Below are 72089 nucleotides of genomic sequence, written 5' to 3'. Positions count from 1 at the left end.
ATAACTGCTAGGATTGGTCCCACATTAAGAAATGACTTATTTATCTAAATTTTTAAATGAAGTGCTACTACAACGCCCAGTGTAATCGCTAAGTTCCGGCAATCATGTCAAATTAAGAAGAATGTTATTCCTTGGCGTTCAATTGGCTCATTTATCACATTTATCAGATCACAGTCCAGAATCACTTCAATTAAGTCCCACAGTCAATCGTTTCACTGTTAAAAGCGATACAACTTAGTAATATCGTAAAAAAATCACTAAATACATGTTGGTACGAATATGTGACGCAACCGTTGTAACTCAAGCGGATTGATACCGTTAGAAAGTCATTGAAAGGTAGTTTTTAAAACTGTCTCTATTTCTTTAGTGCGCGATAACTGCTAGGATTGGTCCCACAGTAAGAAATGACTTACTTATCTAAATTTTTAAATGAAGTGCTACCACAACGCCCAGTGTAATCGCTAAGTTCCGGCAATCATGTCAAATTAAGAAGAATGTTATTCCTTGGAGTTCAATTGGCTCATTTATCACATTTATAAGATCACAGTCCAGAATCACTTCAATTAAGTCCCACAGTGAATCGTTTCACTGTTAAAAGCGATACAACTGAGTAATATCGGAAACAAATCACTAAAAACATGTTGGTACGAACATGTGACGCAACTGTTGTAACTCAAACGGATTGACACCGTTAGAAAGTCAATGAAATGTAGTTTTTGAAAATGTTTCTATTTCTTAGACGCGCGCTCACGGCTAGGTTTGGTCCCACAGTACAAAATGACTTATTTATCTGAACTTTTAAACAAAACGCTACCAAAGCGCCCAGCGAATCGGTAAATTCCAGCAATCATGTCAAATTAAGAAGAATGTTATTCCTTGGGTCCAGTTGTCTTATTTATCACATTTATGAGGTCAAAGTCCAAAATCAGTTCAATTAAGTCCCACAGTCAATCCTTTCACTGTTAAAAGCGATGCAACCTAGTAAAATCAGAAAAATATCGCTAAATGCATGTTGGTACGAATACGTGACGCAACCGTTGTAAGTTAAGCGGATTGACACCGTTAGAAAGTCAATGGAATGTAGTTTTTGAAACTGTCTCTATTTCTTCAGCGCGCGCTAACGGCTAAGATTGGTCCCACAGTAAGAAATGACTTACTTATCTAAATTTTTAAATGAATTGCTACCACAACGCCCAGTGTAATCGCTGAGTTGCAGCATTCATGTCAAATTAAGAAGAATTTTATTCCTTGGAATCCAATTGGCTCATCTATCACATTCATAAGGTCACAGTCCAGAATCACTTCAATTAAGTTCCACAGGCAATCGTTTCACTGTCAAAAGCAATACAACTTAGTAATATCGGAAAAAAATCACTAAATACATATTGGTACGAATATGTGACGTAACTGTTGTAACTCAAACGGATTGACACCGTTAGAAAGTCAATGAAATGTAGTTTTTAAAAATGTTTCTATTTCTTAGACGCGCGCTCACGGCTAGGTTTCGTCCCACAGTACAAAATGACTTATTTATCTAAACTTTTATATAAAGCGCTACCACAGCGCCCAGTGTAATCGGTAAATTCCAGCAATCATGTCAAATTAAGAAGAATGTTATTTCTTGGGTCCAATTGTCTCACTTATCACATTTATAAAGTCACAGTCCAAAACCAGTTCAATTAAGTCCCACAATCAATCGTTTCACTGTTAAACGCGATGCAACCTAGTATTACCAGAAAAATATCACTTAATACATGTTGGAACGAATATGTGACGCAACCGTTGTAACTCAAACGGACTGATACCGTTAGAAAGTCATTGAAATGTAGTTTTTGAAACTGCCTCTATTTCTTCAACGCGCGCTACCGGCCAGGATTGGTCCCACAGTAAAAAAAGACTTATTTATCTAAATTTTTAAATGAAGCGTTTCAAACAGCGACCAGTGTAATCGCTGAGTTCCGGAAATCATGTCAAATTAAGAAGAATGTTATTTCTTGGGGTCAATTTGGCTCACTTATCACATTTATAAGGTCACAGTCCAAAGTTACTTCAATTAAGTCCTAGAGGCAATCGTTTCACTGTTAAAAGCGATACAACTTAGTAATACAGGAAAAAAATCACTAAATACATGTTGGTACGAATATGTGACGCAACCGTTTTTACTCAAGCGGATTGATACTGTTAGAAAGTCATTGAAATGTAGTTTTTAAAACTGTCTCTATTTCTTTAGTGCGCGATAACTGCTAGGATTGGTCCCACAGTAAGAAATGACTTATTTATCTAAATTGTTAAATGAAGTGCTACCACAACGCCCAGTGTAATCGCTAAGTTCCGGCAATCATGTCAAATTAAGAAGAATGTTATTCCTTGGAGTTCAATTGGCTCATTTATCACATTTATAAGATCACAGTCCAGAATCACTTCAATTAAGTCCCACAGTCAATCGTTTCACTGTTAAAAGCGATACAACTTAGTAATATCGGAAAAAAATCACTAAATACATGTTGGTACGAATATGTGACGCAACCGTTGTAACTCAAGCGGATTGATACCGTTAGAAAGTCATTGAAATGTAGTTTTTAAAACTGTCTCTATTTCTTCAGTGCGCGATAACTGCTAGGATTGGTCCCACAGTAAGAAATGACTTACTTATCTAAATTTTTAAATGAAGTGCTACCACAACGCCCAGTGTAATCGCTAAGTTCCGGCAATCATGTCAAATTAAGAAGAATGTTATTCCTTGGAGTTCAATTGGCTCATTTATCACATTTATAAGATCACAGTCCAGAATCACTTCATTTAAGTCCCACAGTCAATCGTTTCACTGTTAAAAGCGATACAACTGAGTAATATCGGAAACAAATCACTAAAAACATGTTGGTACGAACATGTGACGCAACTGTTGTAACTCAAACGGACTGACACCGTTAGAAAGTCAATGAAATGTAGTTTTTTAAAATGTTTCTATTTCTTAGACGTGCGCTCACGGCTAGGTTTGGTCCCACAGTACAAAATGACTTATTTATCTGAACTTTTAAATAAAACGCTACCAAAGCGCCCAGCGAATCGGTAAATTCCAGCAATCATGTCAAATTAAGAAGAATGTTATTCCTTGAATCCAGTTGTCTTATTTATCACATTTATGAGGTCAAAGTCCAAAATCAGTTCAATTAAGTCCCACAGTCAATCCTTTCACTGTTAAAAGCGATGCAACCTAGTAAAATCAGAAAAATATCGCTAAATGCATGTTGGTACGAATACGTGACGCAACCGTTGTAAGTTAAGCGGATTGACACCGTTAGAAAGTCAATGGAATGTAGTTTTTGAAACTGTCTCTATTTCTTCAGCCCGCCCTAACGGCTAAGATTGGTCCCACAGTAAGAAATGACTTATTTATCTAAATTTTTAAATGAAGTGCTACCACAACGCCCAGTGTAATCGCTAAGTTCCGGCAATCATGTCAAATTAAGAAGAATGTTATTCCTTGGAGTTCAATTGGCTCATTTATCACATTTATAAGATCACAGTCCAGAATCACTTCAATTAAGTCCCACAGTCAATCGTTTCACTGTTAAAAGCGATACAACTTAGTAATATCGGAAAAAAATCACTAAATACATGTTGGTACGAATATGTGACGCAACCGTTGTAACTCAAGCGGATTGATACCGTTAGAAAGTCATTGAAATGTAGTTTTTAAAACTGTCTCTATTTCTTTAGTGCGCGATAACTGCTAGGATTGGTCCCACAGTAAGAAATGACTTACTTATCTAAATTTTTAAATGAAGTGCTACCACAACGCCCAGTGTAATCGCTAAGTTCCGGCAATCATGTCAAATTAAGAAGAATGTTATTCCTTGGAGTTCAATTGGCTCATTTATCACATTTATAAGATCACAGTCCAGAATCACTTCATTTAAGTCCCACAGTCTATCGCTTCACTGTTAAAAGCGATACAACTGAGTAATATCGGAAACAAATCACTAAAAACATGTTGGTACGAACATGTGACGCAACTGTTGTAACTCAAACGGATTGACACCGTTAGAAAGTCAATGAAATGTAGTTTTTGAAAATGTTTCTATTTCTTAGACGCGCGCTCACGGCTAGGTTTGGTCCCACAGTACAAAATGACTTATTTATCTGAACTTTTAAATAAAACGCTACCAAAGCGCCCAGCGAATCGGTAAATTCCAGCAATCATGTCAAATTAAGAAGAATGTTATTCCTTGGGTCCAGTTGTCTTATTTATCACATTTATGAGGTCAAAGTCCAAAATCAGTTCAATTAAGTCCCACAGTCAATCCTTTCACTGTTAAAAACGATGCAACCTAGTAAAATCAGAAAAATATCGCTAAATGCATGTTGGTACGAATACGTGACGCAACCGTTGTAAGTTAAGCGGATTGACACCGTTAGAAAGTCAATGGAATGTAGTTTTTGAAACTGTCTCTATTTCTTCAGCCCGCGCTAACGGCTAAGATTGGTCCCACAGTAAAAAATGACTTATTTTATCTAAATTTTTAAGTGAAGCGCTACCATTGCGCCGAGTGTATTCGCTGAGTTGCAGCAATCATGTCAAATTAAGAAGAATTTTATTCTTTGGAATCCAATTGGCTCATCTATCACATTCATAAGGTCACAGTCCAGAATCACTTCAATTAAGTTCCACAGGCAATCGTTTCACTGTCAAAAGCAATACAACTTAGTAATATCGGAAAAAAATCACTAAATACATGTTGGTATGAATATGTGACGTAACCGTTGTAGTTGAAACGGACTGATGCCGTTAGAAAGTCAATGAAATATTGTATTTGAAACTGTCTCTCTTTCTTCAGCGCGCGCTAACGGCTAGGACTGGTCCAACCGTAAAAAATGACATATTCATCTAAATTTTTAAAAGAAGGGCTACCACAGCGCCCAGTGAAATCGGTAAATTTCAGCAATCATGTCAAGGTAAGAAGAATGTTATTCTTTGGAGTCCAATTGGCTCATTTATTACATTTAAAAGGTCACAGTACAGAATCACTTCAATTAAAACCCATGGTCACTCGTTTCACTGTCAAAAGCAATACAACTTAGTAATATCGGAAAAGAATCACTAAATACATGTTGGTACGAATACGTGACGCAACCGTTGTAAGTTAAGCGGATTGACACCGTTAGAAAGTCAATGGAATGAAGTTTTTGAAACTGTCTCTATTTCTTCAGCCCGCGCTAACGGCTAGGATTGGTCCCATAGTAAAAAATGACTTATTTTATCAAAATTTTTAAGTGAAGCGCTACCATTGCGCCGAGTGTAATCGCTGAATTGCAGCAATCATGTCAAATTAAGAAGAATTTTATTCCTTGGAATCCAATTGGCCCATCTATCACATTCATAAGGTCACAGTCCAGAATCACTTCAATTAAGTTCCACAGGCAATCGTTTCACTGTCAAAAGCAATACAACTTAGTAATATCGGAAGAAAATCACTAAATACATGTTGGTACGAATATGTGACGTAACCGTTGTAGTTGAAACGGACTGATGCCGTTAGAAAGTCAATGAAATGTTGTATTTGAAACTGTCTCTCTTTCTTCAGCGCGCGCTAACGGCTAGGACTGGTCCAACCGTAAAAAATGACTTATTCATCTAAATTTTTAAATGAAGCGCTACCACAGCGCCCAGTAAAATCGGTAAATTTCAGCAATCATGTCAAGGTAAGAAGAATGTTATTCTTTGGAGTCCAATTGGCTCATTTATTACATTTATAAGGTCACAGTACAGAATCACTTCAATTAAGACCCATGGTCACTCGTTTCACTGTCAAAAGCAATACAACTTAGTAATATCGGAAAAGAATCACTAAATACATGTTGGTACGAATACGTGACGCAACCGTTGTAAGTTAAGCGGATTGACACCGTTAGAAAGTCAATGGAATGAAGTTTTTGAAACTGTCTCTATTTCTTCAGCCCGCGCTAACGGCTAGGATTGGTCCCACAGTAAAAAATGACTTATTTTATCTAAATTTTTAAGTGAAGCGCTACCATTGCGCCGAGTGTAATCGCTGAATTGCAGCAATCATGTCAAATTAAGAAGAATTTTATTCCTTGGAATCCAATTGGCTCATCTATCACATTCATAAGGTCACAGTCCAGAATCACTTCAATTAGGTTCCACAGGCAATCGTTTCACTGTCAAAAGCAATACAACTTAGTAATATCGGAAGAAAATCACTAAGTACATGTTGGTACGAATACGTGACGCAACCGTTGTAAGTTAAGCGGATTGACACCGTTAGAAAGTCAATGGAATGTAGTTTTTGAAACTGTCTCTATTTCTTCAGCCCGCGCTAACGGCTAGGATTGGTCCCACAGTAAAAAATGACTTATTTTATCTAAATTTTTAAGTGAAGCGCTACCATTGCGCCCAGTGTAATCGCTGAGTTCCGGCAATCATGTCAAATTAAGAAGAATGTTATTCCTTGGAGTTCAATTGGCTCATTTATCACATTTATAAGGTCACAGTCCAGAATCACTTCAATTAAGTCCCACAGTCAATCGTTTCACTGTTAAAAGCGATACAACTTAGTAATATCGGAAACAAATCACTAAATACATGTTGGTACGAACATGTGACGCAACTGTTGTAACTCAAACGGATTGACACCGTTAGAAAGTCAATGAAATGTAGTTTTTAAAAATGTTTCTATTTCTTAGACGCGCCCTCACGGCTAGGTTTGGTCCCACAGTACAAAATGACTTATTTATCTAAACTTTTATATAAAGCGCTACCACAGCGCCCAGTGAAATCGGTAAATTCCAGCAATCATGTCAAACTAGGAAGAATGTTATTTCTTGGGTCCAATTGTCTCACTTATCACATTTATAAAGACACAGTAGAAAATCAGTTCAATTAAGTCCCACAATCAATCGTTTCACTGTTAAAAGCGATGCAACCTAGTATTACCAGAAAAATATCACTTAATACATGTTGGTACGAATATGTGACGTAACCGTTGTAGTTGAAACGGACTGATGCCGTTAGAAAGTCAATGAAATGTTGTATTTGAAACTGTCTCTCTTTCTTCAGCGCGCGCTAACGGCTAGGACTGGTCCAACCGTAAAAAATGACTTATTCATCTAAATTTTTAAATGAAGCGCTACCACAGCGCCCAGTAAAATCGGTAAATTTCAGCAATCATGTCAAGGTAAGAAGAATGTTATTCTTTGGAGTCCAATTGGCTCATTTATTACATTTATAAGGTCACAGTACAGAATCACTTCAATTAAGACCCATGGTCACTCGTTTCACTGTCAAAAGCAATACAACTTAGTAATATCGGAAAAGAATCACTAAATACATGTTGGTACGAATACGTGACGCAACCGTTGTAAGTTAAGCGGATTGACACCGTTAGAAAGTCAATGGAATGAAGTTTTTGAAACTGTCTCTATTTCTTCAGCCCGCGCTAACGGCTAGGATTGGTCCCACAGTAAAAAATGACTTATTTTATCTAAATTTTTAAGTGAAGCGCTACCATTGCGCCGAGTGTAATCGCTGAATTGCAGCAATCATGTCAAATTAAGAAGAATTTTATTCCTTGGAATCCAATTGGCTCATCTATCACATTCATAAGGTCACAGTCCAGAATCACTTCAATTAAGTTCCACAGGCAATCGTTTCACTGTCAAAAGCAATACAACTTAGTAATATCGGAAGAAAATCACTAAGTACATGTTGGTACGAATACGTGACGCAACCGTTGTAAGTTAAGCGGATTGACACCGTTAGAAAGTCAATGGAATGTAGTTTTTGAAACTGTCTCTATTTCTTCAGCCCGCGCTAACGGCTAGGATTGGTCCCACAGTAAAAAATGACTGTCAAACTAGGAAGAATGTTATTTCTTGGGTCCAATTGTCTCACTTATCACATTTATAAAGACACAGTAGAAAATCAGTTCAATTAAGTCCCACAATCAATCGTTTCACTGTTAAAAGCGATGCAACCTAGTATTACCAGAAAAATATCACTTAATACATGTTGGTACGAATATGTGACGCAACCGTTGTAACTCAAACGGACTGATACCGTTAGAAAGTCATTGAAATGTAGTTTTTGAAACTGCCTCTATTTCTTCAACGCGCGCTACCGGCCAGGATTGGTCCCACAGTAAAAAAAGACTTATTTATCTAAATTTTTAAATGAAGCGCTCCAAACAGCGACCAGTGTAATCGCTGAGTTCCGGCAATCATGTCAAATTAAGAAGAATGTTATTCCTTGGAGTTCAATTGGCTCATTTATCACATTTATAAGATCACAGTCCAGAATCACTTCAATTAAGTCCCACAGTCAATCGTTTCACTGTTAAAAGCGATACAACTTAGTAATATCGGAAAAAAATCACTAAATACATGTTGGTACGAATATGTGACGCAACCGTTGTAACTCAAGCGAATTGATACCGTTATAAAGTCATTGAAATGTAGTTTTTAAAACTTTCTCTATTTCTTTAGTGCGCGATAACTGCTAGGATTGGTCCCACAGTAAGAAATGACTTACTTATCTAAATTTTTAAATGAAGTGCTACCACAACGCCCAGTGTAATCGCTAAGTTCCGGCAATCATGTCAAATTAAGAAGAATGTTATTCCTTGGAGTTCAATTGGCTCATTTATCACATTTATAAGATCACAGTCCAGAATCACTTCATTTAAGTCCCACAGTCAATCGTTTCACTGTTAAAAGCGATACAACTGAGTAATATCGGAAACAAATCACTAAAAACATGTTGGTACGAACATGTGACGCAACTGTTGTAACTCAAACGGATTGACACCGTTAGAAAGTCAATGAAATGTAGTTTTTGAAAATGTTTCTATTTCTTAGACGCGCGCTCACGGCTAGGTTTGGTCCCACAGTACAAAATGACTTATTTATCTGAACTTTTAAATAAAACGCTACCAAAGCGCCCAGCGAATCGGTAAATTCCAGCAATCATGTCAAATTAAGAAGAATGTTATTCCTTGGGTCCAGTTGTCTGATTTATCACATTTATGAGGTCAAAGTTCAAAATCAGTTCAATTAAGTCCCACAGTCAATCCTTTCACTGTCAAAAGCAATACAACTTAGTAATATCGGAAAAGTATCAATAAATACATGTTGGTACGAATACGTGACGCAACCGTTGTAAGTTAAGCGGATTGACACCGTTAGAAAGTCAATGGAATGAAGTTTTTGAAACTGTCTCTATTTCTTCAGCCCGCGCTAACGGCTAGGATTGGTCCCACAGTAAAAAATGACTTATTTTATCTAAATTTTTAAGTGAAGCGCTACCATTGCGCCGAGTGTAATCGCTGAATTGCAGCAATCATGTCAAATTAAGAAGAATTTTATTCCTTGGAATCCAATTGGCCCATCTATCACATTCATAAGGTCACAGTCCAGAATCACTTCAATTAAGTTCCACAGGCAATCGTTTCACTGTCAAAAGCAATACAACTTAGTAATATCGGAAGAAAATCACTAAATACATGTTGGTACGAATATGTGACGTAACCGTTGTAGTTGAAACGGACTGATGCCGTTAGAAAGTCAATGAAATGTTGTATTTGAAACTGTCTCTCTTTCTTCAGCGCGCGCTAACGGCTAGGACTGGTCCAACCGTAAAAAATGACTTATTCATCTAAATTTTTAAATGAAGCGCTACCACAGCGCCCAGTAAAATCGGTAAATTTCAGCAATCATGTCAAGGTAAGAAGAATGTTATTCTTTGGAGTCCAATTGGCTCATTTATTACATTTATAAGGTCACAGTACAGAATCACTTCAATTAAGACCCATGGTCACTCGTTTCACTGTCAAAAGCAATACAACTTAGTAATATCGGAAAAGAATCACTAAATACATGTTGGTACGAATACGTGACGCAACCGTTGTAAGTTAAGCGGATTGACACCGTTAGAAAGTCAATGGAATGAAGTTTTTGAAACTGTCTCTATTTCTTCAGCCCGCGCTAACGGCTAGGATTAATCCCACAGTAAAAAATGACTTATTTTATCTAAATTTTTAAGTGAAGCGCTACCATTGCGCCGAGTGTAATCGCTGAATTGCAGCAATCATGTCAAATTAAGAAGAATTTTATTCCTTGGAATCCAATTGGCTCATCTATCACATTCATAAGGTCACAGTCCAGAATCACTTCAATTAAGTTCCACAGGCAATCGTTTCACTGTCAAAAGCAATACAACTTAGTAATATCGGAAGAAAATCACTAAATACATGTTGGTACGAATACGTGACGCAACCGTTGTAAGTTAAGCGGATTGACACCGTTAGAAAGTCAATGGAATGTAGTTTTTGAAACTGTCTCTATTTCTTCAGCCCGCGCTAACGGCTAGGATTGGTCCCACAGTAAAAAATGACTTATTTTATCTAAATTTTTAAGTGAAGCGCTACCATTGCGCCCAGTGTAATCGCTGAGTTCCGGCACTCATGTCAAATTAAGAAGAATGTTATTCCTTGGAGTTCAATTGGCTCATTTATCACATTTATAAGGTCACAGTCCAGAATCACTTCAATTAAGTCCCACAGTCAATCGTTTCACTGTTAAAAGTGATACAACTTAGTAATATCGGAAACAAATCACTAAATACATGTTGGTACGAACATGTGACGCAACTGTTGTAACTCAAACGGATTGACACCGTTAGAAAGTCAATGAAATGTAGTTTTTAAAAATGTTTCTATTTCTTAGACGCGCCCTCACGGCTAGGTTTGGTCCCACAGTACAAAATGACTTATTTATCTAAACTTTTATATAAAGCGCTACCACAGCGCCCAGTGAAATCGGTAAATTCCAGCAATCATGTCAAACTAGGAAGAATGTTATTTCTCGGGTCCAATTGTCTCACTTATCACATTTATAAAGACACAGTAGAAAATCAGTTCAATTAAGTCCCACAATCAATCGTTTCACTGTTAAAAGCGATGCAACCTAGTATTACCAGAAAAATATCACTTAATACATGTTGGTACGAATATGTGACGCAACCGTTGTAACTCAAGCGGATTGATACCGTTAGAAAGTCATTGAAATGTAGTTTTTAAAACTGTCTCTATTTCTTTAGCGCGCGATAACGGCTAGGATTGGTCCCACAGTAAGAAATGACTTATTTATCTAAATTTTTAAATGAAGTGCTACCACAACGCCCAGTGTAATCGCTGAGTTCCGGCAATCATGTCAAATTAAGAAGACTGTTATTTCTTGGGGTCCATTTGGCTCACTTATAACATTTATAAGGTCACAGTCCAAAGTTACTTCAATTAAGTCCCAGAGGCAATCACTTCCCCGGTAAAAGCGATACAACTTAGTAATATCGGAAAATTATCACTTAATACATGTTAGTACGAATATGTGACGCAACCGTTGTAAGTCAAACGGACTGATACCGTTAGAAAGTCATTGAAATGTAGTTCTTGAAACTGCCTCTATTTCTTCAACGCGCGCTACCGGCCAGGATTGGTCCCACAGTAAAAAAAGACTTATTTATCTTAATTTTTAAATGAAGCGCTCCAAACAGCGACCAGTGTAATCGCTGATTTCAGGCAATCATGTCAAATTAAGAAGAATGTTATTTCTTGGGGTCCATTTGGCTCACTTATCACATTTATAAGGTCACAGTCCAAAGTTACTTCAATTAAGTCCCAGAGGCAATCGTTTCACTGTTAAAAGCGATACAACTTAGTAATATCGGAAAAAATCACTAAATACATGTTGGTACGAATATGTGACGCAACCGTTGTAACTCAAGCGGATTGATACCGTTAGACGGTCATTGAAATGTAGTTTTTTAAACTGTCTCTATTTCTTTAGCGCGCGATAACGGCTAGGATTGGTCCCACAGTAAGAAATGACTTATTTATCTAAATTTTTAAATGAAGTGCTACCACAACGCCCAGTGTAATCGCTGAGTTCCGGCAATCATGTCAAATTAAGAAGAATGTTATTCCTTGGAGTTCAATTGGCTCATTTATCACTTTATCAGGTCACAGTCCAGAATCACTTCAATTAAGTCCCACAGTCAATCGTTTCACTGTTAAAAGCGATACAACTTAGTAATATCGGAAACAAATCACTAAATACATGTTGGTACGAACATGTGACGCAACTGTTGTAACTCAAACGGATTGACACCGTTAGAAAGTCAATGAAATGTAGTTTTTTAAAATGTTTCTATTTCTTAGACGCGCGCTCACGGCTAGGTTTGGTCCCACAGTACAAAATGACTTATTTATCTGAACTTTTAAATAAAACGCTACCACAGCGCCCAGCGAAACGGTAAATTCCAGCAATCATGTCAAATTAAGAAGAATGTTATTCCTTGGGTCCAGTTGTCTCATTTATCACATTTATGAGGTCAAAGTCCTAAATCAGTTCAATTAAGTCCCACAGTCAATCCTTTCACTGTTAAAAGCGATGCAACCTAGTAAAATCAGAAAAATAACCCTAATTGCATGGTGGTACGAATGCGTGACGCAACCGTTGTAAGTTAAGCGGATTGACACCGTTAAGAAGTCAATGAAATGTAGTTTTTGAAACTGTCTCTATTTCTTCAGCCCGCGCTAACGCCAAGGATTGGTCCCACAGTAAAAAATGACTTATTTTATCTAAATTTTTAAGTGAAGCGCTACAATTGCGCCGAGTGTAATCGCTGAATTCCAGCAATCATGTCAAATTAAGAAGAATTTCATTCCTTAGAATCCAATTGGCTTATCTATCACATTCATAAGGTCACAGTCCAGAATCACTTCAATTAAGTTCCACAGTCAATCGTTTCACTGTTAAAAGTGATACAACTTAGTAATATCGGAAACAAATCACTAAATACATGTTGGTACGAACATGTGACGCAACTGTTGTAACTCAAACGGATTGACACCGTTAGAAAGTCAATGAAATGTAGTTTTTAAAAATGTTTCTATTTCTTAGACGCGCACTCACGACTAGGTTTGGTCCCACAGTAAAAAAAGACTTATTTATCTAAATTTTTAAATGAAGCGCTCCAAACAGCGACCAGTGTAATCGCTGAGTTCCGGCAATCATGTCAAATTAGGAAGAATGTTATTTCTTGGGGTCCATTTGGCTCACTCATCACATTTATAAGGTCACAGTCCAAAGTTACTTCAATTAAGTCCCAGAGGCAATAGTTTCACCGTTAAAAGCGACACAACTTAGTAATATCGGAAAAAAATCACTAAATACATGTTGGTACGAATATGTGACGCAACCGTTGTAACTCAAGCGGATTGATACCGTTAGAAAGTCATTGAAATGTAGTTTTTAAAACTGTCTCTATTTCTTTAGCGCGCGATAAGGGCTAGGATTGGTCCCACAGTAAGAAATGACTTATTTATCTAAATTTTTAAATGAAGTGCTACCACAACGCCCAGTGTAATCGCTGAGTTCCGGCAATCATGTCAAATTAAGAAGAATGTTATTCCTTGGAGTTCAATTGGCTCATTTATCACATTTATAAGGTCACAGTCCAGAATCACTTCAATTAAGTCCCACAGTCAATCGTTTCACTGTTAAAAGCGATACAACTTAGTAATATCGGAAACAAATCACTAAATACATGTTGGTACGAACATGTGACGCAACTGTTGTAACTCAAACGGATTGACACCGTTAGAAAGTCAATGAAATGTAGTTTTTTAAAATGTTTCTACTTCTTAGACGCGCGCTCACGGCTAGGTTTGGTCCCACAGTACAAAATGACTGATTTATCTGAACTTTTAAATAAAACGCTACCACAGCGCCCAGCGAATCGGTAAACTCCAGCAATCATGTCAAATTAAGAAGAATGTTATTCCTTGGGTCCAGTTGTCTCATTTATCACATTTATGAGGTCACAGTCCAAAGTTACTTCAATTAAGTCCCAGAGGCAATAGTTTCACCGTTAAAAGCGACACAACTTAGTAATATCGGAAAAAAATCACTAAATACATGTTGGTACGAATATGTGACGCAACCGTTGTAACTCAAGCGGATTGATACCGTTAGAAAGTCATTGAAATGTAGTTTTTAAAACTGTCTCTATTTCTTTAGCACGCGATAACGGCTAGGATTGGTCCCACAGTAAGAAATGACTTATTTATCTAAATTTTTAAATGAAGTGCTACCACAACGCCCAGTGTAATCGCTGAGTTCCGGCAATCATGTCAAATTAAGAAGAATGTTATTCCTTGGAGTTCAATTGGCTCATTTATCACATTTATAAGGTCACAGTCCAGAATCACTTCAATTAAGTCCCACAGTGAATCGTTTCACTGTTAAAAGCGATACAACTTAGTAATATCGGAAACAAATCACTAAATACATGTTGGTACGAACATGTGACGCAACTGTTGTAACTCAAACGGATTGACACCGTTAGAAAGTCAATGAAATGTAGTTTTTTAAAATGTTTCTACTTCTTAGACGCGCGCTCACGGCTAGGTTTGGTCCCACAGTACAAAATGACTGATTTATCTGAACTTTTAAATAAAACGCTACCACAGCGCCCAGCGAATCGGTAAACTCCAGCAATCATGTCAAATTAAGAAGAATGTTATTCCTTGGGTCCAGTTGTCTCATTTATCACATTTATGAGGTCAAAGTCCTATATCAGTTCAATTAAGTCCCACAGTCAATCCTTTCACTGTTAAAAGCGATGCAACCTAGTAAAATCAGAAAAATATCGCTAAATGCATGTTGGTACGAATACGTGACGCAACCGTTGTAAGTTAAGCGGATTGACACCGTTAGAAAGTCAATGGAATGTAGTTTTTGAAACTGTCTCTATTTCTTCAGCCCGCGCTAACGGCTAGGATTGGTCCCACAGTAAAAAATGACTTATCTTATCTAAATTTTTAAGTGAAGCGCTACCATTGCGCCGAGTGTAATCGCTGAATTGCAGCAATCATGTCAAATTAAGAAGAATTTCATTCCTTAGAAACCAATTGGCTTATCTACCACATTCATAAGGTCACAGTCCAGAATCACTTCAATTAAGTTCCACAGTCAATCGTTTCACTGTTAAAAGTGATACAACTTAGTAATATCGGAAACAAATCACTAAATACATATTGGTACGAACATGTGACGCAACTGTTGTAACTCAAACGGATTGACACCGTTAGAAAGTCAATGAAATGTAGTTTTTAAAAATGTTTCTATTTCTTAGACGCGCGCTCACGGCTAGGATTGGTCCCACAGTACAAAATGACTTATTTATCTAAACTTTTATATAAAGCGCTACCACAGCGCCCAGTGAAATCGGTAAATTCCAGCAATCATGTCAAATTAAGAAGAATGTTATTTCTTGGGTCCAATTGTCTCACTTATTACATTTATAAAGTCACAGTCCAAAATCAGTTCAATTAAGTCCCACAATCAATCGTTTCACTGTTAAACGCGATGCAACCTAGTATTACCAGAAAAATATCACTTAATACATGTTGGTACGAATATGTGATGCAACCGCTGTAACTCAAACGGACTGATACGGTTAGAAAGTCATTGAAATGTAGTTTTTGAAACTGCCTCTATTTCTTCAACACGCGCTACCGGCCAGAATTTGTCCCACAGTAAAAAAAGACTTATTTATCTAAATTTTTAAATGAAGCGCTCCAAACAGCGACCAGTGTAATCGCTGAGTTCCGGCAATCATGTCAAATTAGGAAGAATGTTATTTCTTGGGGTCCATTTGGCTCACTTATCACATTTATAAGGTCACAGTCCAAAGTTACTTCAATTAAGTCCCAGAGGCAATCGTTTCACTGTTAAAAGCGATACAACTTAGTAATATCGGAAACAAATCACTAAACACATGTTGGTACGAACATGTGACGCAACTGTTGTAACTCTAACGGATTGACACCGTTAGAAAGTCAATGAAATGTAGTTTTTGAAAATGTTTCTATTTCTTAGACGCGCGCTCACGGCTAGGTTTAGTCCCACAGTACAAAATGACTTATTTATCTGAACTTTTAAATAAAACGCTACCACAGCGCCCAGTGAAATCGGTAAATTCCAGCAATCATGTCAAATTAAGAAGAACGTTATTTCTTGGGTCCAATTGTCTCACTTATCACATTTATAAGTTCACAGTCCAAAATCAGTTCAATTAAGTACCACAGTCAATCGTTTCACTGTTAAAAGCGATGCAACCTAGGAATATCCGAATACTACCGCTAAATACATGTTGGTACGAATATGTGACGCAACCGCTGTAACTCAAATGGACTGATACCGTTAGAAAATCATTGAAATGTAGTTTTTGAAACTGTCTCTATTTCTTTAACGCACGCTACCGGCCAGGATTGGTCCCACAGTAAAAAAAGACTTATTTATCTAAATTTTTAAATGAACGGCCCCAAACAGCGACCAGTGTAATCGCTGAGTTCCGGCAATCATGTTAATATAAGAAGAATGTTATTTCTTGGGGTCCATTTGGCTCACTTATCACATTTATAAGGTCACAGTCCAAAGTTACTTCAATTTAGTCCCAGAGTCAATCGTTTCACTGTTAAAAGCGATACAACTTAGTAATATCGGAAAAAAATCACTAAATACATGTTGGTACGAATATGTGACGCAACCGTTGTAACTCAAGCGGATTGATGCCGTTAGAAAGTCATTGAAATGTAGTTTTTAAAACTGTCTATATTTCTTTAGCGCGCGATAACGGCCAGGATTGGTCCCACAGTACAAAATGACTTATTTATCTAAACTTTTATATAAAGCGCTACCACAGCGCCCAGTGAAATCGGTAAATTCCAGCAATCATGTCAAATTAAGAAGAATGTTATTTCTTGGGGTCCATTTGGCTCACTTATCACATTTATAAGGTCACAGTCCAAAGTTACTTCAATTAAGTCCCAGAGTCAATCGTTTCACTGTTAAAAGCGATACAACTTAGTAATATCGGAAAAAAATCACTAAATACATGTTGGTACGAATATCTGACGCAACCGTTGTAACTAAAGCGGATTGATACCGTTAGAAAGTCATTGAACTGTAGTTTTTGAAACTGTCTATATTTCTTTAGTGCGCGATAACGGCCAGGATTGGTCCCACAGTAAGAAATGACATATTTATCTAAATTTTTAAATGAAGTTCTACCACAGCGCCCAGTGAAATCGGTAAATTCCAGCAATCATGTCAAATTAAGAAGAATGTTATTTCTTGGGTCCAATTGTCTCACTTATCACATTTATAAGTTCAAAGTCCAAAATCAGTTCAATTAAGTACCACAGTCAATCGTTTCACTGTTAAAAGCGATGCAACCTAGGAATATCCGAATACTACCGCTAAATACATGTTGGTACGCAAATGTGACCCAACCGCTGTAACTCAAACGGACTGATACCGTTAGAAAGTCATTGAAATGTAGTTTTTGAAACTGCCTCTATTTCTTCAACACGCGCTACCGGCCAGGATTTGTCCCACAGTAAAAAAAGACTTATTTATCTAAATTTTTAAATGAAGCGCTACAACAACGCCCAGTGTAATCGTTGAGTTCCGGCAATCATGTCGAATTAAGGAGAATGTTATTCCTTGGAGTTCAATTGGCTCATTTATAGAGTCACAGTCCAGAATCACTTAAATTAAGTCCCACAGTCAATCGTTTCACTGGTAAAAGCGATACAACCTAGTATTACCAGAAAAATATCACTAAATACATGTTGGTACGAATATGTGATGCAACCGTTGTAACTCAAGCGGATTGATACCGTTAGAAAGTCATTGAAATGTAGTTTTTGAAACTGCCTCTATTTCTTCAACACGCGCTACCGGCCAGGATTTGTCCCACAGTAAAAAAAGACTTATTTATCTAAATTTTTAAATGAAGCGCTCCAAACAGCGACCAGTGTAATCGCTGAGTTCCGGCAATCATGTCAAATTAGGAAGAATGTTATTTCTTGGGGTCCATTTGGCTCACTTATCACATTTATAAGGTCACAGTCCAAAGTTACTTCAATTAAGTCCCAGAGGCAATCGTTTCACTGTTAAAAGCGATACAACTTAGTAATAACGGAAACAAATCACTAAACACATGTTGGTACGAACATGTGACGCAACTGTTGTAACTCTAACGGATTGACACCGTTAGAAAGTCAATGAAATGTAGTTTTTGAAAATGTTTCTATTTCTTAGACGCGCGCTCACGGCTAGGTTTAGTCCCACAGTACAAAATGACTTATTTATCTGAACTTTTAAATAAAACGCTACCACAGCGCCCAGTGAAATCGGTAAATTCCAGCAATCATGTCAAATTAAGAAGAACGTTATTTCTTGGGTCCAATTGTCTCACTTATCACATTTATAAGTTCACAGTCCAAAATCAGTTCAATTAAGTACCACAGTCAATCGTTTCACTGTTAAAAGCGATGCAACCTAGGAATATCCGAATACTACCGCTAAATACATGTTGGTACGAATATGTGACGCAACCGCTGTAACTCAAACGGACTGCTACCGTTAGAAAGTCATTGAAATGTAGTTTTTGAAACTGCCTCTATTTCTTCAACGCGCGCTACCGGCCAGGATTGGTCCCACAGTAAAAAAAGACTTATTTATCTAAATTTTTAAATGAACGGCCCCAAACAGCGACCAGTGTAATCGCTGAGTTCCGGCAATCATGTTAATATAAGAAGAATGTTATTTCTTGGGGTCCATTTGGCTCACTTATCACATTTATAAGGTCACAGTCCAAAGTTACTTCAATTAAGTCCCAGAGTCAATCGTTTCACTGTTAAAAGCGATACAACTTAGTAATATCGGAAAAAAATCACTAAATACATGTTGGTACGAATATGTGACGCAACCGTTGTAACTCAAGCGGATTGATGCCGTTAGAAAGTCATTGAAATGTAGTTTTTAAAACTGTCTATATTTCTTTAGCGCGCGATAACGGCCAGGATTGGTCCCACAGTACAAAATGACTTATTTATCTAAACTTTTATATAAAGCGCTACCACAGCGCCCAGTGAAATCGGTAAATTCCAGCAATCATGTCAAATTAAGAAGAATGTTATTTCTTGGGGTCCATTTGGCTCACTTATCACATTTATAAGGTCACAGTTCAAAGTTACTTCAATTAAGTCCCAGAGTCAATCGTTTCACTGTTAAAAGCGATACAACTTAGTAATATCGGAAAAAAATCACTAAATACATGTTGGTACGAATATCTGACGCAACCGTTGTAACTAAAGCGGATTGATACCGTTAGAAAGTCATTGAACTGTAGTTTTTGAAACTGTCTATATTTCTTTAGCGCGCGATAACGGCCAGGATTGGTCCCACAGTAAGAAATGACATATTTATCTAAATTTTTAAATGAAGTTCTACCACAGCGCCCAGTGAAATCGGTAAATTCCAGCAATCATGTCAAATTAAGAAGAATGTTATTTCTTGGGTCCAATTGTCTCACTTATCACATTTATAAGTTCAAAGTCCAAAATCAGTTCAATTAAGTACCACAGTCAATCGTTTCACTGTTAAAAGCGATGCAACCTAGGAATATCCGAATACTACCGCTAAATACATGTTGGTACGAAAATGTGACGCAACCGCTGTAACTCAAACGGACTGATACCGTTAGAAAGTCATTGAAATGTAGTTTTTGAAACTGCCTCTATTTCTTCAACGCGCGCTACCGGCCAGGATTGGTCCCACAGTAAAAAAAGACTTATTTATCTAAATTTTTAAATGAAGGGCCCCAAACAGCGACCAGTGTAATCGCCGAGTTCCGGCAATCATGTCAAATTAAGAAGAATTTTATTTCTTGGGGTCCATTTGGCTCACTATTCACATTTATAAGGTCACAGTCCAAAGTTACTTCAATTAAGTCCCAGAGTCAATCGTTTCACTGTTAAAAGCGATACAACTTAGTAATATCGGAAAAATGTCACTAAATACATGTTGGTACGAATATGTGACGCAACCGTTGTAACTCAAGCGGATTGATACCGTTAGAAAGTCATTGAAATGTAGTTTTTAAAACTGTCTATATTTCTTTAGCGCGCGATAACGGCCAGGATTGGTCCCACAGTAAAAAATGACTTATTTTATATCAATTTTTTAATGAAGTGCTACAACAACGCCCAGTGTAATCGTTGAGTTCCGGCAATCATGTCAAATTAAGGAGAATGTTATTCCTTGGAGTTCAATTGGCTCATTTATAGAGTCACAGTCCAGAATCACTTAAATTAAGTCCCACAGTCAATCGTTTCACTGGTAAAAGCGATACAACCTAGTATTACCAGAAAAATATCACTAAATACATGTTGGTACGAATATGTGATGCAACCGTTGTAACTCAAGCGGATTGATGCCGTTAGAAAGTTATTGAAATGTAGTTTTTAAAACTGTCTATATTTCTTTAGCGCGCGATAACGGCCAGGATTGGTCCCACAGTACAAAATGACTTATTTATCTAAACTTTTATATAAAGCGCTACCACAGCGCCCAGTGAAATCGGTAAATTCCAGCAATCATGTCAAATTAAGAACAATGTTATTTCTTGGGGTCCATTTGGCTCACTTATCACATTTAGAGGGTCACAGTCCAAAGTTACTTCAATTAAGTCCCAGAGTCAATCGTTTCACTGTTAAAAGCGATACAACTTAGTAATATCGGAAAAAAATCACTAAATACATGTTGGTACGAATATCTGACGCAACCGTTGTAACTCAAGCGGATTGATACCGTTAGAAAGTCATTGAACTGTAGTTTTTGAAACTGTCTATATTTCTTTAGCGCGCGATAACGGCCAGGATTGGTCCCACAGTAAGAAATGACATATTTATCTAAATTTTTCAATGAAGTTCTACCACAGCGCCCAGTGTAATCGTTGAGTTCCGGCAATCATGTGAAATTAAGAAGAATGTTATTCCTTAGAGTTCAATTGGCTCATTTATAGAGTCACAGTCCAGAATCACTTAAATTAAGTCCCACAGTCAATCGTTTCACTGGTAAAAGCGATACAACCTAGTATTACCATAAAAATATCACTAAATACATGTTGGTACGAATATGTGACGCAACCGCTTTAACTCAAACGGGCTGATACCGTTAGAAAGTCATTGAAATGTAGTTTTTGAAACTGCCTCTATTTCTTCAACGCGCGCTAACGGCCAGGATTGGTCCCACAGTAAAAAAAGACTTATTTATATAAATTTTTAAATGAAGCGCTCCAAACAGCGACCAGTGTAATCGCTGAGTTCCGGAAATCCTGTCAAATTAAGAAGAATGTTATTTTTTGGGGTCTATTTGGCTCACTTATCACATTTATAAGGTCACAGTCCAGAATCACTTCAATTAAGTTCCACAGTCAATCGTTTCACTGTTAAAAGTGATACAACTTAGTAATATCGGAAACAAATCACTAAATACATGTTGGTACGAACATGTGACGCAACTGTTGTAACTCAAACGGGTTGACACCGTTAGAAAGTCAATGAAATGTAGTTTTTAAAAATGTTTATATTTCTTAGACGCGCGCTCACGGCTAGGTTTGGTCCCACAGTACAAAATGACTTATTTATCTAAACTTTTATATAAAGCGCTACCACAGCGCCCAGTGAAATCGGTAAATTCCAGCAATCATGTCAAATTAAGAAGAATGTTATTTCTTGGGTCCAATTGTCTCACTTATCACATTTATAAGTTCACAGTCCAAAATCAGTTCAATTAAGTACCACAGTCAATCGTTTCACTGTTAAACGCGATGCAACCTAGTATTACCAGAAAAATATCACTTAATACATGTTGGTACGAATATGTGACGCAACAGCTGTAACTCAAACGGACTGATACCGTTAGAAAGTCATTGAAATGTAGTTTTTGAAACTGCCTCTATTTCTTCAACGCGCGCTACCGGCCAGGATTGGTCCCACAGTAAAAAAAGACTTATTTATCTAAATTTTTAAATGAAGGGCCCCAAACAGCGACCAGTGTAATCGCTGAGTTCCGGCAATCATGTTAAATTAAGAAGAATGTTATTTCTTGGGGTCCATTTCGCTCACTTATCACATTTATAAGGTCACAGTCCAAAGTTACTTCAATTAAGTCCCAGAGTCAATCGTTTCACTGTTAAAAGCGATACAACTTAGTAATATCGGAAAAAAATCACTAAATACATGTTGGTACGAATATGTGACGCAACCGTTGTAACTCAAGCGGATTGATGCCGTTAGAAAGTCATTGAAATGTAGTTTTTAAAACTGTCTATATTTCTTTAGCGCGCGATAACGGCCAGGATTGGTCCCACAGTACAAAATGACTTATTTATCTAAACTTTTATATAAAGCGCTACCACAGCGCCCAGTGAAATCGGTAAATTCCAGCAATCATGTCAAATTAAGAAGAATGTTATTTCTTGGGGTCCATTTGGCTCACTTATCACATTTATAAGGTCACAGTCCAAAGTTACTTCAATTAAGTTCCAGAGTCAATCGTTTCACTGTTAAAAGCGATACAACTTAGTAATATCGGAAAAACGTCACTAAATACATGTTGGTACGAATATGTGACGCAACCGTTGTAACTCAAGCGGATTGATACCGTTAGAAAGTCATTGAAATGTAGTTTTTAAAACTGTCTATATTTCTTTAGCGCGCGATAACGGCCAGGATTGGTCCCACAGTAAAAAATGACTTATTTTATATCAATTTTTTAATGAAGTGCTACAACAACGCCCAGTGTAATCGTTGAGTTCCGGCAATCATGTCAAATTAAGAAGAATGTTATTCCTTGGAGTTCAATTGGCTCATTTATAGAGTCACAGTCCAGAATCACTTAAATTAAGTCCCACAGTCAATCGTTTCACTGGTGAAAGCGATGCAACCTAGTATTACCAGAAAAATATCACTTAATCCATGTTGGTACGAATATGTGACGCAACCGTTGTAACTCAAACGGATTGACACCGTTAGAAAGTCAATGAAATGTAGTTTTTAAAAATGTTTCTATTTCTTAGACGGGCGCTCACGGCTAGGTTTGGTCCCACAGTACAAAATGACTAATTTATCTAAACTTTTATATAAAGCGCTACCACAGCGCCCAGTAAAATCGGTAAATTCCAGCAATCATGTCAAATTAAGAAGAATGTTATTTCTTGGGTCCAATTGTCTCACTTATCACATTTATAAAGTCACAGTCCAAAGTTACTTCAATTAAGTCCCAGAATCAATCGTTTCACTGTTAAAAGCGATACAACTTAGTAATATCGGAAAAAAATCACTAAATACATATTGGTACGAATATGTGATGCAACCGTTGTAACTCAAGCGGATTGATGCCGTTAGAAAGTCATTGAAATGTAGTTTTTAAAAATGTTTCTATTTCTTAGACGGGCGCTCACGGCTAGGTTTGGTCCCACAGTACAAAATGACTTATTTATCTAAACTTTTATATAAAGCGCTACCACAGCGCCCAGTGAAATCGGTAAATTCCAGCAATCATGTTAAATTAAGAAGAATGTTATTTATTGGGTCCAATTGTCTCACTTATCACATTTATAAAGTCACAGTCCAAAATCAGTTCAATTAAGTCCCACAATCAATCGTTTCACTGTTAAACGCGATGCAACCTAGTATTACCAGAAAAATATCACTTAATACATGTTGGTACGAATATGTGACGCAACCGTTGTAACTCAAACGGACTGATACCGTTAGAAAGTCATTGAAATGTAGTTTTTGAAACTGCCTCTATTTCTTCAACGCGCGCTAACGGCCAGGATTGGTCCCACAGTAAAAAAAGACTTATTTATATAAATTTTTAAATGAAGCGCTCCAAACAGCGACCAGTGTAATCGCTGAGTTCCGGAAATCCTGTCAAATTAAGAAGAATGTTATTTTTTGGGGTCTATTTGGCTCACTTATCACATTTATAAGGTCACAGTCCAGAATCACTTCAATTAAGTTCCACAGTCAATCGTTTCACTGTTAAAAGTGATACAACTTAGTAATATCGGAAACAAATCACTAAATACATGTTGGTACGAACATGTGACGCAACTGTTGTAACTCAAACGGGTTGACACCGTTAGAAAGTCAATGAAATGTAGTTTTTAAAAATGTTTATATTTCTTAGACGCGCGCTCACGGCTAGGTTTGGTCCCACAGTACAAAATGACTTATTTATCTAAACTTTTATATAAAGCGCTACCACAGCGCCCAGTGAAATCGGTAAATTCCAGCAATCATGTCAAATTAAGAAGAATGTTATTTCTTGGGTCCAATTGTCTCACTTATCACATTTATAAGTTCACAGTCCAAAATCAGTTCAATTAAGTACCACAGTCAATCGTTTCACTGTTAAACGCGATGCAACCTAGTATTACCAGAAAAATATCACTTAATACATGTTGGTACGAATATGTGACACAACAGCTGTAACTCAAACGGACTGATACCGTTAGAAAGTCATTGAAATGTAGTTTTTGAAACTGCCTCTATTTTTTCAACGCGCGCTACCGGCCAGAATTGGTCCCACAGTAAAAAAAGACTTATTTATCTAAATTTTTAAATGAAGGGCCCCAAACAGCGACCAGTGTAATCGCTGAGTTCCGGCAATCATGTTAAATTAAGAAGAATGTTATTTCTTGGGGTCCATTTGGCTCACTTATCACATTTATAAGGTCACAGTCCAAAGTTACTTCAATTAAGTCCCAGAGTCAATCGTTTCACTGTTAAAAGCGATACAACTTAGTAATATCGGAAAAAAATCACTAAATACATGTTGGTACGAATATGTGACGCAACCGTTGTAACTCAAGCGGATTGATGCCGTTAGAAAGTCATTGAAATGTAGTTTTTAAAACTGTCTATATTTCTTTAGCGCGCGATAACGGCCAGGATTGGTCCCACAGTACAAAATGACTTATTTATCTAAACTTTTATATAAAGCGCTACCACAGCGCCCAGTGAAATCGGTAAATTCCAGCAATCATGTCAAATTAAGAAGAATGTTATTTCTTGGGGTCCATTTGGCTCACTTATCACATTTATAAGGTCACAGTCCAAAGTTACTTCAATTAAGTCCCAGAGTCAATCGTTTCACTGTTAAAAGCGATACAACTTAGTAATATCGGAAAAACGTCACTAAATACATGTTGGTACGAATATGTGACGCAACCGTTGTAACTCAAGCGGATTGATACCGTTAGAAAGTCATTGAAATGTAGTTTTTAAAACTGTCTATATTTCTTTAGCGCGCGATAACGGCCAGGATTGGTCCCACAGTAAAAAATGACTTATTTTATATCAATTTTTTAATGAAGTGCTACAACAACGCCCAGTGTAATCGTTGAGTTCCGGCAATCATGTCAAATTAAGAAGAATGTTATTCCTTGGAGTTCAATTGGCTCATTTATAGAGTCACAGTCCAGAATCACTTAAATTAAGTCCCACAGTCAATCGTTTCACTGGTGAAAGCGATGCAACCTAGTATTACCAGAAAAATATCACTTAATCCATGTTGGTACGAATATGTGACGCAACCGTTGTAACTCAAACGGATTGACACCGTTAGAAAGTCAATGAAATGTAGTTTTTAAAAATGTTTCTATTTCTTAGACGGGCGCTCACGGCTAGGTTTGGTCCCACAGTACAAAATGACTAATTTATCTAAACTTTTATATAAAGCGCTACCACAGCGCCCAGTAAAATCGGTAAATTCCAGCAATCATGTCAAATTAAGAAGAATGTTATTTCTTGGGTCCAATTGTCTCACTTATCACATTTATAAAGTCACAGTCCAAAGTTACTTCAATTAAGTCCCAGAATCAATCGTTTCACTGTTAAAAGCGATACAACTTAGTAATATCGGAAAAAAATCACTAAATACATATTGGTACGAATATGTGATGCAACCGTTGTAACTCAAGCGGATTGATGCCGTTAGAAAGTCATTGAAATGTAGTTTTTAAAAATGTTTCTATTTCTTAGACGGGCGCTCACGGCTAGGTTTGGTCCCACAGTACAAAATGACTTATTTATCTAAACTTTTATATAAAGCGCTACCACAGCGCCCAGTGAAATCGGTAAATTCCAGCAATCATGTTAAATTAAGAAGAATGTTATTTATTGGGTCCAATTGTCTCACTTATCACATTTATAAAGTCACAGTCCAAAATCAGTTCAATTAAGTCCCACAATCAATCGTTTCACTGTTAAACGCGATGCAACCTAGTATTACCAGAAAAATATCACTTAATACATGTTGGTACGAATATGTGACGCAACCGTTGTAACTCAAACGGACTGATACCGTTAGAAAGTCATTGAAATGTAGTTTTTGAAACTGCCTCTATTTCTTCAACGCGCGCTACCGGCCAGGATTGGTGCCACAGTAAAAAAAGACTTATTTATCTAAATTTTTAAATGAAGCGCTCCAAACAGCGACCAGTGTAATCGCTGAGTTCCGGAAATCCTGTCAAATTAAGAAGAATGTTATTTCTTGGGGTCTATTTGGCTCACTTATCACATTTATAAGGTCACAGTCCAGAATCACTTCAATTAAGTTCCACAGTCAATCGTTTCACTGTTAAAAGTGATACAACTTAGTAATATCGGAAACAAATCACTAAATACATGTTGGTACGAACATGTGACGCAACTGTTGTAACTCAAACGGATTGACACCGTTAGAAAGTCAATGAAATGTAGTTTTTAAAAATGTTTCTATTTCTTAGACGCGCGCTCACGGCTAGGTTTGGTCCCACAGTACAAAATGACTTATTTATCTAAACTTTTATATAAAGCGCTACCACAGCGCCCAGTGAATTCGGTAAATTCCAGCAATCATGTCAAATTAAGAAGAATGTTATTTCTTGGGTCCAATTGTCTCACTTATCACATTTATAAAGTCACAGTCCAAAATCAGTTCAATTAAGTCCCACAGTCAATCGTTTCACTGTTAAAAGCGATGCAACCTAGGAATATCCGAATACTACCGATAAATACATGTTGGTACGAATATGTGACGCAACCGCTGTAACTCAAACGGACTGCTACCGTTAGAAAGTCATTGAAATGTAGTTTTTGAAACTGCCTCTATTTCTTCAACGCGCGCTACCGGCCAGGATTGGTCCCACAGTAAAAAAAGACTTATTTATCTAAATTTTTAAATGAACGGCCCCAAACAGCGACCAGTGTAATCGCTGAGTTCCGGCAATCATGTTAAATTAAGAAGAATGTTATTTCTTGGGGTCCATTTGGCTCACTTATCACATTTATAAGGTCACAGTCCAAAGTTACTTCAATTAAGTCCCAGAGTCAATCGTTTCACTGTTAAAAGCGATACAACTTAGTAATATCGGAAAAAAATCACTAAATACATGTTGGTACGAATATGTGACGCAACCGTTGTAACTCAAGCGGATTGATGCCGTTAGAAAGTCATTGAAATGTAGTTTTTAAAACTGTCTATATTTCTTTAGCGCGCGATAACGGCCAGGATTGGTCCCACAGTACAAAATGACTTATTTATCTAAACTTTTATATAAAGCGCTACCACAGCGCCCAGTGAAATCGGTAAATTCCAGCAATCATGTCAAATTAAGAAGAATGTTATTTCTTGGGGTCCATTTGGCTCACTTATCACATTTATAAGGTCACAGTCCAAAGTTACTTCAATTAAGTCCCAGAGTCAATCGTTTCACTGCTAAAAGCGATACAACTTAGTAATATCGGAAAAAAATCACTAAATACATGTTGGTACGAATATCTGACGCAACCGTTGTAACTAAAGCGGATTGATACCGTTAGAAAGTCATTGAACTGTAGTTTTTGAAACTGTCTATATTTCTTTAGCGCGCGATAACGGCCAGGATTGGTCCCACAGTAAGAAATGACATATTTATCTAAATTTTTAAATGAAGTTCTACCACAGCGCCCAGTGAAATCGGTAAATTCCAGCAATCATGTCAAATTAAGAAGAATGTTATTTCTTGGGTCCAATTGTCTCACTTATCACATTTATAAGTTCAAAGTCCAAAATCAGTTCAATTAAGTACCACAGTCAATCGTTTCACTGTTAAAAGCGATGCAACCTAGGAATATCCGAATACTACCGCTAAATACATGTTCGTACGAAAATGTGACGCAACCGCTGTAACTCAAACGGACTGATACCGTTAGAAAGTCATTGAAATGTAGTTTTTGAAACTGCCTCTATTTCTTCAACGCGCGCTACCGGCCAGGATTGGTCCCACAGTAAAAAAAGACTTTTTTATCTAAATTTTTAAATGAAGGGCCCCAAACAGCGACCAGTGTAATCGCCGAGTTCCGGCAATCATGTCAAATTAAGAAGAATTTTATTTCTTGGGGTCCATTTGGCTCACTATTCACATTTATAAGGTCACAGTCCAAAGTTACTTCAATTAAGTCCCAGAGTCAATCGTTTCACTGTTAAAAGCGATACAACTTAGTAATATCGGAAAAACGTCACTAAATACATGTTGGTACGAATATGTGACGCAACCGTTGTAACTCAAGCGGATTGATACCGTTAGAAAGTCATTGAAATGTAGTTTTTAAAACTGTCTATATTTCTTTAGCGCGCGATAACGGCCAGGATTGGTCCCACAGTAAAAAATGACTTATTTTATATCAATTTTTTAATGAAGTGCTACAACAACGCCCAGTGTAATCGTTGAGTTCCGGCAATCATGTCAAATTAAGGAGAATGTTATTCCTTGGAGTTCAATTGGCTCATTTATAGAGTCACAGTCCAGAATCACTTAAATTAAGTCCCACAGTCAATCGTTTCACTGGTAAAAGCGATACAACCTAGTATTACCAGAAAAATATCACTAAATACATGTTGGTACGAATATGTGATGCAACCGTTGTAACTCAAGCGGATTGATGCCGTTAGAAAGTCATTGAAATGTAGTTTTTGAAACTGCCTCTATTTCTTCAACGCGCGCTAACAGCCAGGATTGGTCCCACAGTAAAAAAAGACTTATTTATATAAATTTTTAAATGAAGCGCTCCAAACAGCGACCAGTGTAATCGCTGAGTTCCGGAAATCCTGTCAAATTAAGAAGAATGTTATTTCTTGGGGTCTATTTGGCTCACTTATCACATTTATAAGGTCACAGTCCAGAATCATTTCAATTAAGTTCCACAGTCAATCGTTTCACTGTTAAAAGTGATACAACTTAGTAATATCGGAAACAAATCACTAAATACATGTTGGTACGAACATGTGACGCAACTGTTGTAACTCAAACGGATTGACACCGTTAGAAAGTCAATGAAATGTAGTTTTTAAAAATGTTTATATTTCTTAGACGCGCGCTCACGGCTAGGTTTGGTCCCACAGTACAAAATGACTTATTTATCTAAACTTTTATATAAAGCGCTACCACAGAGCCCAGTGAAATCGGTAAATTCCAGCAATCATGTCAAATTAAGAAGAATGTTATTTCTTGGGTCCAATTGTCTCACTTATCACATTTATAAGTTCACAGTCCAAAATCAGTTCAATTAAGTACCACAGTCAATCGTTTCACTGTTAAACGCGATGCAACCTAGTATTACCAGAAAAATATCACTTAATACATGTTGGTACGAATATGTGACGCAACAGCTGTAACTCAAACGGACTGATACCGTTAGAAAGTCATTGAAATGTAGTTTTTGAAACTGCCTTTTTTTCTTCAACGCGCGCTACCGGCCAGGATTGGTCCCACAGTAAAAAAAGACTTATTTATCTAAATTTTTAAATGAAGGGACCCAAACAGCGACCAGTGTAATCGCTGAGTTCCGGCAATCATGTTAAATTAAGAAGAATGTTATTTCTTGGGGTCCATTTGGCTCACTTATCACATTTATAAGGTCACAGTCCAAAGTTACTTCAATTAAGTCCCAGAGTCAATCGTTTCACTGTTAAAAGCGATACAACTTAGTAATATCGGAAAAAAATCACTAAATACATGTTGGTACGAATATGTGACGCAACCGTTGTAACTCAAGCGGATTGATGCCGTTAGAAAGTCATTGAAATGTAGTTTTTAAAACTGTCTATATTTCTTTAGCGCGCGATAACGGCCAGGATTGGTTCCACAGTACAAAATGACTTATTTATCTAAACTTTTATATAAAGCGCTACCACAGCGCCCAGTGAAATCGGTAAATTCCAGCAATCATGTCAAATTAAGAAGAATGTTATTTCTTGGGGTCCATTTGGCTCACTTATCACATTTATAAGGTCACAGTCCAAAGTTACTTCAATTAAGTCCCAGAGTCAATCGTTTCACTGTTAAAAGCGATACAACTTAGTAATATCGGAAAAACGTCACTAAATACATGTTGGTACGAATATGTGACGCAACCGTTGTAACTCAAGCGGATTGATACCGTTAGAAAGTCATTGAAATGTAGTTTTTAAAACTGTCTATATTTCTTTAGCGCGCGATAACGGCCAGGATTGGTCCCACAGTAAAAAATGACTTATTTTATATCAATTTTTTAATGAAGTGCTACAACAACGCCCAGTTTAATCGTTGAGTTCCGGCAATCATGTCAAATTAAGAAGAATGTTATTCCTTGGAGTTCAATTGGCTCATTTATAGAGTCACAGTCCAGAATCACTTAAATTAAGTCCCACAGTCAATCGTTTCACTGGTGAAAGCGATACAACCTAGTATTACCAGAAAAATATCACTAAATACATGTTGGTACGAATATGTGACGCAACCGCTTTAACTCAAACGGGCTGATACCGTTAGAAAGTCATTGAAATGTAGTTTTTGAAACTGCCTCTATTTCTTCAACGTGCGCTAACGGCCAGGATTGGTCCCACAGTAAAAAAAGACTTATTTATATAAATTTTTAAATGAAGCGCTCCAAACAGCGACCAGTGTAATCGCTGAGTTCCGGAAATCATGTCAAATTAAGAAGAATGTTATGTCTTGGGGTCCATTTGGCTCACTTATCACATTTATAAGGTCACAGTCCAGAATCACTTCAATTAAGTTCCACAGTCAATCGTTTCACTGTTAAAAGTGATACAACTTAGTAGTATCGGAAACAAATCGCTAAATACATGTTGGTACGAACATGTGACGCAACTGTTGGAACTCAAACGGATTGACACCGTTAGAAAGTCAATGAAATTTAGTTTTTAAAATTGTTTCTATTTCTTAGACGGGCGCTCACGGCTAGGTTTGGTCCCACAGTACAAAATGACTAATTTATCTAAACTTTTATATAAAGCGCTACCACAGCGCCCAGTGAAATCGGTAAATTCCAGCAATCATGTCAAATTAAGAAGAATGTTATTTCTTGGGTCCAATTGTCTCACTTATCACATTTATAAAGTCACAGTCCAAAGTTACTTCAATTAAGTCCCAGAATCAATCGTTTCACTGTTAAAAGCGATACAACTTAGTAATATCGGAAAAAATCACTAAATACATATTGGTACGAATATGTGATGCAACCGTTGTAACTCAAGCGGATTGATGCCGTTAGAAAGTCATTGAAATGTAGTTTTTAAAAATGTTTCTATTTCTTAGACGGGCGCTCACGGCTAGGTTTGGTCCCACAGTACAAAATGACTTATTTATCTAAACTTTTGTATAAAGCGCTACCACAGCGCCCAGTGAAATCGGTAAATTCCAGCAATCATGTCAAATTAAGAAGAATGTTATTTATTGGGTCCAATTGTCTCACTTATCACATTTATAAAGTCACAGTCCAAAATCAGTTCAATTAAGTCCCACAATCAATCGTTTCACTGTTAAACGCGATGCAACCTAGTATTACCAGAAAAATATCACTTAATACATGTTGGTACGAATATGTGACGCAACCGCTGTAACTCAAACGGACTGATACCGTTAGAAAGTCATTGAAATGTAGTTTTTGAAACTGCCTCTATTTCTTCAACGCGCGCTACCGGCCAGGATTGGTCCCACAGTAAAAAAAGACTTATTTATCTAAATTTTTAAATAAAGCGCTCCAAACAGCGACCAGTGTAATCGCTGAGTTCCGGAAATCCTGTCAAATTAAGAAGAATGTTATTTCTTGGGGTCTATTTGGCTCACTTATCACATTTATAAGGTCACAGTCCAGAATCACTTCAATTAAGTTCCACAGTCAATCGTTTCACTGTTAAAAGTGATACAACTTAGTAATATCGGAAACAAATCACTAAATACATGTTGGTACGAACATGTGACGCAACTGTTGTAACTCAAACGGATTGACACCGTTAGAAAGTCAATGAAATGTAGTTTTTAAAAATGTTTCTATTTCTTAGACGCGCGCTCACGGGTAGGTTTGGTCCCACAGTACAAAATGACTTATTTATCTAAACTTTTATATAAAGCGCTATCACAGCGCCCAGTGAAATCGGTAAATTCCAGCAATCATGTCAAATTAAGAAGAATGTTATTTCTTGGGTCCAATTGTCTCACTTATCACATTTATAAAGTCACAGTCCAAAATCAGTTCAATTAAGTCCCACAATCAATCGTTTCACTGTTAAACGCGATGCAACCTAGTATTACCAGAAAAATATCACTTAATACATGTTGAAACGAATATGTGACGCAACCGTTGTAACTCAAACGGACTGATACCGTTAGAAAGTCATTGAAATGTAGTTTTTGAAACTGCCTCTATTTCTTCAACGCGCGCTACCGGCCAGGATTGGTCCCACAGTAAAAAAAGACTTATTTTTCAAAATTTTTAAATGAAGCGCTTCAAACAGCGACCAGTGTAATCGCTGAGTTCCGGCAATCATGTCAAATTAAGAAGAATGTTATTTCTTGGGGTCCATTTGGCTCACTTATCACATTTATAAGGTCACAGTCCAAAGTTACTTCAATTAAGTCCTAGAGGCAATCGTTTCACTGTTAAAAGCGATACAACTTAGTAATATCGGAAAAAAATCACTAAATACATGTTGGTACGAATATGTGACGCAACCGTTGTTACTCAAGCGGATTGATACCGTTAGAAAGTCATTGAAATGTAGTTTCTAAAACTGTCTCTATTTCTTTAGTGCGCAATAACTGCTAGGATTGGTCCCACAGTAAGAAATGACTTATTTATCTAAATTTTTAAATGAAGTGCTACCACAACCCCCAGTGTAATCGCTAAGTTCCGGCAATCATGTCAAATTAAGAAGAATGTTATTCCTTGGAGTTCAATTGGCTCATTTATCACATTTATAAGGTCACAGTCCAGAATCACTTCAATTAAGTTCCACAGTCAATCGTTTCATTGTTAAAAGTGATACAACTTAGTAATATCGGAAACAAATCACTAAATACATGTTGGTACGAACATGTGACGCAACTGTTGTAACTCAAACGGATTGACACCGTTAGAAAGTCAATGAAATGTAGTTTTTAAAAATGTTTCTATTTCTTAGACGCGCGCTCACGGCTAGGTTTGGTCCCACAGTACAAAATGACTTATTTATCTAAAATTTTATATAAAGCGCTATCACAGCGCCCAGTGAAATCGGTAAATTCCAGCAATCATGTCAAATTAAGAAGAATGTTATTTCTTGGGTCCAATTGTCTCACTTATCACATTTATAAAGTCACAGTCCAAAATCAGTTCAATTAAGTCCCACAATCAATCGTTTCACTGTTAAACGCGATGCAACCTAGTATTACCAGAAAAATATCACTTAATACATGTTGAAACGAATATGTGACGCAACCGTTGTAACTCAAACGGACTGATACCGTTAGAAAGTCATTGAAATGTAGTTTTTGAAACTGCCTCTATTTCTTCAACGCGCGCTACCGGCCAGGATTGGTCCCACAGTAAAAAAAGACTTATTTTTCAAAATTTTTAAATGAAGCGCTTCAAACAGCGACCAGTGTAATCGCTGAGTTCCGGCAATCATGTCAAATTAAGAAGAATGTTATTTCTTGGGGTCCATTTGGCTCACTTATCACATTTATAAGGTCACAGTCCAAAGTTACTTCAATTAAGTCCTAGAGGCAATCGTTTCACTGTTAAAAGCGATACAACTTAGTAATATCGGAAAAAAATCACTAAATACATGTTGGTACGAATATGTGACGCAACCGTTGTTACTCAAGCGGATTGATACCGTTAGAAAGTCATTGAAATGTAGTTTCTAAAACTGTCTCTATTTCTTTAGTGCGCAATAACTGCTAGGATTGGTCCCACAGTAAGAAATGACTTATTTATCTAAATTTTTAAATGAAGTGCTACCACAACCCCCAGTGTAATCGCTAAGTTCCGGCAATCATGTCAAATTAAGAAGAATGTTATTCCTTGGAGTTCAATTGGCTCATTTATCACATTTATAAGATCACAGTCCAGAATCACTTCAATTAAGTTCCACAGGCAATCGTTTCACTGTCAAAAGCAATACAACTTAGTAATATCGGAAAAAAATCATTAAATACATGTTGGTACGAATATGTGACGTAGCCGTTGTAGTTGAAACGGACTGATGCTGTTAGAAAGTCAATGAAATGTTGTATTTGAAACTGTCTCTCTTTCTTCAGCGCGCGCTAACGGCTAGGACTGGACCAACCGTAAAAAATGACTTATTCATCTAAGTTTTTAAATGAAGCGCTACCACAGCGCCCAGTGAAATCGGTAAATTTCAGCAATCATGTCAAGGTAAGAAGAATGTTATTCTTTGGAGTCCAATTGGCTCATTTATTACATTTATAAGGTCACAGTACAGAATCACTTCAATTAAGACCCATGGTCAATCGTTTCACTGTCAAAAGCAATACAACTTAGTAATATCGGAAAAGAATCACTAAATACATGTTGGTACGAATACGTGACGCAACCGTTGTAAGTTAAGCGGATTGACACCGTTAGAAAGTCAATGGAATGTAGTTTTTGAAACTATCTCTATTTCTTCAGCCCGCGCTAACGGCTAGGATTGGTCCCACAGTAAAAAATGACTTATTTTATCTAAATTTTTAAGTGAAGCGCTACCATTGCGTCCAGTGTAATCGCTGAGTTCCGGCAATCATGTCAAATTAAGAAGAATGTTATTCCTTGGAATCCAATTGGCTCATCTATCACATTCATAAGGTCACAGTCCACAATCACTTCAATTAAGTTTCACAGGCAATCGTTTCACTGTCAAAAGCAATACAACTTAGAAATATCGGAAAAAAATCACTAAATACATGTTCGCACGAATATGTGACGTAACCGTTGTTGTTGAAACGGACTAATACCGTTAGAAAGTCAATGAAATGTAGTATTTGAAACTGTCTCTATTTCTTCAGCCCGTGCTAACGGCTAGGATTGGTCCCACAGTAAAAAATGACTTATTTTATCTAAATTTTTAAGTGAAGTGCTACCATTGGGACGAGTGTAATCGCTGAATTGCAGCAATCATGTCAAATTAAGAAGAATGTTATTCCTTGGAGTTCAATTGGCTCATTTATCACATTTATAAGGTCACAGTCCAGAATCACTTCAATTAAGTCCCACACTCAATCGTTTCACTGTTAAAAGCGATACAACTTAGTAATATCGGAAACAAATCACTAAATACATGTTGGTACAAACATGTGACGCAACTGTTGTAACTCAAACGGATTGACACCGTTAGAAAGTCAATGAAATGTAGTTTTTTAAAATGTTTCTATTTCTTAGACGCGCGCTCACGGCTAGGTTTGGTCCCACAGTACAAAATGACTTATTTATCTGAACTTTTAAATAAAACGCTACCACAGCGCCCAGCGAATCGGTAAATTCCAGCAATCATTTTAAATTAAGAAGAATGTTATTCCTTGGGTCCAGTTGTCTCATTTATCACATTTATGAGGTCAAAGTCCTAAATCAGTTCAATTAAGTCCCACAGTCAATCCTTTCACTGTTAAAAGCGATGCAACCTAGTAAAATCAGAAAAATATCGCTAAATACATGTTGGTACGAATATGTGACTCAACCGTTGTAACTGAAGCGGATTGACACCGTTAGAAAGTCAATGGAATGTAGTTTTTGAAACTGTCTCTATTTCTTCAGCCCACGCTAACGGCTAGGATTGGTCCCACAGTAAAAAATGACTTTTTTTATCTAAATTTTTAAGTGAAGCTCTACCATTGCGCCGAGTGTAATCGCTGAATTGCAGCAATCATGTCAAATTAAGAAGAATTTCATTCCTTAGAATCCAATTGGCTTATCTATCACATTCATAAGGTCACAGTCCAGAATCACTGCAATTAAGTTCCACAGTCAATCGTTTCACTGTTAAAAGTGATACAACTTAGTAATATCGGAAACAAATCACTAAATACATGTTGGTACGAACATGTGACGCAACTGTTGTAACTCAAACGGATTGACACCGTTAGAAAGTCAATGAAATGTAGTTTTTAAAAATGTTTCTATTTCTTAGACGCGCGCTCACGGCTAGGTTTGGTCCCACAGTACAAAATGACTTATTTATCTAAACTTTTATATAAAGCGCTACCACAGCGCCCAGTGAAATCGGTAAATTCCAGCAATCATGTCAAATTAAGAAGAATGTTATTTCTTGGGTCCAATTGTCTCACTTATCACATTTATAAAGTCACAGTCCAAAATCAGTTCAATTAAGTCCCACAATCAATCGTTTCACTGTTAAACGCGATGCAACCTAGTATTACCAGAAAAATATCACTTAATACATGTTGGTACGAATATGTGACGCAACCGCTGTAACTCAAACTGACTGATACGGTTAGAAAGTCATTGAAATGTAGCTTTTGAAACTGCCTCTATTTCTTCAACGCGCGCTACTGGCCAGGATTTGTCCCACAGTAAAAAAAGACTTATTTATCTAAATTTTTAAATGAAGTGCTCCAAGCAGCGACCAGTGTAATCGCTGAGTTCCGGCAATCATGTCAAATTAAGAAGAATGTTATTTCTTGGGGTCCATTTGGCTCACTTATCACATTTATAAGGTCACAGTCCAGAATCACTTCAATTAAGTTCCACAGTCAATCGTTTCACTGTTAAAAGTGATACAACTTAGTAATATCGGAAACAAATCACTAAATACATGTTGGTACGAATACGTGACGCAACCGTTGTAAGTTAAGCGGATTGACACCGTTAGAAAGTCAATGGAATGTAGTTTTTGAAACTGTCTCTATTTCTTCAGCCCGCGCTAACGGCTAGGATTGGTCCCACAGTAAAAAATGACTTATTTTATCTAAATTTTTAAGTGAAGCGCTACCATTGCGCCGAGTGTAATCGCTGAATTGCAGCAATCATGTCAAATTAGGAGGAATTTCATTCCTTAGAATCCAATTGACTTATCTACCACATTCATAAGGTCACAGTCCAGAATCACTTCAATTAAGTTCCACAGTCAATCGTTTCACTGTTAAAAGTGATACAACTTAATAATATCGGAAACAAATCACTAAATACATGTTGGTACGAACATGTGACGCAACTGTTGTAACTCAAACGGATTGACACCGTTAGAAAGTCAATGAAATGTAGTTTTTAAAAATGTTTCTATTTCTTAGACGCGCGCTCACGGCTAGGATTGGTCCCACAGTACAAAATGACTTATTTATCTAAACTTTTATATAAAGCGCTACCACAGCGCCCAGTGAAATCGGCAAATTCCAGCAATCATGTCAAATTAAGAAGAATGTTATTTCTTGGGTCCAATTGTCTCACTTATCACATTTATAAAGTCACAGTCCAAAATCAGTTCAATTAAGTCCCACAATCAATCGTTTCACTGTTAAGCGCGATGCAACCTGGTATTACCAGAAAAATATCACTTAATACATGTTTGTACGATTATGTGACGCAACCGCTGTAACTCAAACGGACTGATACGGTTAGAAAGTCATTGAAATGTAGCTTTTGAAACTGCCTCTATTTCTTCAACCCGCGCTACCGGCCAGGATTTGTCCCACAGTAAAAAAAGACTTATTTATCTAAATTTTTCAATGAAGTGCTACCACAACGCCCAGTGTAATCGCTGAGTTCCAGCAATCATGTCAAATTAAGAAGAATGTTATTCCTTGGAGTTCAATTGGCTCATTTATCACATTTATAAGGTCACAGTCCAGAATCACTTCAATTAAGTCCCACAGTCAATCGTTTCACTGTTAAAAGCGATACAACTTAGTAATATCGGAAACAAATCACTAAATACATGTTGGTACGAACATGTGACGCAACTGTTTTAACTCAAACGGATTGACACCGTTAGAAAGTCAATGAAATGTAGTTTTTTAAAATGTTTCTATTTCTTAGACGCGCGCTCACGGCTAGGTTTGGTCCCACAGTACAAAATGACTTATTCATCTGAACTTTTAAATAAAACGCTACCACAGCGCCCAGCGAATCGGTAAATTCCAGCAATCATGTCAAATTAAGAAGAATGTTATTCCTTGGGTCCAGTTGTCTCATTTATCACATTTATGAGGTCAAAGTCCTAAATCAGTTCAATTAAGTCCCACAGTCAATCCTTTCACTGTTAAAAGCGATGCAACCTAGAAAAATCAGAAAAAATTCGCTAAATGCATGTTGGTACGAATACGTGACGCAACCGTTGTAAGTTAAGCGGATTGACACCGTTAGAAAGTCAATGGAATGTAGTTTTTGAAACTGTCTCTATTTCTTCAGCCCGCGCTAACGGCTAGGATTGGTCCTACAGTAAAAAATGACTTATTTTATCTAAATTTTTAAGTGAAGCGCTACCATTGCGCCGAGTGTAATCGCTGAATTGCAGCAATCATGTCAAATTAAGAAGAATTTCATTCCTTAGAATCCAATTGACTTATCTACCACATTCATAAGGTCACAGTCCAGAATCACTTCAATTAAGTTCCACAGTCAATCGTTTCACTGTTAAAAGTGATACAACTTAGTAATATCGGAAACAAATCACTAAATACATGTTGGTACGAACATGTGACGCAACTGTTGTAACTCAAACGGATTGACACCGTTAGAAAGTCAATGAAATGTAGTTTTTTAAAATGTTTCTATTTCTTAGACGCGCGCTCACGGCTAGGTTTGGTCCCACAGTACAAAATGACTTATTCATCTGAACTTTTAAATAAAACGCTACCACAGCGCCCAGCGAATCGGTAAATTCCAGCAATCATGTCAAATTAAGAAGAATGTTATTCCTTGGGTCCAGTTGTCTCATTTATCACATTTATGAGGTCAAAGTCCTAAATCAGTTCAATTAAGTCCCACAGTCAATCCTTTCACTGTTAAAAGCGATGCAACCTAGAAAAATCAGAAAAAATTCGCTAAATGCATGTTGGTACGAATACGTGACGCAACCGTTGTAAGTTAAGCGGATTGACACCGTTAGAAAGTCAATGGAATGTAGTTTTTGAAACTGTCTCTATTTCTTCAGCCCGCGCTAACGGCTAGGATTGGTCCTACAGTAAAAAATGACTTATTTTATCTAAATTTTTAAGTGAAGCGCTACCATTGCGCCGAGTGTAATCGCTGAATTGCAGCAATCATGTCAAATTAAGAAGAATTTCATTCCTTAGAATCCAATTGACTTATCTACCACATTCATAAGGTCACAGTCCAGAATCACTTCAATTAAGTTCCACAGTCAATCGTTTCACTGTTAAAAGTGATACAACTTAGTAATATCGGAAACAAATCACTAAATACATGTTGGTACGAACATGTGACGCAACTGTTGTAACTCAAACGGATTGACACCGTTAGAAAGTCAATGAAATGTAGTTTTTAAAAATGTTTCTATTTCTTAGACGCGCGCTCACGGCTAGGATTGGTCCCACAGTACAAAATGACTTATTTATCTAAACTTTTATATAAAGCGCTACCACAGCACCCAATGAAATCGGTAAATTTCAGCAATCATGTCAAATTAAGAAGAATGTTATTTCTTGGGTCCAATTGTCTCACTTATCACATTTATAAAGTCACAGTCCAAAATCAGTTCAATTAAGTCCCACAATCAATCGTTTCACTGTTAAACGCGATGCAACCTAGTATTACCAGAAAAATATCACTTAATACATGTTGGTACGAATATATGACGCAACCGCTGTAACTCAAACGGACTGATACGGTTAGAAAGTCTTTGAAATTTAGTTTTTTAAACTGCCTCTATTTCTTCAACGCGCGCTACCGGCCAGGATTTGTCCCACAGAAAAAAAAGACTTATTTATCTAAATTTTTAAATGAAGCGCTCCAAACAGCGACAAGTGTAATCGCTGAGTTCCGGCAATCATGTCAAATTAAGAAGAATGTTATTTCTTGGGGTCCATTTGGCTCACTTATCACATTTATAAGGTCACAGTCCAAAGTTACTTCAATTAAGTCCCAGAGGCAATCGTTTCACTGTTAAAAGCGATACAACTTAGTAATATCGGAAAAAAATCACTAAATACATGTTGGTACGAATATGTGACGCAACCATTGTTACTCAAGCGGATTGATACCGTTAGAAAGTCATTGAAATGTAGTTTTTAAAACTGTCTCTATTTCTTTAGTGCGCGATAACTGCTAGGATTGGTCCCACAGTAAGAAATGACTTATTTATCTAAATTTTTAAATGAAGTGCTACCACAACGCCCAGTGTAATCGCTGAGTTCCGGCAATCATGTCAATTTAAGAAGAATGTTATTCCTTGGGTCCAGTTGTCTCATTTATCACATTTATGAGGTCAAAGTCCTAAATCAGTTCAATTAAGTCCCACAGTCAATCCTCTCACTGTTAAAAGCGATGCAACCTAGAAAAATCAGAAAAAATTCGCTAAATGCATGTTCGTACGAATACGTGACGCAACCGTTGTAAGTTAAGCGGATTGACACCGTTAGAAAGTCAATGGAATGTAGTTTTTAAAACTGTCTCTATTTCTTCAGCCCGCGCTAACGGCTAGGATTGGTCCCACAGTAAAAAATGACTTATTTTATCTAAATTTTTAAGTAAAGCGCTACCATTGCGCCAAGTGTAATCGCTGAATTGCAGCAATCATGTCAAATTAAGAAGAATTTCATTCCTTAGAATCCAATTGACTTATCTACCACATTCATAAGGTCACAGTCCAGAATCACTTCAATTAAGTTCCACAGTCAATCGTTTCACTGTTAAAAGTGATACAACTTAGTAATATCGGAAACAAATCACTAAATACATGTTGGTACGAACATGTGACGCAACTGTTGTAACTCAAACGGATTGACACCGTTAGAAAGTCAATGAAATGTAGTTTTTAAAAATGTTTCTATTTCTTAGACGCGCGCTCACGGCTAGGATTGGTCCCACAGTACAAAATGACTTATTTATCTAAACTTTTATATAAAGCGCTACCACAGCGCCCAGTGAAATCGGTAAATTCCAGCAATCATGTCAAATTAAGAAGAATGTTATTTCTTGGGTCCAATTGTCTCACTTATCACATTTATAAAGTCACAGTCCAAAATCAGTTCAATTAAGTCCCACAATCAATCGTTTCACTGTTAAACGCGATGCAACCTAGTATTACCAGAAAAATATCACTTAATACATGTTTGTACGAATATGTGACGCAACCGCTGTAACTCAAACGGACTGATACGGTTAGAAAGTCATTGAAATGTAGCTTTTGAAACTGCCTCTATTTCTTCAACGTGCGCTACCGGCCAGGATTTGTCCCACAGTAAAAAAAGACTTATTTATCTAAATTTTTAAATGAAGTGCTCCAAACAGCGACCAGTGTAATCGCTGAGTTCCGGCAATCATGTCAAATTAAGAAGAATGTTATTTCTTGGGGTCCATTTGGCTCACTTATCACATTTAAAAGGTCACAGTCCAAAGTTACTTCAATTAAGTCCTAGAGGCAATCGTTTCACTGTTAAAAGCGATACAACTTAGTAATATCGGAAAAAAATCACTAAATACATGTTGGTACAAATATGTGACGCAACCGTTGTAACTCAAGCGGATTGATACCGTTAGAAAATCATTGAAATGTAGTTTTTAAAACTGTCTCTATTTCTTTAGCGCGCGATAACGGCTAGGATTGGTCCCACAGTAAGAAATGACTTATTTATCTAAATTTTTCAATGAAGTGCTACCACAACGCCCAGTGTAATCGCTGAGTTCCAGCAATCATGTCAAATTAAGAAGAATGTTATTCCTTGGAGTTCAATTGGCTCATTTATCACATTTATAAGGTCACAGTCCAGAATCACTTCAATTAAGTCCCACAGTCAATCGTTTCACTGTTAAAAGCGATACAACTTAGTAATATCGGAAACAAATCACTAAATACATGTTGGTACGAACATGTGACGCAACTGTTGTAACTCAAACGGATTGACGCCGTTAGAAAGTCAATGAAATGTAGTTTTTAAAAATGTTTCTATTTCTTAGACGCGCGCTCACGGCTAGGATTGGTCCCACAGTACAAAATGACTTATTTATCTAAACTTTTATATAAAGCGCTACCACAGCACCCAGTGAAATCGGTAAATTCCAGCAATCATGTCAAATTAAGAAGAATGTTATTTCTTGGGTCCAGTTGTCTCACTTATCACATTTATAAAGTCACAGTCCAAAATCAGTTCAATTAAGTCCCACAATCAATCGTTTCACTGTTAAACGCGATGCAACCTAGTATTACCAGAAAAATATCACTTAATACATGTTGGTACGAATATGTGACGCAACCGCTGTAACTCAAACGGACTGATACGGTTAGAAAGTCATTGAAATGTAGTTTTTTAAACTGCCTCTATTTCTTCAACGCGCGCTACCGGCCAGGATTTGTCCCACAGAAAAAAAAGACTTATTTATCTAAATTTTTAAATGAAGCGCTCCAAACAGCGACCAGTGTAATCGCTGAGTTCCGGCAATCATGTCAAATTAAGAAGAATGTTATTCCTTGGGTCCAGTTGTCTTATTTATCACATTTATGAGGTCAAAGTCCAATATCAGTTCAATTAAGTCCCACAGTCAATCCTTTCACTGTTAAAAGCGATGCAACCTAGTAAAATCAAAAAAATATCGCTAAATGCATGTTGGTACGAATTCGTGCCGCTACCGTTGTAAGTTAAGTGGATTGACACCGTTAGAAAGTCAATGGAATGTAGTTTTTGAAACTGTCTCTATTTCTTCAGCCCGCGCTAACGGCTAGGATTGGTCCCACAGTAAAAAATGACTTATTTTATCTAAATTTTTTAGTGAAGCGCTACCATTGCGCCGAGTGTAATCGCTGAATTGCAGCAATCATGTCAAATTAAGAAGAATGTTATTCCTTGGAGTTCAATTGGCTCATTTATCACATTTATAAGGTCACAGTCCAGAATCACTTCAATTAAGTCCCACAGTCAATCGTTTCACTGTTAAAAGCGATACAACTTAGTAATATCGGAAACAAATCACTAAACACATGTTGGTACGAACATGTGACGCAACTGTTGTAACTCTAACGGATTGACACCGTTAGAAAGTCAATGAAATGTAGTTTTTGAAAAGGTTTCTATTTCTTAGACGCGCGCTCACGGCTAGGTTTGGTCCCACAGTACAAAATGAGTTATTTATCTGAACTTTTAAATAAAACGCTACCACAGCGCTCAGCGAATCGGTAAATTCCAGCATTCATGTCAAATTAAGAAGAATGTTATTCCTTGGGTCCAGTTGTCTTATTTATCACATTTATGAGGTCAAAGTCCAATATCAGTTCAATTAAGTCCCACAGTCAATCCTTTCACTGTTAAAAGCGATGCAACCTAGTAAAATCAAAAAAATATCGCTAAATGCATGTTGGTACGAATTCGTGCCGCTACCGTTGTAAGTTAAGTGGATTGACACCGTTAGAAAGTCAATGGAATGTAGTTTTTGAAACTGTCTCTATTTCTTCAGCCCGCGCTAACGGCTAGGATTGGTCCCACAGTAAAAAATGACTTATTTTATCTAAATTTTTTAGTGAAGCGCTACCATTGCGCCGAGTGTAATCGCTGAATTGCAGCAATCATGTCAAATTAAGAAGAATGTTATTTCTTGGGTCGAATTGTCTCATTTATCACATTCATAAGATCACAGTCCAAAATAAGTTCAATTAAGTCCCACAGTCAATCGTTTCACTGTTAAAAGCGATGCAACCTAGTAATATCCGAATACTATCGCTAAATACATGTTGGTACGAATATGTGACGCAACCGTTGTAACTCAAACGGATTTATACCGCCAGAAGATCAATGAAATGTAGTCTTTTGAACTGTTCCAATTTATTCAGCGCGTGCTAACGGCCAGGATTGGTCCCACAGTAAAAAATGACTTATTTTATGTAGACTTTTAAGTGAAGCGCTACCATAGGGCCGAGTGTAATCGCTGAAATTCAGCAATCATGTCAAATTAAAAAGAATGTTATTCCTTGGAGTCCGATTGGCTCATTTATTACATTTATAAGGTCACAGTACAGAATCACTTCAATTAAGACCCATGGTCAATCGTTTCACTGTCAAAAGCAATACAACTTAGTAATATCGGAAAAGAATCTCTAAATACATGTTGGTACAAATACGTGACGCAACCGTTGTAAGTTAAGCGGATTGACACCGTTAGAAAGTCAATGGAATGTAGTTTTTGAAACTGTCTCTATTTCTTCAGCCCGCGCTAACGGCTAGGATTGGTCCCACAGTAAAAAATGACTTATTTTATCTAAATTTTTAAGTGAAGCGCTACCATTGCGCCCAGTGTAATCGCTGAGTTCCGGCAATCATGTCAAATTAAGAAGAATGTTATTCCTTGGAGTTCAATTGGCTTATTTATCACATTTATAAGGTGACAGTCCAGAATCACTTCAATTAAGTCCCACAGTCAATCGTTTCACTGTTAAAAGCGATACAACTTAGTAATATCGGAAACAAATCACTAAATACATGTTGGTACGAACATGTGACGCAACTGTTGTAACTCAAACGGATTGACACCGTTAGAAAGTCAATGAAATGTAGTTTTTAAAAATGTTTCTATTTCTTAGACGCGCCCTCACGGCTAGGTTTGGTCCCACAGTACAAAATGACTTATTTATCTAAACTTTTATATAAAGCGCTACAACAGCGCCCAGTGAAATCGGTAAATTCCAGCAATCATGTCAAATTAGGAAGAATGTTATTTCTTGGGTCCAATTGTCTCACTTATCACATTTATAAAGTCACAGTACAAAATCAGTTCAATTAAGTCCCACAATCAATCGTTTCACTTTTAAAAGCGATGCAACCTAGTATTATTAGAAAAATATCACTTAATACATGTTGGTAAGAATATGTGACGCCACCGTTGTAACTCAAACGGACTGATACCGTTAGAAAGTCATTTAAATGTAGTATTTTGAACTGTTCCAATTTATTCAGCGCGTGCTAACGGCCAGGATTGGTCCCACAGTAAAAAATGACTTATTTTATATAGACTTTTAAGTGAAGCGCTACCATAGGGCCGAGTGTAATCGCTGAATTCCAGCAATCATGTCAAATTAAAAAGAATGTTATTTCTTGGGTCCAATTGTCTCACTTATCACATTTATAAAGTCACAGTCCAAAATCAGTTCAATTAAGTCCCACAATCAATCGTTTCACTGTTAAACGCGAGGCAACCTAGTATTACCAGAAAAATATCACTTAATACATGTTTGTACGAATATGTGACGCAACCGCTGTAACTCAAACGGACTGATACGGTTAGAAAGTCATTGAAATGTAGCTTTTGAAACTGCCTCTATTTCTTCAACGCGCGCTACCGGCCAGGATTTGTCCCACAGTAAAAAAAGACTTATTTATCTAAATTTTTAAATGAAGTGCTCCAAACAGCGACCAGTGTAATCGCTGAGTTCCGGCAATCATGTCAAATTAAGAAGAATGTTATTTCTTGGGGTCCATTTGGCTCACTTATCACATTTAAAAGGTCACAGTCCAAAGTTACTTCAATTAAGTCCTAGAGGCAATCGTTTCACTGTTAAAAGCGATACAACTTAGTAATATCGGAAAAAAATCACTAAATACATGTTGGTACGAATATGTGACGCAACCGTTGTAACTCAAGCGGATTGATACCGTTAGAAAATCATTGAAATGTAGTTTTTAAAACTGTCTCTATTTCTTTAGCGCGCGATAACGGCTAGGATTGGTCCCACAGTAAGAAATGACTTATTTATCTAAATTTTTCAATGAAGTGCTACCACAACGCCCAGTGTAATCGCTGAGTTCCAGCAATCATGTCAAATTAAGAAGAATGTTATTCCTTGGAGTTCAATTGGCTCATTTATCACATTTATAAGGTCACAGTCCAGAATCACTTCAATTAAGTCCCACAGTCAATCCTTTCACTGTTAAAAGCGATACAACTTAGTAATATCGGAAACAAATCACTAAATACATGTTGGTACGAACATGTGACGCAACTGTTGTAACTCAAACGGATTGACACCGTTAGAAAGTCAATGAAATGTAGTTTTTTAAAATGTTTCTATTTCTTAGACGCGCGCTCACGGCTAGGTTTGGTCCCACAGTACAAAATGACCTAATTAGCTGAACTTTTAAATAAAACGCTACCACAGCGCCCAGCGAATCGGTAAATTCCAGCAATCATGTCAAATTAAGAAGAATGTTATTCCTTGGGTCCAGTTGTCTCATTTATCACATTAATGAGGTCAAAGTCCTAAATCAGTTCAATTAAGTCCCACAGTCAATCCTTTCACTGTTAAAAGCGATGCAACCTAGAAAAATCAGAAAAAATTCGCTAAATTCATGTTGGTACGAATACGTGACGCAACCGTTGTAAGTTAAGCGGATTGACACCGTTAGAAAGTCAATGGAATGTAGTTTTTGAAACTGTCTCTATTTCTTCAGCCCGCGCTAACGGCTAGGATTGGTCCCACAGTAAAAAATGACTTATTTTATACAGACTTTTAAGTGAAGCGCTACCATAGGGCCGAGTGTAATCGCTGAAATTCAGCAATCATGTCAAATTAAAAAGAATGTTATTCCTTGGAGTCCGATTGGCTCATTTATTACATTTATAAGGTCACAGTACAGAATCACTTCAATTAAGACCCATGGTCAACCGTTTCACTGTCAAAAGCAATACAACTTAGTAATATCGGAAAAGAATCTCTAAATACATGTTGGTACAAATACGTGACGCAACCGTTGTAAGTTAAGCGGATTGACACCGTTAAAAAGTCAATGGAATGTAGTTTTTGAAACTGTCCCTATTTCTTCAGCCCGCGCTAACGGCTAGGATTGGTCCCACAGTAAAAAATGACTTATTTTATCTAAATTTTTAAGTGAAGCGCTACCATTGCGCCCAGTGTAATTGCTGAGTTCCGGCAATCATGTCAAATTAAGAAGAATGTTATTCCTTGGAGTTCAATTGGCTTATTTATCACATTTATAAGGTGACAGTCCAGAATCACTTCAATTAAGTCCCACAGTCAATCGTTTCACTGTTAAAAGCGATACAACTTAGTAATATCGGAAACAAATCACTAAATACATGTTGGTACGAACATGTGACGCAACTGTTGTAACTCAAACGGATTGACACCGTTAGAAAGTCAATGAAATGTAGTTTTTAAAAATGTTTCTATTTCTTAGACGCGCCCTCACGGCTAGGTTTGGTCCCACAGTACAAAATGACTTATTTATCTAAACTTTTATATAAAGCGCTACCACAGCGCCCAGTGAAATCGGTAAATTCCAGCAATCATGTCAAATTAGGAAGAATGTTATTTCTTGGGTCCAATTGTCTCACTTATCACATTTATAAAGTCACAGTACAAAATCAGTTCAATTAAGTCCCACAATCAATCGTTTCACTGTTAAAAGCGATGCAACCTAGTATTATTAGAAAAATATCACTTAATACATGTTGGTAAGAATATGTGACGCCACCGTTGTAACTCAAACGGACTGATACCGTTAGAAAGTCATTTAAATGTAGTCTTTTGAACTGTTCCAATTTATTCAGCGCGTGCTAACGGCCAGGATTGGTCCCACAGTAAAAAATGACTTATTTTATATAGACTTTTAAGTGAAGCGCTACCATAGGGCCGAGTGTAATCGCTGAATTCCAGCAATCATGTCAAATTAAGAAGAATGTTATTCCTTGGTGTCCAATTGGCTCATTTATTACATTTATAAGGTCACAGTACAGAATCACTTCAATTAAGACCCATGGTCGATCGTTTCACTGTCAAAAGCAATACAACTTAGTAATATCGGAAAAGAATCACTAAATACATGTTGTTACGAACATGTGACGCAACCGTTGTAAGTTAAGCGGATTGACACCGTTAGAAAGTCAATGGAATGTAATTTTTAAAAATGTTTCTATTTCTTAGACGCGCCCTCACCGCTAGGTTTGGTCCCACAGTACAAAATGACTTATTTATCTAAACTTTTATATAAAGCGCTACCACAGCGCCCAGTGAAATCGGTAAATTCCAGCAATCATGTCAAATTAGGAAGAATGTTATTTCTTAGGTCCAATTGTCTCACTTATCACATTTATAAAGTCACAGTACAAAATCAGTTCAATTAAGTCCCACAATCAATCGTTTCACTGTTAAAAGCGATGCAACCTAGTATTACCAGAAAAATATCACTTAATACATGTTGGTACGAATGTGTGACGCAACCGTTGTAACTCAAACGGACTGATACCGTTAGAAAGTCATTTAAATGTAGTCTTTTGAATTGTTCCAATTTATTCAGCGCGTGCTAACGGCCAGGATTGGTCCCACAGTAAAAAATGATTTATTTTATATAGACTTTTAAGTGAAGCGCTACCATAGGGCCGAATGTAATCGCTGAATTTCAGCAATCATGTCAAATTAAGAAGAATGTTATTCCTTGGAGTCCAATTGGCTCATTTATTACATTTATAAGGTCACAGTACAGAATCACTTCAATTAAGACCCATGGTCAATCGTTTCACTGTCAAAAGCAATACAACTTAGTAACACCGGAAAAGAATCACTAAATAAATGTTGGTACGAATACGTGACGCAACCGTTTTAAGTTAAGCGGATTGACACCGTTAGAAAGTCAATGGAATGTAATTTTTGAAACTGTCTCTATTTCTTCAACCCGCGCTAACGGCTAGGATTGGTACCACAGTAAAAAATGACTTATTTTATCTAAATTTTTAAGTGAAGCGCTACCATTGCGCCCAGTGTAATCGCTGAGTTCCGGCAATCATGTCAAATTAAGAAGAATGTTATTCCTTGGAGTTCAATTGGCTCATTTATCACATTTATAAGGTTACAGTCCAGAATCACTTCAATTAAGTCCCATAGTCAATAGTTTCACTGTTAAAAGCGATACAACTTAGTAATATCGAAAATAAATCACTAAATACATGTTGGTACGAACATGTGACGCAACTGTTGTAACTCAAACGGACTGACACCGTTAGAAAGTCAATGAAATGTAGTTTTTAAAAATGTTTCTATTTCTTAGACGCGCCCTCACGGCTAGGTTTGGTCCCACAGTACAAAATGACTTATTTATCTAAACTTTTATATAAAGCGCTACCACAGCGCCCAGTGAAATCGGTAAATTCCAGCAATCATGTCAAATTAGGAAGAATGTTATTTCTTGGGTCCAATTGTCTCACTTATCACATTTATAAAGTCAGAGTACAAAATCAGTTCAATTAAGTCCCACAATCAATCGTTTCACTGTTAAAAGCGATGCAACCTAGTATTACCAGAAAAATATCACTTAATACATGTTGGTACGAATATGTGACGCAACCGTTGTAACTCAAACGGACTGATACCGTTAGAAAGTCATTGAAATGTAGTTTTTGAAACTGCCTCTATTTCTTCAACGCGCGCTACCGGCCAGGATTGGTACCACAGTAAAAAAAGACTTATTTATCTTAATTTTTAAATGAAGCGCTCCAAACAGCGACCAGTGTAATCGCTGAGTTCCGGCAATCATGTCAAATTAAGAAGACTGTTATTTCTTGGGGTCCATTTGGCTCACTTATCACATTTATAAGGTCACAGTCCAAAGTTACTTCAATTAAGTCCCAGAGGCAATCGTTTCACTGTTAAAAGCGATACAACTTAGTAATATCGGAAAAAAATCACTAAATACATGTTGGTACGAATATGTAACGCAACCGTTGTAACTCAAGCGGATTGATACCGTTAGAAAGTCATTGAAATGTAGTTTTTAAAACTGTCTCTATTTCTTTAGCCCGCGATAACGGCTAGGATTGGTCCCACAGTAAGAAATGACTTAATTATCTAAATTTTTAAATGACGTGCTACCACAACGCCCAGTGTAATCGCTGAGTTCCGGCAATTATGTCAAATTAAGAAGAATGTTATTTCTTGGGGTCCATTTGGCTCACTTATCACATTTATAAGGTCACAGTCCAAAGTTACTTCAATTAAGTCCCAGAGGCAATCGTTTCACTGTTAAAAGCGATACAACTTAGTAATATCGGAAAAAAATCACTAAATACATGTTGGTACGAATATGTGACGCAACCGTTGTAAGTCAAGCGGATTGATACCGTTAGAAAGTCATTGAAATGTAGTTTTTAAAACTGTCTCTATTTCTTTAGCGCGCGATAACGGCTAGGATTGGTCCCACAGTAAGAAATGACTTATTTATCTAAATTTTTAAATGACGTGCTACCACAACGCCCTGTGTAATTGGTACGAATATGTGACGCAACCGCTGTAACTCAAACGGACTGATACCGTTAGAAAGTCATTGAAATGTAGTTTTTGAAACAGCCTCTATTTTTTCAACGCGCGCTACCGGCCAGGATTGGTCCCACAGTAAAAAAAGACTTATTTATCTAAATTTTTAAATGAAGCGCTCCAAACAGCGACCAGTGTAATCGCTGAGTTCCGGCAATCATGTCAAATTAAGAAGACTGTTATTTCTTGGGGTCCATTTGGCTCACTTATCAAATTTATAAGGTCACAGTCCAAAGTTACTTCAATTAAGTCCCAGAGGCAATCGTTTCACTGTTAAAAGCGATACAACTTAGTAATATCGGAAAAAAATCACTAAATACATGTTGGTACGAATATGTGACGCAACCGTTGTAACTCAAGCGGATTGATACCGTTAGAAAGTCATTGAAATGTAGTTTTTAGAACTGTCTCTATTTCTTTAGCGCGCGATAACGGCTAGGATTGGTCCCACAGTAAGAAATGACTTATTTATCTAAATTTTTAAATGACGTGCTACCACAACGCCCTGTGTAATTGGTACGAATATGTGACGCAACCGCTGTAACTCAAACGGACTGATACTGTTAGAAAGTCATTGAAATGTAGTTTTTGAAACAGCCTCTATTTTTTCAACGCGCGCTACCGGCCAGGATTGGTCCCACAGTAAAAAAAGACTTATTTATCTAAATTTTTAAATGACGTGCTACCACAACGCCCAGTGTAATCGCTGAGTTCCGGCAATTATGTCAAATTAAGAAGAATGTTATTTCTTGGGGTCCATTTGGCTCACTTATCACATTTATAAGGTCACAGTCCAAAGTTACTTCAATTAAGTCCCAGAGGCAATCGTTTCACTGTTAAAAGCGATACAACTTAGTAATATCGGAAAAAAATCACTAAATACATGTTGGTACGAATATGTGACGCAACCGTTGTAAGTCAAGCGGATTGATACCGTTAGAAAGTCATTGAAATGTAGTTTTTAAAACTGTCTCTATTTCTTTAGCGCGCGATAACGGCTAGGATTGGTCCCACAGTAAGAAATGACTTATTTATCTAAATTTTTAAATGACGTGCTACCACAACGCCCTGTGTAATTGGTACGAATATGTGACGCAACCGCTGTAACTCAAACGGACTGATACCGTTAGAAAGTCATTGAAATGTAGTTTTTGAAACAGCCTCTATTTTTTCAACGCGCGCTACCGGCCAGGATTGGTCCCACAGTAAAAAAAGACTTATTTATCTAAATTTTTAAATGAAGCGCTCCAAACAGCGACCAGTGTAATCGCTGAGTTCCGGCAATCATGTCAAATTAAGAAGACTGTTATTTCTTGGGGTCCATTTGGCTCACTTATCAAATTTATAAGGTCACAGTCCAAAGTTACTTCAATTAAGTCCCAGAGGCAATCGTTTCACTGTTAAAAGCGATACAACTTAGTAATATCGGAAAAAAATCACTAAATACATGTTGGTACGAATATGTGACGCAACCGTTGTAACTCAAGCGGATTGATACCGTTAGAAAGTCATTGAAATGTAGTTTTTAGAACTGTCTCTATTTCTTTAGCGCGCGATAACGGCTAGGATTGGTCCCACAGTAAGAAATGACTTATTTATCTAAATTTTTAAATGACGTGCTACCACAACGCCCTGTGTAATTGGTACGAATATGTGACGCAACCGCTGTAACTCAAACGGACTGATACTGTTAGAAAGTCATTGAAATGTAGTTTTTGAAACAGCCTCTATTTTTTCAACGCGCGCTACCGGCCAGGATTGGTCCCACAGTAAAAAAAGACTTATTTATCTAAATTTTTAAATGAAGCGCTCCAAACAGCGACCAGTGTAATCGCTGAGTTCCGGCAATCATGTCAAATTAAGAAGACTGTTATTTCTTGGGGTCCATTTTGCTCACTTATCAAATTTATAAGGTCACAGTCCAAAGTTACTTCAATTAAGTCCCAGAGGCAATCGTTTCACTGTTAAAAGCGATACAACTTAGTAATATCGGAAAAAAATCACTAAATACATGTTGGTACGAATATGTGACGCAACCGTTGTAACTCAAGCGGATTGATACCGTTAGAAAGTCATTGAAATGTAGTTTTTAAAACTGTCTCTATTTCTTTAGCGCGCGATAACGGCTAGGATTGGTCCCACAGTAAGAAATGACTTATTTATCTAAATTTTTAAATGACGTGCTTCCACAACGCCCAATGTAATTGGTCCGAATATGTGACGCAACCGCTGTAACTCAAACGGACTGATACCGTTAGAAAGTCATTGAAATGTAGTTTTTGAAACAGCCTCTATTTCTTCAACGCGCGCTACCGGCCAGGATTGGTCCCACAGTAAAAAAAGACTTATTTATCTAAATTTTTAAATGAAGCGCTCCAAACAGCGACCAGTGTAATCCCTGAGTTCCTGCAATCATGTCAAATTAAGAAGAATGTTATTCCTTGGAGTTCAATTGGCTCATTTATCACATTTATAAGGTCACAGTCCAGAATCACTTCAATTAAGACCCATGGTCAATCGTTTCACTGTCAAAAGCAATACAACTTAGTAATATCGAAAAAAAATCACTAAATACATGTTGGTACGAATATGTGACCCAACCGTTGTAACTCAAACGGATTAATACCGCCAGAAGGTCAATGAAATGTAGTATTTTAAACTGTTCCATTTTATTCAGCGCGTGCCAACGGCCAGGATTGGTCCCACAGTAAAAAATGACTTATTTTATATAGACTTTTAAGTGAAGCGCTACCATTGCGCCCAGTGAAATCGGTAAATTCCAGCAATCATATCAAGGTAAGAAGAATGTTATTTCTTGGGTCGAATTGTCTCACTTATCACATTTATAAGATCACAGTCCAAAATAAGTTCAATTAAGTCCCACAGTCAATCGTTTCACTGTTAAAAGCGATGCAACCTAGTAATATCCGAATACTATCGCTAAATACATGTTGGTACGAATATGTGACGCAACCGTTGTAACTCAAACGGATGTATACCGCCAGAAGGTCAATGAAATGTAGTCTTTTAAACTGTTCCAATTTATTCAGCGCGTGTTAACGGCCAGGATTGGTCCCACAGTAAAAAATGACTTATTTTATATAGACTTTTAAGTGAAGCGCTACCATAGGGCCGAGTGTAATCGCTGAATTCCAGCAATCATGTCAAATTAAGAAGAATGTTATTCCTTGGAGTCAAATTGGCTCATTTAATACATTTATAAGGTCACAGTACAGAATCACTTCAATTAAGACCCATGGTCAATCGTTTCACTGTCAAAAGCAATACAACTTAGTAATATCGAAAAAAAATCACTAAATACATGTTGGTACGAATATGTGACGCAACCGTTGTAACTCAAACGGATTAATACCGCCAGAAGGTCAATGAAATGTAGTATTTTAAACTGTTCCATTTTATTCAGCGCGTGCCAACGGCCAGGATTGGTCCCACAGTAAAAAATGACTTATTTTATATAGACTTTTAAGTGAAGCGCTACCATTGCGCCCAGTGAAATCGGTAAATTCCAGCAATCATATCAAGGTAAGAAGAATGTTATTTCTTGGGTCGAATTGTCTCACTTATCACATTTATAAGATCACAGTCCAAAATAAGTTCAATTAAGTCCCACAGTCAATCGTTTCACTGTTAAAAGCGATGCAACCTAGTAATATCGGAAAAAAATCACTAAATACATGTTGGTACGAATACGTGACGCAACTGTTGTAACTCAAACGAATTGACACCGTTAGAAAGTCAATGAAATGTAGTTTTTGAAAATGTTTCTGTTTTTTAGACGCGCGCTCACGGCTAGGTTTGGTCCCACAGTACAAAATGACTTATTTATCTAAACTTTTATATAAAGCGCTACCACAGCGCCCAGTGAAATCGGTAAATTCCAGCAATCATGTCAAATTAAGAAGAATGTTATTTCTTGGGTCCAATTGTCTCACTTATCACATTAATAAAGTCACAGTCCAGAATCTGTTCAATTAAGTCCCACAGTCAATTGTTTCACTGTTAAAAGCGATACAACCTAGTATTACCAGAGAAATATCACTAAATACATGTTGGTACGAATATGTGACGCAACCGCTGTAACTCAAACGGACTGATACCGTTAGAAAGTCATTGAAATGTAGTTTTTGAAACTGCCTTTATTTCTTCAACGCGCGCTACCGGCCAGGATTAGTCCCACAGTAAAAAGAGACTTATTTATCTAAATTTTTAAATGAAGCGGTCCAAACAGCGACCAGTGTAATCGCTGAGTTCCGGCAATCATGTCAAATTAAGAAGAATGTTATTTCTTGGGGTCCATTTGGCTCACTTATCACATTTATAAGGTCACAGTCCAAAGTTACTTCAATTAAGTCCCAGAGGCAATCGTTTCACTGTTAAAAGCGATACAACTAAGTAATATCGGAAAAAAATCACGAAAATACATGTTGGTACGAACATGTGACGCAACCGTTGTAACTCAAGCGGAATGATACCGTTAGAAAGTCATTGAAATGTAGTTTTTAAAACTGTCTCTATTTCTTTAGCGCGCGATAACGGCTAGGATTAGTCCCACAGTAAAAAAGGACTTATTTTATAAAAAAAATTAAGTGAAGCGCTACCACAGCGCCCAGTGAAATCGGTAAATTCCAGCAATCATGTCAAGGTAAGAAGAATGTTATTTCTTGGGTCCAATTGTCTCACTTATCACATTTATAAGATCACAGTCCAAAATAAGTTCAATTAAGTCCCACAGTCAATCGTTTCACTGTTAAAAGCGATGCAACCTAGTAATATCCGAATACTAGCGCTAAATACATGTTGGTACGAATATGTGACGCAACCGTTGTAAATCAAATGGATTTATACCGCCAGAAGGTCAATGAAATGTAGTCTTTGAAACTGTTCCTATTTGTTCAGCGCGTGCTAACGGCCAGGATTGGTCCAACAGTAAAAAATGACTTATTTTATATAAATTTTTATGTGAAGCGCTACCATAGGACCGAGTGTTTTCGCTGAATTCAAGCAATCATGTCAAATTAAGAAGAATGTTATTCCTTGGGGTCCAATTGGCTCATTTATTACATTTATAAGGTCACAGTACAGAATCACTTCAATTAAGACGCACAGTCAATCGTTTCACTGTCAAAAGCAATACAACTTAGTAATATCGGAAAAAAATCACTAAGTACATGTTGGTACGAATACGTGACGCAACCGTTGTAAGTTAAGCGGATTGACACCGTTAGAATGTCAATGAAATGTAGTTTTTGAAACTGTCTCTATTTCTTCAGCCCGCGCTAATGGCTAGGATTGGTCCCACAGTAAAAAAATGACTTATTTTATCTAAATTTTTAAGTGAAGCGCTACCATTGGCCCGAGTGTAATCGCTGAATTGCAGCAATCATGTCAAATTAAAAAGAATGTTATTCCTTGGAATCTAATTGGCTCATCTATTACATTCATAAGGTCACAGTCCAGAATCACTTCAATTTAGTCCGACAGGCAATGGTTTCACTGTCAGAAGCAATACAACTTAGTAATATCTTAAAAAAATCACTAAATACATGTTCGTACGAATATGTGACGTAACCGTTGTAGTTGAAACGGACTGATACCGTTAGAAAGTCAATGAAATGTAGTATTTAAAACTCTCTCTATTTCTTCAATGCGCGCTAACGGCTAGGATTGGTCCCACAGTACAAAATTACTTATTTATCTAAACTTTTAAATAAAACGCTACCACAGCTCCCAGCGAAATCGGTAAATTCCAGCAATCATGTCAAATTAAAAAGAACTTTATTCCTTGGGTCCAATTGTCTCATTCATCACATTTATAAGGTCACAGTCCAGAATCACTTCAATTAAGTCCCACAGTCAATCGTATTACTGGTAAAAGCGATACAACTTAGTAATATCGGAAAAAAATCACTAAATACATGTCAGTACGGATATGTGACGCAACCGTTGTAAGTCAAGCGGATTGACACCGTGAGAAAGTCAATGAAATGTAGTTTTTAAAAATGTTTCTATTTTTTCATCACGTGCTAACGGCTAGGATTGGTTTCACAGTACAAAATGACTTATTTATCTAAACTTTTTTATAAAACGCTACCACAGCGCCCATCGATATCGGTAAATTCCGGAAATCATGTCAAATTAAGAAGAATGTTATTCCTTGGAGTCCAATTGGCTCATTTATCACATTTATAAGGTCACAGTACAGAATCACTTCAATTAACTCGCACAGTCAATCGTTTCACTGTCAAAAGCAGTACAACTTAGTAATATCGGAAAAAAATCACTAAATACATGTTGGTACGAATACGTGACGCAACCATTGCAACTTAAGCGGATTGACACCGTTAGAAAGTCAATGAAATGTAGTTTTTGAAAATGTTTCTATTTCTTCAGCGCGCGCTAACGGCTAGGATTGGTCTCACAGTACAAAAAGACTTATTTTATCTAAATTTTTAAGTGAAGCGCTACCACTGGGACGAGTGTAATCGCTGAATTGCAGCAATCATGTCAAATTAGGAAGAATGTTATTCCTTGGAATCCAATTGGCTGATTTATCACATTTATAAGATCACAGTCCAGAATCACTTCAATTAAGTCCGACAGTCAATCGTTTCACTGTCAAAAGCAATACAACTTAGTAATATCGGAAAAGAATCACTAAATACATGTTGGTACGAATACGTGACGCAACCGTTGTAAGTTAAGCGGATTGACACCGTTAGAAAGTCAATGAATGTAGTTTTTGAAACTGTCTCTATTTCTTCAGCCCGCGCTAATGGCTAGGATTGGTCCCACAGTAACAAAATGACTTATTTTATCTAAATTTTTGAGTGAAGCGCTACCATTGGGGCGAGTGTAATCGCTGAATTGCAGCAATCATGTCAAATTAAAAAGAACTTTATTCCTTGGATCCAATTGTCTCATTTATCACATTTATAAGGTCACAGTCCAGAATCACTTCAATTAAGTCCCACAGTCAATCGTATTACTGTTAAAAGCGATACAACTTAGTAATATGGAAAAAAATCACTAAGTACATGTTGGTACGAATATGTGACGCAACCGTTGGAAGTCAAGTGGATTGACACCGTTAGAAATTCAATGAAATGTAGTTTTTAAAAATGTTTCTATTTCTTCATCGTGCGCTAACGGCTAGGATTGGTTCCACAGTACAAAATGACTTATTTATCTAAACTTTTTTATAAAACGCTACCACAGCGCCCATCCATATCGGTAAATTCCGGAAATCATGTCAAATTAAGAAGAATGTTATTCCTTGGGTCCAATTGTCTCATTTATCACATTTATGAAGTCAAAGTCCAATATTAGTTCAATTAAGTCCCACAGTCAATCCTGGATTGGTCCCACAGTAAAAAAGGACTTATTTTATAAAAAAATTTAAGTGAAGCGCTACGATACGGCCGAGTGTAATAGCTGAATTCCAGCAATCATGTCAAATTAAGAAGAATGTTATTCCTTGGAGTCCAATTGGCTCATTTATCACATTTATAAGGTCACAGTACAGAATCACTTCAATTAACTCCCACAGTCAATCGTTTCACTGTCAAAAGCAGTACAACTTAATATCGGAAAAAAATCACTAAATACATGTTGGTACGAATACGTGACGCAACCATTGCAACTTAAGCGAAATGACACCGTTAGAAAGTCAATGAAATGTAGTTTTTGAAAATGTTTCTATTTCTTCACGCTCGCTAACGGCTAGGATTGGTCCCACAGTACAAAAAGACTTATTTTATCTAAATTTTTAAGTGAAGCGTTACCACTGGGACGAGTGTAATCGCTGAATTGCATCAATCATGTCAAATTAGGAAGAATGTTATTCCTTGGAATCCAATTCGCTCATTTATCACATTTATAAGATCACAGTCCAGAATCACTTCAATTAAGTCCGACAGTCAATCGTTTCACTGTCAAAAGCAATACAACTTAGTAATATCGGAAAAGAATCACTAAATACATGTTGGTACGAATACGTGACGCAACCGTTGTAAGTTAAGCGGATTGACACCGTTAGAAAGTCAATGAATGTAGTTTTTGAAACTGTCTCTATTTCTTCAGCCCGCGCTAATGGCTAGGATTGGTCCCACAGTAACAAAATGACTTATTTTATCTAAATTTTTGAGTGAAGCGCTACCATTGGGGCGAGTGTAATCGCTGAATTGCAGCAATCATGTCAAATTAAAAAGAACTTTATTCCTTGGATCCAATTGTCTCATTTATCACATTTATAAGGTCACAGTCCAGAATCACTTCAATTAAGTCCCACAGTCAATCGTATTACTGTTAAAAGCGATACAACTTAGTAATATGGAAAAAAATCACTAAGTACATGTTGGTACGAATATGTGACGCAACCGTTGGAAGTCAAGTGGATTGACACCGTTAGAAATTCAATGAAATGTAGTTTTTAAAAATGTTTCTATTTCTTCATCGTGCGCTAACGGCTAGGATTGGTTCCACAGTACAAAATGACTTATTTATCTAAACTTTTTTATAAAACGCTACCACAGCGCCCATCCATATCGGTAAATTCCGGAAATCATGTCAAATTAAGAAGAATGTTATTCCTTGGGTCCAATTGTCTCATTTATCACATTTATGAAGTCAAAGTCCAATATTAGTTCAATTAAGTCCCACAGTCAATCCTGGATTGGTTCCACAGTAAAAAAGGACTTATTTTATAAAAAAATTTAAGTGAAGCGCTACGATACGGCCGAGTGTAATAGCTGAATTCCAGCAATCATGTCAAATTAAGAAGAATGTTATTCCTTGGAGTCCAATTGGCTCATTTATCACATTTATAAGGTCACAGTACAGAATCACTTCAATTAACTCCCACAGTCAATCGTTTCACTGTCAAAAGCAGTACAACTTAATATCGGAAAAAAATCACTAAATACATGTTGGTACGAATACGTGACGCAACCATTGCAACTTAAGCGAAATGACACCGTTAGAAAGTCAATGAAATGTAGTTTTTGAAAATGTTTCTATTTCTTCACGCTCGCTAACGGCTAGGATTGGTCCCACAGTACAAAAAGACTTATTTTATCTAAATTTTTAAGTGAAGCGTTACCATTGGGACGAGTGTAATCGCTGAATTGCATCAATCATGTCAAATTAGGAAGAATGTTATTCCTTGGAATCCAATTCGCTCATTTATCACATTTATAAGATCACAGTCCAGAATCAATTCAATTAAGTCCGACAGTCAATCGTTTCACTGTCAAAAGCAATACAACTTAGTAATATCGGAAAAAAATCACTAAATACATGTTGGTACGAATATGTGACGCAACTGTTGTAGTTGAAACGGACTAATACCGTTGGAAATTCAATGAAATTTAGTATTTGAAACTGTCTCTATTTCCTCAGCGCGCGCTAACGGCTAGGATTGGTCCCACAGTAAAAAATCTTATGTTATCTAAATTTTTAAGTGAAGCGCTACCATTGGGCCGAGTGTAATCGCTGAATTGCAGCAATCACGTGAAATTAAGAAGAATGTTTTTCCTTGTAGTCCAATTGGCTCATTTATCACATTTATAAGGTCGCAGTCCAGAATCACTTCAATTAAGTCCCACAGTCAATCGTTTCACTGTTAAAAGCGATACAACTTAGTAATATCGGAAAAAAATCACTATGTACATGTTGGTACGAATATGTGACTCAACTATTGTAACTCAAATGGACTCATACTGTTAGAAATTCATTGAAATGTACCTTCTAAAACTGTCTCTATTTCTTCAGCGTGCGATAACGGCTACGATTCGTCCCACAGTAAAAGATGACTTACTTGTCAAAATTTTTTAATGAAGCGCTCCAAACAGCGACCAGTGTAATCGCTGAGTTGCGGCAATCATGTCAAATTAAGAAGAATGTCATTTCTTGGTGTCCAGTTGGCTCACTTATCACATTTATAAGGTCACAGTCCAGACTCACTTTAATTAAGACGCACAGTCAATCGTTTCACTGTCAAAAGCAATACAACTTAGTAATATCGGAAAAGAATCACTAAATACATGTTGGTACGAATACGTGACGCAACCGTTGTAAGTAAAGCGGATTGACACCGTTAGAAAGTCAAAGAAATGTAGTTTTTAAAACAGTCTCTCATTCTTCAGCGCGCGGTAACGGCTAGGATTGGTCCAACCGTAAATAATGACTTATTTATCTAAATTTTTAAATGAAGCGCTACCACAGCGCCCAGTGAAATCGGTAAATTCCAGCAATCATGTCAAGGTAAGAAGAATGTTACTTCTTGGGTCCAATTATCTCACTTATCACATTTATAAGATCACAGTCAAAATCAGTTCAATTAAGTCCAACAGTCCCACAGTCCCTCAGTCCCACAATCAATCCTTTCACTGTTAAAAACGATGCAACCTAGTAAAGTCAGAAAAATATGGCTAAATACATGTTCGTACGAATATGTGACGCAACCGTTGTTATTGAAACGGAATGATACCATTAAAAAGTTAATGAAATGTAGTTTTTAAAACTGTCTCTCTTTCTTCAGCGCGCGCTAACGGCTAGGATTGATCCCACCGTGAAAAAGACTTATTCATCTAAGTTTTTAAATGAAGCGCTACCACAGCGCCCAGTGAAATCGGTAAATTCCAGCAATCATGTCAAGGTAAGAAGAATGCTATTTCTTGGGTCCAATTGGCTCATTTATTACATTTATAAGGTCACAGTACAGAATCACTTTAATTAATACGCCAGTCAATCGTTTCACTGTCAAAAGCAATACAACTTAGTAATACCGGAAAAGAATCACTAAATACATGTTGGTACGAATACGTGACGCAACCGTTGTAAGTTAGGCGGATTGACACCGTTAGAAAGTCAATGAAATGTAGTTTTTGAAACTGTCTCTATTTTTTCAGCCAGCGCTAACGGCTAGGATTGGTCCCACAGTAAAAAATGACTTATTTCATCTAAATTTTTAAGTGAAGCGCTACCATTGGGCCGAGTGTAATCGCTGAATTGCAGCAATCATGTCAAATTAAAAAGAATGATATTCCTTGGAATCCAATTAGCTCATCTATCACATTCATAAGGTCACAGTCCAGAATCACTTCAATTAAGTCCCACAGGCAATTGTTTCACTGTCAGAATCAATACAACTTAGTAATATCTGAAAAAAATCACTAAATACATGTTGGTACGAATATGTGACGTAACCGTTGTAGTTGAAACGGACTGATACCGTTAGAAGGTCAATGAAATGTAGTATTTAAAACTGTCTCTATTTCTTCAATGCGCGCTAACGGCTAGGATTGGTCCAACAGTACAAAATCACTTATTTATCTAAACTTTTAAATAAATCGCTACCACAGCGCCCAGCGAAATCGATAAATTCCAGCAATCATGTGATATTAAAAGGAATTTTATTCCTTGGGTCCAATTGTCTCATTTATCACATTTACAAGGTCACAGTCCAGAATCACTTCAATTAAGTCCCACAGTCAATCGTATTACTGTTAAAAGCGATACAACTTAGTAATATCGGAAAAAAATCACTAAATACATGTTGGTACGAATATGTGACGCAACCGTTGTAAGTCAAGCGGATTGACACCGTTAGAAAGTCAATGAAATGCAGTTTTTAAAAATGTTTCTATTTCTTCATCGTGCACTAACGGCTAGGATTGGTTCCACAGTACAAAATGACTTATTTATCTAAACTTTTTTATAAAACGCTACCACAGCGCCCAACGATATCGGTAAATTCCAGAAATCATGTCAAATTAAGAAGAATGTTATTCCTTGGGTCCAATTGTCTCATTTATCACATTTATGAAGTCAAAGTCCAATATTAGTTCAATTAAGTCCCACAGTCAATCCTGGCTTGGTCCCACAGTAAAAAAGGACTTATTTTATAAAAAATCTTAAATGAAGCGCTACGATAGGGCCGAGTGTAATAGCTGAATTCCAGCAATCATGTCAAATTAAGAAGAATGTTATTCCTTGGAGTCCAATTGGCTCATTTATCACATTTATAAGGTCACAATACAGAATCACTTCAATTAAGTCCGACAGTCAATCGTTTCACTGTCAAAAGCAATACAACTTAGTAATATCGGAAAAAATCACTAAATACATGTTGGTACGAATATGTGACGCAACCGTTGTAGTTGAAACGGACTAATACCGTTAGAAAGTCAATGAAATGTAGTTTTTGATAATGTTTCTATTTCTTCAGCGCGCGCTAACATCTAGGATTGGTCCCACAGTACAAAAAGACTTATTTTATCTAAATGTTTAAGTGAAGCGCTACCACTGGGACGAGTGTAATCGCTGAATTGCATCAATCATGTCAAATTAGGAAGAATGTTATTCCTTGGAATCCAATTGGCTCATTTATCACATTTATAAGATCACAGTCCAGAATCACTTCAGTTAAGTCCGACAGTCAATCGTTTCACTGTCAAAAGCAATACAACTTAGTAATACCGGAAAAAAATCACTAAATACATGTTGGTACGAATATGTGACGCAACCGTTGTAGTTGAAACGGACTAATACCGTTAGAAATTCAATGAAATGTAGTATTTGAAACTGTCTCTATTTCTTCAGCGCGCGCTAACGGCTAGGATTGGTCCCACAGTAAGAAATCTTATGTTATCTAAATTTTTAAGTGAAGCGCTACCATTGGGCCGAGTGTAATCGCTGAATTGCAGCAATCACGTGAAATTAAGAAGAATGTTTTTCCTTGTAGTCCAATTGGCTCATTTATCACATTTATAAGGTCGCAGTCCAGAATCACTTCAATTAAGGCCCACAGTCAATCGTTTCACTCTTAAAAGCGATACAACTTAGTAATATCGGAAAAAAATCACTATATACATGTTGGTACGAATATGTGACTCAACCGTTGTAACTCAAATGGACTCATACTGTTAGAAATTCATTGAAATGTACCTCCTAAAACTGTCTCTATTTCTTCAGCGTGCGATAACGGCTACGATTCGTCCCACAGTAAAAGATGACTTACTTATCAAAATTTTTTAATGATGCGCTCCAAACAGCGACCAGTGTAATCGCTGAGTTCCAGCAATCATGTCAAATTAAGAAGAATGTTATTCCTTGGAGTTCAATTGGCTCATTTATCACATTTATAAGGTCACAGTCCAGAATCACTTCAATTAAGTCCCACAGTCAATCGTTTCACTGTTAAAAGCGATACAACTTAGTAATATCGGAAACAAATCACTAAATACATGTTCGTACGAATATGTGACGCAACCGTTGTAGTTGAAACGGACTAATACCGTTAGAAAGTCAATGAAATGTAGTATTTAAAACTGTCTCTATTTCTTCAATGCGCGCTAACGGCTAGGATTGGTCCCACAGTACAAAATTACTTATTTATCTAAACTTTTAAATAAAACGCTACCACAGCGCCCAGCGAAATCGGTAAATTCCAGCAATCATGTCAAATTAAAAAGAATGTTATTCCATGTAGTCCAATTGGCTCATTTATCACATTTATAAGGTCGCAGTTTAGAATCACTTCAATTAAGTCCCACAGTCAATCGTTTCACTGTTAAAAGCGATACAACTTAGTAATATCGGAAACAAATCACTATATACATGTTGGTACGAATATGTGACTCAACCGTTGTAACTCAAATGGACTCATACTGTTAGAAATTCATTGAAATGTAGTATTTAAAACTGTCTCTATTTCTTCAATGCGCGCTAACGGCTAGGATTGGTCCCACAGTACAAAATTACTTATTTATCTAAACTTTTAAATAAAACGCTACCACAGCGCCCAGCGAAATCGGTAAAGTCCAGCAATCATGTCAAATTAAAAAGAATGTTATTCCTTGTAGTCCAATTGGCTCATTTATCACATTTATAAGGTCGCAGTCCAGAATCACTTCTATTAAGTCCCACAGTCAATCGTTTCACTGTTAAAAGCGGTACAACTTAGTAATATCGGAAACAAATCACTATATACATGTTGGTACGAATATGTGACTCAACCGTTGTAACTCAAATGGACTCATACTGTTAGAAATTCATTGAAATGTAGTATTTAAAACTGTCTCTATTTCTTCAATGCGCGCTAACGGCTAGGATTGGTCCCACAGTACAAAATTACTTATTTATCTAAACTTTTAAATAAAACGCTACCACAGCGCCCAGCGAAATCGGTAAATTCCAGCAATCATGTCAAATTAAAAAGAATGTTATTCCTTGTAGTCCAATTGGCTCATTTATCACATTTATAAGGTCGCAGACCAGAATCACTTCTATTAAGTCCCACAGTCAATCGTTTCACTGTTAAAAGCGATACAACTTAGTAATATCGGAAACAAATCACTATATACATGTTGGTACAAATATGTGACTCAACCGTTGTAACTCAAATGGACTCATACTGTTAGAAATTCATTGAAATGTACCTTATAAAACTGTCTCTATTTCTTCAGCGTGCGATAACGGCTACGATTCGTCCCACAGTAAAAGATGACTTACTTATCAAAATGTTTTAATGAAGCGCTCCAAACAGCGACCAGTGTAATCGCTGAGTTGCGGCAATCATGTCAAATTAAGAAGAATGTCATTTCTTGGTGTCCAGTTGGCTCACTTAACACATTTATAAGGTCACAGTCCAGACTCACTTCAATTAAGAGGCACAGTCAATTTTTCACTGTCAAAAGCAATACAACTTAGTAATATCGGGAAAGAATCACTAAATACATGTTGGTACGAATGCGTGACGCTACCGTTGTAAGTTAAGCGGATTGACACCGTTAGAAAGTCAATGAAATGTAGTTTTTAAAACAGTCTTTCTTTCTTCAGCGCGCGCTAACGGCGAGGATTGGTCCAACCGTAAAAAATGACTTATTTATCTAAATTTTTAAATGAAGCGCTACCACAGCGCCGAGTGAAATCGGTAAATTCCAGCAATCATGTCAAATTAAAAAGAATTTTATTCCTTGGGTCCAATTGGCTCATTTATCACATTTATAAGGTCACAATACAAAATCACTTCAATTAAGTCCGACAGTCAATCGTTTCACTGTCAAAAGCAATACAACTTAGTAATATCGGAAAAAATCACTAAATACATGTTGGTACGAATATGTGACGCAACCGTTGTAGTTGAAACGGACTAATACCGTTAGAAAGTCAATGAAATGTAGTATTTAAAACTGTCTCTATTTCTTCAATGCGCGCTAACGGCTAGGATTGGTCCCACAGTACAAAATTACTTATTTATCTAAACTTTTAAATAAAACGCTACCACAGCACCCAGCGAAATCGGTAAATTCCAGCAATCATGTCAAACTAAAAAGAATTTTATTCCTGGGGCCCAATTGTTTCATTTATCACATTTATAAGTTCACAGTCCACAATCACTTCAATTAAGTCGTACAGTCAATCGTATTACTGTTAAAAGTTATACAACTTAGTAATATCGGAAAAAAATCACTAAATACATGTTGGTACGAATATGTGACGCAACCGTTATAGGTGAAACGGACTAATACCGTTAGAAAGTCAATGAAATGTAGTATTTGAAACTGTCTCTATTTCTTCAGCGCGCGCTAACGGCTAGGATTGGTCCCACAGTAAAAAATCTTATGTTATCTAAATTTTTAAGTGAAGCGTTACCATTGGGCCGAGTGTAATCGCTGAGTTGCGGCAATCATGTCAAATTAAGAAGAATGTCATTTCTTGGGTTCCAGTTGGCTCACTTATCACATTTATAAGGTCACAGTCCAGACTCACTTCAATTAAGTCCTACAGTCAATTGTTTCACTGTCAAAAGCAGTACAACTTAGTAATATCGGGAAAAAATCACTAAATACATGTTGGTACGAATACGTGACGCAACCGTTGTAATTGAAACGGAATGATACCGTTAAAAAGTCGATGAAATGTAGTTTTTAAAACTGTCTCTCTTTCTTCAGCGCGCGCTAACGGCTAGGATTGGTTCAACCGTAAAAAATGACTTATTTATCTAAATTTTTAAATGAAGCGCTACCACAGCGCCTAGTGAAATCGGTAAATTCCATAAATCATGTCAAGGTAAGAAGAATGCTATTTCTTGGGTCCAATTGGCTCATTTATTACATTTATAAGGTCACAGTACAGAATCACTTCAATTAAGACTGATTTATACCGCCAGAAGGTCAATGAAATGTAGTCTTTGAAACTGTTCCTATTTGTTCAGCGCGTGCTAACGGCCAGGATTGGTCCAACAGTAAAAAATGACTTATTTTATATAAATTTTTATGTGAAGCGCTACCATAGGACCGAGTGTATTCGCTGAATTCAAGCAATCATGTCAAATTAAGAAGAATGTTATTCCTTGGGGTCCATTTGGCTCACTTATCACATTTATAAGGTCACAGTCCAAAGTTACTTCAACTAAGTCCCAGAGGAAATCGTTTCACTGTTAAAAGCGATACAACTTAGTAATATCGGAAAAAAATCACTAAATACATGTTGGTACAAATATGTGACGCAACCGTTGTAACTCAAGCGGATTGATACCGTTAGAAAGTCAATGAAATGTAGTTTTAAAAACTGTCTCTATTTCTTTAGCGCGCGATAACGGCCAGGATTGGTCCCACAGTAAGAAATGACTTATTTATCTAAATTTTTAAATGAAGTGCTACCACAACGCCCAGTGTAATCGCTGAGTTCCGGCAATCATGTCAAATTAAGAAGAACGTTATTCCTTGGAGTTCAATTGGCTCATTTATCACATTTATAAGGTCACAGTCCAGAATCAGTTCAATTAAGTCCCACAGTCAATTGTTTCACTGTTAAAAGCGATACAACCTAGTATTACCAGAAAAATATCACTAAATACATGTTGGTACGAATATGTGACGCAACCGCTGTAACTCAAACGGACTGATACCGTTAGAAAGTCATTGAAATGTAGTTTTTGAAACTGCCTCTATTTCTTCAACGCGCGCTACCGGCCAGGATTGGTCCCACAGTAAAAAAAACCATATTTATCTAAATTTTTAAATGAAGCGCTCCAAACAGCGACCAGTGTAATCGCTGAGTCCCGGCAATCATGTCAAATTAAGAAGAATGTTATTTCTTGGGGTCCATTTGGCTCACTTATCACATTTATAAGGTCACAGTCCAAAGTTACTTCAATTAAGTCCCAGAGGCAATCGTTTCACTGTTAAAAGCGATACAACTAAGTAATATCGGAAAAAAATCACGAAAATACATGTTGGTACGAACATGTGACGCAACCGTTGTAACTCAAGCGGAATGATACCGTTAGAAAGTCATTGAAATGTAGTTTTTAAAACTGTCTCTATTTCTTTAGCGCGCGATAACGGCTAGGATTAGTCCCACAGTAAAAAAGGACTTATTTTATAAAAAAAATTAAGTGAAGCGCTACCACAGCGGCCAGTGAAATCGGTAAATTCCAGCAATCATGTCAAGGTAAGAAGAATGTTATTTCTTGGGTCCAATTGTCTCACTTATCACATTTATAAGATCACAGTCCAAAATAAGTTCAATTAAGTCCCACAGTCAATCGTTTCACTGTTAAAAGCGATGCAACCTAGTAATATCCGAATACTAGCGCTAAATACATGTTGGTACGAATATGTGACGCAACCGTTGTAAATCAAACGGATTTATACCGCCAGAAGGTCAATGAAATGTAGTCTTTGAAACTGTTCCTATTTGTTCAGGGCGTGCTAACGGCCAGGATTGGTCCAACAGTAAAAAATGACTTATTTCATATAAATTTTTATGTGAAGCGCTACCATAGGACCGAGTGTATTCGCTGAATTCAAGCAATCATGTCAAATTAAGAAGAATGTTATTCCTTGGGGTCCAATTGTCTCATTTATTACATTTATAAGGTCACAGTACAGAATCACTTCAATTAAGACGCACAGTCAATCGTTTCACTGTCAAAAGCAATACAACTTAGTAATATCGGAAAAAAATCACTAAGTACATGTTGGTACGAATACGTGACGCAACCGTTGTAAGTTAAGCGGATTGACACCGTTAGAATGTCAATGAAATGTAGTTTTTGAAACTGTCTCTATTTCTTCAGCCCGCGCTAATGGCTAGGATTGGTCCCACAGTAAAAAAATGACTTATTTTATCTAAATTTTTAAGTGAAGCGCTACCATTGGCCCGAGTGTAATCGCTGAATTGCAGCAATCATGTCAAATTAAAAAGAATGTTATTCCTTGGAATCTAATTGGCTCATCTATTACATTCATAAGGTCACAGTCCAGAATCACTTCAATTTAGTCCGACAGGCAATCGTTTCACTGTCAGAAGCAATACAACTTAGTAATATCTTAAAAAAATCACTAAATACATGTTCGTACGAATATGTGACGTAACCGTTGTAGTTGAAACGGACTGATACCGTTAGAAAGTCAATGAAATGTAGTATTTAAAACTCTCTCTATTTCTTCAATGCGCGCTAACGGCTAGGATTGGTCCCACAGTACAAAATTACTTATTTATCTAAACTTTTAAATAAAACGCTACCACAGCTCCCAGCGAAATCGGTAAATTCCAGCAATCATGTCAAATTAAAAAGAACTTTATTCCTTGGGTCCAATTGTCTCATTCATCACATTTATAAGGTCACAGTCCAGAATCACTTCAATTAAGTCCCACAGTCAATCGTATTACTGTTAAAAGCGATACAACTTAGTAATATCGGAAAAAAATCACTAAATACATGTCAGTACGGATATGTGACGCAACCGTTGTAAGTCAAGCGGATTGACACCGTGAGAAAGTCAATGAAATGTAGTTTTTAAAAATGTTTCTATTTTTTCATCACGTGCTAACGGCTAGGATTGGTTTCACAGTACAAAATGACTTATTTATCTAAACTTTTTTATAAAACGCTACCACAGCGCCCATCGATATCGGTAAATTCCGGAAATCATGTCAAATTAAGAAGAATGTTATTCTTTGGAGTCCAATTGGCTCATTTATCACATTTATAAGGTCACAGTACAGAATCACTTCAATTAACTCGCACAGTCAATCGTTTCACTGTCAAAAGCAGTACAACTTAGTAATATCGGAAAAAAATCACTAAATACATGTTGGTACGAATACGTGACGCAACCATTGCAACTTAAGCGGATTGACACCGTTAGAAAGTCAATGAAATGTAGTTTTTGAAAATGTTTCTATTTCTTCAGCGCGCGCTAACGGCTAGGATTGGTCTCACAGTACAAAAAGACTTATTTTATCTAAATTTTTAAGTGAAGCGCTACCACTGGGACGAGTGTAATCGCTGAATTGCAGCAATCATGTCAAATTAGGAAGAATGTTATTCCTTGGAATCCAATTGGCTGATTTATCACATTTATAAGATCACAGTCCAGAATCACTTCAATTAAGTCCGACAGTCAATCGTTTCACTGTCAAAAGCAATACAACTTAGTAATATCGGAAAAGAATCACTAAATACATGTTGGTACGAATACGTGACGCAACCGTTGTAAGTTAAGCGGATTGACACCGTTAGAAAGTCAATGAATGTAGTTTTTGAAACTGTCTCTATTTCTTCAGCCCGCGCTAATGGCTAGGATTGGTCCCACAGTAACAAAATGACTTATTTTATCTAAATTTTTGAGTGAAGCGCTACCATTGGGGCGAGTGTAATCGCTGAATTGCAGCAATCATGTCAAATTAAAAAGAACTTTATTCCTTGGATCCAATTGTCTCATTTATCACATTTATAAGGTCACAGTCCAGAATCACTTCAATTAAGTCCCACAGTCAATCGTATTACTGTTAAAAGCGATACAACTTAGTAATATGGAAAAAAATCACTAAGTACATGTTGGTACGAATATGTGACGCAACCGTTGGAAGTCAAGCGGATTGACACCGTTAGAAAGTCAATGAAATGTAGTTTTTAAAAATGTTTCTATTTCTTCATCGAGCGCTAACGGCTAGGATTGGTTCCACAGTACAAAATGACTTATTTATCTAAACTTTTTTATAAAACGCTACCACAGCGCCCATCGATATCGGTAAATTCCGGAAATCATGTCAAATTAAGAAGAATGTTATTCCTTGGGTCCAATTGTCTCATTTATCACATTTATGAAGTCAAAGTCCAATATTAGTTCAATTAAGTCCCACAGTCAATCCTGGATTGGTCCCACAGTAAAAAAGGACTTATTTTATAAAAAAATTTAAGTGAAGCGCTACGATACGGCCGAGTGTAATAGCTGAATTCCAGCAATCATGTCAAATTAAGAAGAATGTTATTCCTTGGAGTCCAATTGGCTCATTTATCACATTTATAAGGTCACAGTACAGAATCACTTCAATTAACTCCCACAGTCAATCGTTTCACTGTCAAAAGCAGTACAACTTAATATCGGAAAAAAATCACTAAATACATGTTGGTACGAATACGTGACGCAACCATTGCAACTTAAGCGGATTGACACCGTTAGAAAGTCAATGAAATGTAGTTTTTGAAAATGTTTCTATTTCTTCACGCTCGCTAACGGCTAGGATTGGTCCCACAGTACAAAAAGACTTATTTTATCTAAATTTTTAAGTGAAGCGTTACCACTGGGACGAGTGTAATCGCTGAATTGCATCAATCATGTCAAATTAGGAAGAATGTTATTCCTTGGAATCCAATTCGCTCATTTATCACATTTATAAGATCACAGTCCAGAATCAATTCAATTAAGTCCGACAGTCAATCGTTTCACTGTCAAAAGCAATACAACTTAGTAATATAGGAAAAAAATCACTAAATACATGTTGGTACGAATATGTGACGCAACCGTTGTAGTTGAAACGGACTAATACCGTTGGAAATTCAATGAAATGTAGTATTTGAAACTGTCTCTATTTCCTCAGCGCGCGCTAACGGCTAGGATTGGTCCCACAGTAAAAAATCTTATGTTATCTAAATTTTTAAGTGAAGCGCTACCATTGGGCCGAGTGTAATCGCTGAATTGCAGCAATCACGTGAAATTAAGAAGAATGTTTTTCCTTGTAGTCCAATTGGCTCATTTATCACATTTATAAGGTCGCAGTCCAGAATCACTTCAATTAAGTCCCACAGTCAATCGTTTCACTGTTAAAAGCGATACAACTTAGTAATATCGGAAAAAAATCACTATGTACATGTTGGTACGAATATGTGACTCAACTATTGTAACTCAAATGGACTCATACTGTTAGAAATTCATTGAAATGTACCTTCTAAAACTGTCTCTATTTCTTCAGCGTGCGATAACGGCTACGATTCGTCCCACAGTAAAAGATGACTTACTTATCAAAATTTTTTAATGAAGCGC

The sequence above is a fragment of the Hydractinia symbiolongicarpus genome, chromosome 11 (genome assembly GCF_029227915.1).
Source record: "Hydractinia symbiolongicarpus strain clone_291-10 chromosome 11, HSymV2.1, whole genome shotgun sequence".
Taxonomy (NCBI): Eukaryota; Metazoa; Cnidaria; class Hydrozoa; order Anthoathecata; family Hydractiniidae; genus Hydractinia; species Hydractinia symbiolongicarpus.
This window is presented reverse-complemented; position numbering follows the sequence as displayed.